At 41.9% G+C, this 72,089-nt stretch overlaps 2 protein-coding genes across 2 annotated transcripts in view; one reads left to right on the top strand and one right to left on the bottom strand.

Moving 5' to 3' along the window:
• The window catches only part of cdc42bpb (CDC42 binding protein kinase beta (DMPK-like)), a 227,351-nt gene extending 216,817 nt beyond the window's left edge, over positions 1-10,534 (bottom strand). The window contains 1 exon segment of the mRNA XM_051919892.1: positions 9,777-10,534. Within this exon segment, the coding sequence (XP_051775852.1) occupies positions 9,777-9,951 (175 nt within the window). The 5' untranslated portion in view covers positions 9,952-10,534.
• A 28,848-nt stretch (positions 10,535-39,382) lies between these two features.
• si:dkeyp-72h1.1 (uncharacterized protein LOC799956 homolog) lies at positions 39,383-59,597 on the top strand. The gene is made up of 4 exons (XM_028822331.2): positions 39,383-39,521; positions 53,223-53,301; positions 53,684-53,864; positions 56,388-59,597. The coding sequence occupies exons 2-4, from the start codon at positions 53,224-53,226 to the stop codon at positions 56,444-56,446; spliced, it is 318 nt and encodes a 105-aa protein (XP_028678164.1). The 5' UTR covers positions 39,383-39,521; position 53,223; the 3' UTR covers positions 56,447-59,597.
• Positions 59,598-72,089: the final 12,492 nt, after the last annotated feature.

Here is a 72,089-nt window from a genome sequence, read left to right as displayed (position 1 = left end):
TCTTCTTTATAAGGCACCCAGAAGTGCTCCGGGTGCTTGTTAACCCACTTCCGGGTGCTGCCCATAAGGGCTAAGCAGGAGCTGCAGCACCGTCTGGTGGCACACACAGATCCCAACAGGACTCTCAAACTTCAGCTCCCATGGAGCCCTGCGGGAGTCCATGGCACTGCTGCAACCCACAGGGGCTGCCACCTAGCGCTCCAGAGGAGGTAAGGCTCTGGATACGCTCGTCCCAGCCAGGCAAGGGCCCCAGCCATACGTCACAATGTCTTAATCAGTAGATTATCATAGAAGTATATATTAATAATCCATCAAAAATTCTGTGCAACACACAAATTAATTCACTTGGAACATCTTCTGACATAGAAGGCGAAGAGAAGACTTTTACATCACGCAACACTTCACAGGCAGCATTCAGGATAACTCAAATGTTGGTCTTCTGGGAAACTCCTTTGTTAGCGACACAAAGGCGGTGAAATGGTTATCAGGCTGTCCACATAGAATAACAGTAAGTGAGGATGTGGAAAATGTCAGAACCACTTTAGATAAGACGTGCTTAATTTCATACATATTCATACATTTTTTAACATTAAAACCAGGACTTTGCTGAGCTATACAGTCTGCACATTTGCAATCTAAACTGCAGTATAAACTGTGTTTTTTCTAAAATGCTAACTGTCCAGCAGCAGCAGCTCCCCAAAAGTGGACAGTGGTGTGTTAATATGCGGCAAGCTATTTCAGTTTGCAACTGTGCCAAATGCACTGGATTACAAAATACAGCTTGACTGATGATGGAATGTGATTTATTTCCAGATTAATTAAAATGTTTAAAAATGACTTTATAAAGCTGACCTATGTTAATATAGAATGTTATTGCTGATAAGTTTTGACAGCCTTTGATAAGTAGTTTTCTTTCAGATCCATGATATGACAGTTAAAGTTGCACTGAAAAAAATATCTGGCAAAAAGTGAGAATGCAACTCTGCCCAAAATATAAGTAATAAGTGCAAATAAGAGACTAGACTATTGTATCGAGATAGCCTGTGTGTTGAAACATTATTTTACTTAAGCACACTCACGAGTAATAATAGTGTCAGCTGACAGTTGCATTATGCAGAAAATGTATCTGTTCTGTCCAAAAAACACCACAGCTTTAACTTTTGACTTAATGTTAGTCACTAGTAAAGCTGGGTGATATGGACAAAAATATTATCACAATATTTTTTTATGTATTGATCGATTTCAATAATTATCACTAAATAGTTTCATATTCCTGTTTCCATTATTAAAGAGTATCTATCCTAATTTATTATGAATAAACAAGTTAAAATAAAATATTAATAGGCAGATAAGATTTACTTTTGAGAAATGGCACATAAACCATATACATGTAACATTTCATTAAAAATTCTGGAATGTTATTGATTTTCAAGTTTTCAGAATACTGGCACTTACAGTAGCTCAAACTAACAAAATGTATCAATGTAGGAAAACAGTGTGGAAAACTGTTTAACAGTGCAAATAGGTTAAATTGCAAACATAACACAATTCAAACCAAATCTGCATTAATAGCTGCAATAAATATTTAACTCTAATTTTTATCACTTAAAAACCTCAGGTAGAACAGTATCTACAATAATTTCGGATTTTTTCTTGTTTTACTTCTATAAAAGCAGCACACATTTTCTCTTGTACACTACCGGTTTTTGCTAAAAAGATTAGTCTATTCACGGTCTAAGGCTTCATGTGTCATTTGTTAACAATTACCCTAGTAGTAGAAGCAACTCAATTGTAATATTTTGTAATGTTAGTATATCAAAGCATATTCACAACAGTGAATTAATTAACTAAACTAATAACTTTCACTTACCAATTGCTGGGTGCAATCTTATGTCTGAAACACAGAATGCGAGTCAGATTTTTCAGCAATGCAGCCTTGAGCCATGGCAATGTCTGCTCCACTGTCCACAGTAATACACACCTGGTGATCCCCCAGGATGACAGGGCATTCTTGAGCACCACTGTAATAGTTTCTGCTGTGTGATCAGCGGTAAAATATGTACTTTGAAGACATTTGCTCTGTAAATTCTATTCCGTGCCAATGCAGTGAATAGTAAGTTTTATGTACGGCTCCGATGTCCAACTCGATGAGAAATTTGTCATAGTGGAAAAGTATCTCACATCTTTTAAAGTGGCCTCTAACTTCGCCTGACATTCATCATAAAGCTGCAGAAGCACCATCTGAGAAAAATGTTTTTGGCCAGGAAGTTTAAACCTCGGGTCAATTACTTTCAAAAGTTTCCTGAAGGCTTCTTTTTCAATAACGCCCACTGGCATTAAGTTCTTCATCTTGAAGTAAGGGACTATGCGTCTATGATGTCTTGGTGCCTTTTTGATTTTTTGAAGTGGGATCATTGTGATAAATGACGACACAATTGACTGCTATTTAGGAACAGCATCACTGCTTGAAAGCTAACTAGCCACATCACTCAATGGTTCTTTTTGACAATCGGCATATTTGACTGGATGTTATTTTTTAAGGTGATGGAATAGGTTTGTTGTATTAATTTTTATTGGGACCTGTTGGAAGCATATCTTTCATACTGACATTATTTGTGTTTGGTCTGATTTGAGGTGACCGAACCATTTCCAAACTTTTGATGACGTGTGCCGATTCTTTGGTATTATGTTTACAGAGTAGCTTCCTCGTGGGTGATGGGCAAATTTGTAAAGAGCATCATGATGAGCTGTTCTGCTGGCGTTTCGCCAAGCCAACATGCTGCATAACAGACCGCAGGCATTGTCTGTCACAACACATTGTCTTTTAAAACTTAATATGGGGAAAAGCAAGTTTTATTGATTTTTATAACATATATCATCATTATCATCAAGATTTTTTCCCCCAATCAAAAATCAAAATTATTTTATCGCTTAGCATTAGTCACTAGCACAAATTTCTCAAGCTAACCAGTTTAACAACACTAAAATAACTGGTGTTGATAAGTGTCACTGGGTTAACTTAAATTACGGTTGTCTTGTCTGTTACTATACATCAGCATCCTTTTCAGGTGTTCATGCATTAAACTAGTGCTCCAGTGGAACACCACAAAATATTCAAATAGCCATTTATCTAGATTTTCGGGTGAAGTATTCCCACACAGAGCAGATTTTTTCCTGACACTGGCAGAACCACCTTCTACTGAAAGTGGTGCAGCTTCCACCATGATTTGCCTACTCAAAAACAGTTCAGAGTCGTAGCATGTTGGCATGCAATGTAGGGGCAGAGACAACTAGTCAATTAAGAAAATACAATTCAACTAAAATCCTGGCTGCCCTAATGCAATATCTAATACATTAATGTGTTTCTGCAATTCTGTATTGAGAGTATCACACCCTATATTTGTGATCCTTACTAGGTTTTCAATGCCAATTGAATGTCCATCAATGTGACAACTAAAACTCGATAAAAGTATTAAATGATGTGAACAACTTTTTAGCAAAGAAAGAGGAACACATACAAATATGTATTTAAATTATAAATAAAAATCATTCCAAAAAAAGCATATATGCAACTTTTAAACTGAACCCATATGTATTAAAGGCAAAGCCACAAAAAACGTATAAATATTTTTACTTGAATAATAATCAAAATAGTGTTGCCTACAAACATGGCATGGATGTATGTATACAAATAATTAAAAAAAAAAGAATCAACCACATTCAGTGACAGGGTCTTCAGAAAACTAAGAATACAGATAATTTTCTGCAACATTCAAAGTTTAAAATCTTGCCATACCAATTGCTCTTTGGTATTAGTTTTGAAAGTAAAGATTCATTAGAATATCATTTTTAAAAATGTATTGCATATACTATTAAATGCAACTGCATTTTATTATGTTATTTTTGAATATAAATATTTAATGCACAAAAATGGAATGTCTCCCTAAAACTTTTAAAACACAGTAACTAAGTCCTCGAATGCCCCTGAAAGTTACGCAATGCATTCAATTTCCAACCTGCAATAAGTAGGAGGTAAGAACATTGTTGTTTGCTTTGCATTACAAGTTAAATTTTTGACAGCAGTTGAGAAGTGAGGAAATTCATATGCTTTGGGGGCTAGGTGGGGGTCATGTTATTGCCTAAATGTAGTGCCTCGAAACAACTCCAAATGAGGTATAGATGAAAGGCATGTCATATTTATGAACTGCAGCTTCTACAATCTCGCCACTACTCAGTCATTAGAGCTGTCATTTTAAATCATTTGCAGTGCGTGACTAATTACAAAAGTTGCTTCGGAGTTTTCACACTTGATTCCAAGGAGAACATTTCACAATGTGAGTAGCAAAATGTTTGATTCATTTTGGCACCCAATTATTATAAAAAAAACTACAATAAAAACAGGAGCACCATGCAAAAGCAAACAAACAAGTACTATATAGACTGCAGTGTGCCCCTTCCAAACAATTCAAAGCGATTTAATAAATAATTTAACTCCCTTCAAGACTGCATGCTGCAAATACTTCAGTGTCACTGCCTACATATTACTGAACACATGATCAAGATGACTGGGTGGCCTGTCCACTAATTTCAGTGGTAGGGGAAACACTGCATTTTACAAAAAATCTCGATCACGTTAATAAATCATAAGAATCTATTGTATGCGTCCCAAAAGGCAGAACCTGAAAGACCATGTGCATGATGGGTTTAATAAAAAAAAAGAAACAATGGAGTTTAAAATGAACACATACTGAATGCTGTAGAAATGCTTCTAAAGCAACTGCACTGCCAATGCTGCCAGTTATCAATTTCATTAAATGAAAATGAAAGTAAGCAGTAAACCACAATCTAAACTTTGGATTTAGAAGAATATTTTAAAAACCACGGAAAAAGTCAACTTGTTTTAAACACAAAGTCTGTGCAACTGATTTGACTGCACTGTTGTAAACACAGTATTCTGTGTGTGTGTGTGTGTGTGTTTTTGGCCATTAGAGCATGTGATTAAATGTCAGATGATCTACACCTCGGTGTGAAGATGACTGGACTGTTCAAAACATGATCAAATATAAAGATGGCCAATTACTGCACATTTGAGTACCTGGGGCAAGCTGTCAAGAAATTATCTTGCTACATGAAAAGTCTGCAAAAAGCATAATTTGTGAGGTCCTCACATCTACCAGGCTGTAAGAGGGATGTGAGGATCTAGACCAGCCACCCCATAGCCTGGACCTTGCACAAAGTGACTGCAACCTTTTACTCTTTTGAAAAAAGCACCTGAGTGGTAAGAAATTGAACTCTTGGATAAGCCTGAAATTATATGGTAAAGAAGTAGAATGTGTGTTTTGTTTTTGATATGTATAAGTCTCAGAATAAATGTCTTGCCTTACTTCTTAAAGTACTCTCTTATATGAAAACTTCAATGCCATATGTTTCTGCTTGCATGTCAAGTGATCCCCTGCCATATTGCTAAGTATGTTTACTCCAACCCAGACAGACACTTTCAAACTGGCATAACCCATGCCAGAGAACCAGTGAAAAAAGGCTTTGAACTTCTAAAAGCTGCTTAGTTGGCACATATTAAACAGAATGATTAAGTTACACCTTTAATAATGTTCATGTCCTTAACAGTGCTAAGATGAAGGGAATCTGTAGAAACAATGTAAATAAGCAAAAACCTCAGGCTTCAGTTGCATTGGACTGACATGAAAACTGGCTAGACTCTAAACTAAAAGTTCAAGCTCAATAGAACAAGATGTCTAGTTAAAAAGGCTACAGTGAAAAAACCACAGGATAATGACTTTAACTTCTCAATTTAATGAGTAAAAAATTCAAATGTACTGAATATGTATGTTCTTACTCATCCCCTGGAAATCAAAGAAATGGAATGACACAAAGTAATGCACAAAGAAATGCAGACTTTGATTAAATGAAAAGAAAATGCCCAGATACCATCTGCTGTATGTCAACAACCCATACAGAGTGTTGATGAAATGAAGTGGCCATGCTACTCAGCTCTAGCTATATGACACAGCGTTCAAAATAACCAGTCAAATATACTTAACACAAATGGCACAATGACAGGAACTGCATGAAATATTTGTAACATTAAACCAGTAAGTGGACAACTATCATCCTAAGTATGGGCTTGGTGTTCAAAAGGCACTTCTATTCTTTTTCTTTCTGAAAGATCTAGCCAAGAACGATCTATAAAACTTTATATTATACAGGATCTCCAAGAATGAGCTTGTGGACAAAAAGCACAAGTAAAATAGAATATCAATCTATCCTTTTCTCAGCACTGGGTTAAATGGAGATGAAGTCTATCCCAACAGCAACTGGCACAAGGCAGAGCCCAACTCTTAGATGAGATACCAGTCCACTGATAGGCAAATACAGCTACACCTCTAAAGTTTCAACCAACACACATCACTCCACAAACCAATTTATTTACCATTATTCACCCTGATAAAAGGGGCAGCACAATGGCACAGGAAACTGGGTTCAGTTTCCAGCCATGCAGAGTTATCCCATTTCCTCATATCCGTGTGTGTTTGGTTTTTTTTTCCTTTAGGTTTCTACCAACTTTCCAAACCCTGTATCTGTTAACTAGTGACTTAAAACTGGGAGATTCTGTAAATACATGTGGATGCCTACACTGTGATGAATGCCCAGACATCAGAAAAAAAGACAGATTGATAAAATATCAAAAGTATATCCTGCCAAGATTACTTAATGCTTAATTTTGGACATAAACACAAGTTTGCTGGAGTTTCAAACACATTTTCTTTACCTGATCAATCTCCCTTTACACGTTGGATTTTGAGAAACCACAGCATACTAAAGCTAAAAGCTAATTTTACTAGGCCATTTACACAGTGGTCATCTGTCTGACTGAATACCACAAAGCAAGAGGGAAGTCTGTGATGAAGTCACCAGAAAGCATTAGAAAAACTGTCTGCATCCTGCAGGACCAGATGTGACTAATAGTTAACCATTCAGCTGCTAATCTTATTACTGACGTCAATAAAATGCTCCAGGAAGTGAATCCACTTAGAACATTAATGTGTAACTGTAGTGCAGGGTCAGATTCAGAGACAGATTTATAGTGCATCAAATCTAAAAGGACATCATGTGTTTAAAAAGATAAAGGCTCAATGATGAACCCCTGAAGCAATCAAGTGTATATTTTAAAATAACAGAAAGGAATTTAAGCAATCATTCCACAATTTAAAGGGAAAGTTGAATAATGAAGACACAAAGATAGTTATTTTCCTTTAAAAAATTACTTATTCAGTAGCCTTACAAAGCAAAGTTAGTTGCCTCTACAGGCATGTAAAACTGTGTATACTTTTAGACTGGAAAACTGTTTGCAGATGTTCAGTTAAACTATCTTTTCTCTAGGAGAGGATCTAGTATCCCATAAATCGTAAGGGATTGCCAGTGACTAGCAGAAAACACTACAATTTGAAATAGAGATTACCAACCAATAAATTCAAATATGATTCACGTTTCAAGATAATACTGGCAAAATATTTTGCCAAATACTATACAGCTCATTCCTAGTTCAGTCATGTACACTCATTTCTATCAAAATCATTTTCATTCATTGAGACAATAAACTTCCCAACAGAACTCTTTCAGGGTATCCATATCAAACAACTAGCATATCAGCTTAATGTTCATTTCCAGGCCCTTGCACTGCCTTCAAGACAGTTTACTCCTAAGACTCTGGCCAGTCATTAAAATGCTCCATTTTACCCAATTTTAGCTGTGCTTGTTCCTTATGTCCCATTCAGGGAGCATTCCTGTCTCACTCTCACAGGTGCTAAAAAGTAGGCCCCCACTCCTTTTGACTTGGACAAGTGCAAATGAAAATAGATTATAGGATTTCACTCCTCTGAGATTGATAGGCTTGTCTGAAAAGTTACAAAAAGAGTAAGAAAATCTTAACCTGTATCCAGCCAAAACATACCAGGGATGCCTTTAATCAAGCATGAGCCAAACAAAATAAAGTGCTGTCAATACTTTGAAGGTGATTAGGTTATGAAGCATTTTATACATTTAGTTAGGAACCAATTTTGCAGAAGGATGACTGAAACATAGGGTCACACTGAACAATTTAGAATTTTATTTTCCCAATCTCCTAATAGTTTCAATAAATCAATCCTCCAAGTTAATACCTAGCATTCTGCACTTTCTAGTATCAAAAGTGCATTTTAAATGGAAAAATAAGGAGGCACTGGGTGATTGTTTTTGATTATTCTTAATGCTCCACTCATGGCCTTGCATGAATCAAGTCATATTTCTGTGGTGACCCTTGCTTAGACAGACAAAATTAAAAGTAGTAAAGAGGCAGAAAGATTAAATCTCAAAAAGAAAAAAAAAACAGTTTCTTTCTCTTTTAAAAGAAAATGATGGAGAATAACGTGGAGACAAAACCTGTTCATCATTCTATAAGGCCTTGCAGTTCAAAATGCACACAAAGCATAGTACAAACAAGAATAAATTCATTACTTCAAGCTGCAATTTGAGTGGCTTTCACACCCAAGTGTTTGCATCAACAGCAGTTTATGAAAATCAAAATTTTATAAAATAGTAACTATTGGTTACAGGTTTGGAGGTATAATTTTTCCTCAGTCAAACAACAAACAATCCTGCCACCTCACTCATTTCCATTGTCTCCCAATTTAGTGATGTTCCCTTCCAAAATCCTCACAGTCTAAGATGGAACCTTTACTGCCCTTCAACACTAAATTTGCCACACCTTATTTCTTCTACTCTCAGATGGACAGAACTTCATCTCAATGGGTCCCATCCTATTATCTCTCTCCTATTTGATTTATTTCTACCTTGGTGTGTTATCTCATATGTTCCACCCCAATGATCCCTCTCCTTGACAAGTACAATCCCATACTATTCTACAATCTTGGAAAGCAACCCAACAATCACTCGCATTCAAATTTTCCATTGCATTTTCCATCTCTTCCTCAGTGCTTCTGATTCAACTAACCACCATTCATCAATCCAACTAACCCACTCACATGGGGCAGCTGGAGCCTACTCCAGCAAGGATCAGCTGCAAGGCAGGAACAATCCCCTGAGAGGGAAACAGTCCATAACAAGGCAAACATACACACGTTCACTCGGGCCAATTTAGCAACACCAATTCATTTAATCTGCATGTTATTGGACAGACGAAAGAACCCATGTGGACATGAGGAGAACTTGCAAACTCCAAGAAGGGAACACTCAATGAGAAACATGCAACTGGTCTCCTTACTGTGAGATAACAGTGCTATCACTCTACTAAATTCGATTTCAAGTAATTTTACGCCATTGTTTTTCACTTTCCAGATTCTCATTCGAACAGCTCCTTACAACACCACCAGTTGGCTTAAAATCTCCCCAAGGTGTGCCGACCCATCATTGATTCCTTCTTCACCACACAGTGCCACACAATCTCTTTCTTTGCCCCATTACAGTATTCTCCAGAATCGTAAACCTACATTCCCAGGTCCACTAAAAGTCCACCATATAATTCTCACGTCAAAGAATCTACCCCTAATTGTCTGGAACATCGAGACTGTCGCCCCATCTAAGTTCAGTGCTCCTTCGCGTCACCATTTTCATCACAACAGTTTACTTTTTTGAGTCTCATCCAACTGATTTCCTCCTCACAGATCCCCAGGACATCGTCTATTGCCTTCTGAACTTGCCCCATTTTCACGATCGACTACTCGGAAACGAGCCATGATGGCACAGAGATTACAAATACTCACCCCACTCCAGAAATTCTGACACATATTTCTCTCTCCTTAGGGGGGAACTGCTGCATTCGTTGTACAAACAGATTAAAAGATCCAAGAGAGTCTCGACGCTGAGTGAATTTTCATTCTTCTGATGCCCCTCCATTAATATCTGTTCTAACTTCTTCAGCCTCACCTTTGCCGACATGTTTGTTCCAAGATATTTTTGCGCACAATCCTACTGGGAATAGAAAGCCACAAAAATGACGAAGAGATAGTCCCCAGCAGAAATCGCAGTGTTTGTTTATATTAACGTCTATCTTTGCGGGCAATTTTTTTTATAAACGTTTAATCTGGAAGGCGGTGGCTCGAGAGTACTCAGTCAGGATGGCAGGGGCCGTTATTTCCCTCACAGTACAGCACTCGGCCCCTTGCCCCGGGAGTCGAGGCCCAACTTCTCCCATTTATTTTAGCCCTAAAGAAATCTGCACCATCCACTCGGAGCTGAGTGGAGGGGTGGCAGAGGCTTCGGCCGGCTGGCTGGCTGGCTCGCTCTCTCTTTCTCTCACTACACGCCTTTGCTTTTCCTCTCGAAGCGGCGTATCCTCACGTGGACGGCCTTAATCTTTGCAGCAATTTCCTCATCGTTAATTCGTATAATTTCTCTTTCCTTCTCGGCGGCGTCCACGGCGTTATTATTTTTCTTCTCTCGGCTCTATGAACGAGCGGCTCCTGCCTGGCTTGTGAGTGAGACTGCTCGCAGACATGCGCAGCTCCGACTCCGCCCCTTCGTCTCTCCCAAGCATTCCAGACCGGGAGTCACCCCGCCCATGAAACCGGAAACGGGGTGATACCCCTGCTGATTGACAGGTGCTGGGAAAAACGGGACTCAGTTGTCAAAGTACGCCTGCGCAAAATATGTCTATTCGGTGGAGTCGCCTACGCAAATAGGAGGCATTGTAGAAATAGTGCACGTTTGTGTTCATTTTTATTTTTCCTTTTTATATGATGTACTGTAGCAAGAGTATAAATGTAATTAATGTAATTTTCCGGAGTCTTTCCGAGCACGTGGCTAGACGACACAGTTACATTGTTCTCCTTTTTCCTTGGCTGGTGAGGAAGAATAAGATTCAGGACATCCTGAATGTCACATTCAGCCATGGGACCACATCCCTTTGAACAAACAAAACTCTGCTTGTGAGGCATCCTTCCTGCGGTGACACAGAGAGAGTTCAGGTGGGTAACAAAAGGATATAAAAAAAAACAGGTCATCTTGAACTTAAAGCGAGTGCTTAAATCAGCCCATTTTGTAACTCACTGGCTGACTGCCACATCCCAATCATCTTACCTTCCATCTCAGCCATCAGTATCCATTACACGACTTGGCTAATTCAGCCAGTGACCACTTGTGACAGCTCCAGAGCAATTTGACCCAGTTTATGTCTGACAGTACTGAATTTGGGAGCTGTGGAATCTGTCATCAAAAGCCTGGAAATGTAATGAACTGTCTGTACATTTAAACAGGTCTTTTCATGTATGGTAAAGAACTTTAGAACGCCTTGGTGTAGTCAACAGTTAAGTTTAATCGATTTTAAATTAATAAATTGCATTTACGAGTATAGTGCAATTCTAACCTACTTAATATATTAAATAGACAGTGGGGAACCACTTCAACCATTGCCAATGTGTAACACCTACCTGGATGATGCAATGGCAGCCATTTTTCCACCAGTCTGCCCACCACACATTAGCTAGTAGGTGGTGAAGGGGTGAGAGATACGTGACAGGGGATGATTAGGGGGCCAGAATGACCAGGCTGTGGTGGGCAATTTTGTCAGGACTTTTTTTTTTTATAAAAGTAAATTTTATTTACACAATACAATATATAGGACAGAAAGAAGCTTTTTCTTATTCATTCCTCACACCAATTACATTTTCACTCATAAATGAATTAAAATTCCTATTATAGCATATCCAGTCCAATTACACAGTATAGCAAGAACATTCTTGTTGAAAAACCTTCATATTCCCATATTTTCCTTTCATAACTCAAATCATCTTCTTTCCCAAATATTGGACCAACATCCATTACACATCCATTAAACATTGATTAAAGAACACTTCTCAGTAAATGCCCTATTTCCCATACCCGAGTTTCCACACACCCTTCCATCTCTCCTTAGTAGCTGTGAATCCCCACTTCTCAATATCTCTTATTACTTCTTGCTCATTTTGTACCCACTACACATCTCTGGTGACATACACCCATATCCATTTCTTAATACTAAACCATACTAACCAAAATGGCTTCCCTTGAGCTTCTACCATTCCCTACTTGGCCCTCACCTCTCCATATTAAATCATAAAACAAAACAACTGAATCTTCTACCTTTTGCAGTAATTCTTCCACATCAGCCCACCCTCCTTGTGCTCATCTGCACACCCAAAAAATGTGTCAGCTCACCCATGGGCACATTCTGGCTTTGGACACTTCTTTGTCTGTGACAAACGTTGTCTAAACATCCTCTCCCTCACAAATAATCTACCCCACACCATCATCCACTTTAAATCATTTAAAGCACTTTCCGGACCTTTTGGCTGTACCACTGTCCACATCCCTATTTCAAAGTTTATTTTCAAGCTCTGACACCCTTCCAATATACGCCAGATAGCCACATACGAATCCTTCTCTTTGCAGCACAAAGCAACATCTGCACATTTTATATTTCTTTTTCAGTTTTGTTGCATATTGATAGCCTCCTGATCTCTCCTCTGCATTTGGTATCAACTTCGACCACACTGTCAAAGGCCTCATCCCTAAAGTGAATCACAGGACTACAAAATACTAGAAATTATGTACTTAGGCCAAACGCAGAGCCTTGCCTAAAGATGTATAAAAAAAACACAGGTCATCTGCAATTGAATGTTTATGATATCTCTAACTCCATTTTCCACACTTTGTCCCAGATCAAAATCTTATTGTCTCATTACCACGTCCTTGCAGAAAATGAAACACTGTTGTTTTAACCTTCACCACCAAATGATGAGGTAAAGGACAAACCATCCCTGAATGCATACATGAAGACAGTATCTCTGTTTTCACTACTAAGGCCTTACTCATAAAAGTTAAATGTTCTTCCTTTCCACAAATTCAGTCTATGCTCTGTCATTTTTATTTTGTCTTCCCAGTTTCTCCTGCTACTTCCTGTCCTGTAAAAATCAACTTCCAAAGATCTTTATACAAGTCAAGTTAACTGAGAGGTCACAAAGAGCTTCTCTCCTCTCCTTACATTTTCCAAAATATATTATGATTTTTTCTGGTTTAATTTGGGCCCTGTTGCCTCCTGTAAAACCCCCAAAATATCACACATTTTATTTAAATCTGCATCCTCTTTAATAAACAGGGACATATCATTTGCATATTGAGATACCTTCAGCCTCACTCCTCCACTCCCAAGCAAGACTGGGCCCTCATTATCCTCCCTTTTCCTAATAATCTCTGCCACGGGTTCTATATACATAATTTACAAAAAAGGGGAGAGTGGGCAGCCTTGGCTCACTCCTCTCCCTTGTGCTAGGCAACTATTGAGATTCCATTTAATTTACTGAAAGTTCCCAATAGGCTTAACTTAACAAAAGGGTCTGGTTTTAGCTGCAGGTTCAGTGTCTCTGTCTGCCAGGAGCACAATCTGGTGGGTTGCTCTGGTCACAAAAGATGCCAACTTCTGGGCAGCCGGGTTTCTGATAGCTGGGGAACCGGAAGTGATGGAGCCAAGTGCCCTCACTGGATAGTTTCTTGGTGCTGCAGGGAGAGGAGAAGAGAATTTTGGTGACAGTACCCCCTCTAGTCACGGCGGGTTATTACATACTTCGATCCAGCATGTGAGAAGATCCTCTGATGTGTATGCATAACCATATCTTTAACTACCCACACCTTTATACATTGTTTTTAACTGCCCAACACCAAACTTTTCCATCAATCTAAACAGAACCTTTTGATCTACTTGATCAAAAGCATTTTCTTGATCAAGGATAGTCAGGGCATCTGGGTACACCCCATTCTTTTTGAAAGATGCCCAGGGACCTTTTATAACCACAAATAATCAGGACCATGTATTTACAGCTCATCCAAAGGATGGTGCCAGTTTTTACAAGAGTCCTCATCACTATACTGGTTCCACACAGAGACATTGCCAATCACCCTAACCTGTGTGTCTTTGAACTGTGGGAGGAAACCCAACAGGACATGAGGAGAACTTGCAGCTCCACCAGAACACTCCCAGGGCCTTCACCTTGGTCTCCTTGATGTAAGGCTGTAGTGTTACTGCATTCTTTAATTTACAATACATGTTTTACTTCTAATTATTATTATTATTGTTACATTGCTTGTTTTCCCTTAATATCATGCTGTATTCTGTTTGTGAGAAAATATTTTTTAGGTTTTGCAGGAGAAATGCTGGGAAACGTCTTTGTTCCCAAAGACTTCTGGAAATTTTGGGTGCAAAGCTCTTACTTAAACATTGTTCTATCAGAAAATGTGTTATCTAAGTTATAAAAAGTGTTACCACACCCTCATACAGTCAAAAACTATAATCACGTGCTCAACCCTGGGATTTTTGAATCCGGAAACTTCCACCTTCCAGACTTCTGCACCAGGAACACCAAGAGCACTTCAGCAAACTGTCGTGTTCATCTCCGTCAAATTTCAATGGGATCTTCCTGACAAAACCTGACGTGGATTGTATGGTGAATGGTTCTTTAAAACAAGTTGAGTTTAACTTTATTAGTTGTGTCGTGATTATTTAAATTGTTTTTGTGATTTGTATGCTGCTCTTGTGGTTTTGAGGTGGTACTGTGGGCTAAAGTACCACAGCATCGAAGCTGGTCCATTTGTGGAGCTAATACTGCCAGCTGGACACACGTGGTAAGCTAAGCAGCCTTAGGGCCAGATCAGTCAGAAGAATTAATTGTCAAGCTTTATATCCAAACTTGCTCATTGGAAAGAGAAGCTTATCAAGTCTGAGTTCTCGTCAAACCACAGAGAAGACTCAGTAAAGGGAACTGATTTACTTGTTAGAGTGAACAACTTCCTTTTCTAATACTGCATGTCAGACTTTGTTTTTGATGTTTTTTTCCACATGCATATCCAGAGCCCACGCCTTAGAAAACACTGCCATTCATCTTCACCTGCCGCACCCTTACTACGCCTCTTGTTGCTGATCACGGTTGCTATTCCCGGCCAAATACGTTTCACCAGTCATTATCGGAAGCTGTGTTACAACTTTCCTGCTGTATTTATACAGATATTCCTTACTGATTGTATTGAGTCAGACATTTGTCACTACTAGTCAATGTCAGCCTTGTGTTTCTTGTGTTTTTCACTATTTGCACATCTATTTTGAGTAGCTCTTTTTTGATTGTTCTGCTTTATCTGTCATCCACTCATTTTTGCTAGCATTTCAGCTACATCTTTTCTGCTTTCTTATCATCTTGTTCCTGAACTGTATTGCATTCAAGCCTGATGAAGTCTCAATGCCTGTCTCATGTTAACAAAGTCAAATCCAAACACTATGGCCATGTCCACGATAATATGTTTTTGTTTTAAGAATGCAGACATTTGCCTCTGTTTTTACCTTTTGTCCACACTACCCTGGCATTTTTAACCCCTGAAAACTGAGACTTTTGAAAATGCTCTCTAGAGCCGTATACTTCTGATAACTCTGGCTTGGTGTTGTAATGCAAACAATTGAAAATATAAACTTTAAAAATGCAGACTCTAATTGTGCTCTCATTTGTTTGTGCTTATTACTGGGCCCTTCCCCGACTGGATCCTGATTGTTATCACGTCCCATGTCTTGATAGATAGATAGATAGATAGATAGATAGATAGATAGATAGATAGATAGATAGATAGATAGATAGATAGATAGATAGATAGATAGATAGATAGATACTTTATTAATCCCCAAGGGGAAATTCACATACTCCAGCACCAGCATACTGATAAAAAACAATATTAATTAAAGAGTGATAAAAACACAGTGCAAGTTAAAAAGTGCAAGGTGGAGAGTGAGAGGCAGGTATAACAGTCCATAACTTTGTATAATGTTAATGTTTACACCCCCGGGTGGAATTGAAGAGTCGCATAGTGTGGTTGAGGAACGATCTCCTCAGTCTGTCAGTGGAGCAGGATATTGACAGCAGTCTGTTGCTGAAGCTGCTCTTCTGTCTGGAGATGATACTGTCCAGTGGATGCAGTGAATTCTCCATGATTGACAGGAGCCTGCTCAGCACCCGTCGCTGTGCCACAGATGTCAGACTGTCCAGCTCCATGCCTACAATAGAGCCTTTCTTGTCTTTCTTGTCTTCTACTCTTCACAGAGGAATCCCATATTCCATCATAGCGGGCTTAGAGGAGTTGTTTTCCATGGCGTTTGCTGTGTTGCTCACCGGTATTTGTTTAAATTGTGTTTTGCACTGATCACTATAGCTTTGTGATTAATCCCGTGGGCAGTGGCATTACCATCTTTATAAAGTATTTTCCCACTGACTGGCACATGCCCAGTGTAACGATTGTCTACGTTGTATGTGTTTTCGGTCATTTTAGTGTGGACGGAGAGACTCTGAAAAAATGTAAAAACACTAGTGTGGATGGAAATGGTTTTTTTTAAAAATATCATTTTTAAATGAAAATCTAGTAGTATGGACTTAGCCTATAGCTTATCTCAGTAGCTAAAGACCTCCACGGCCACTTTCCTTAATGCCCAACTTAACGGAAAGAGTAGGGGCACAAGAAGTAGTGAAGACCCAGCAAGGGATGATTATGAAAGTATGATTGTATTGTGATATTTACGCTTGGTTGGCGCCGACCTGACATAGACTGACACCAGAGGCATGGGTAAAATCAACAAAAAGATTGATTTTTCCTTCACCTGTGGGGCACGTCTTCCCCGTGAACCCCACAGGCACAACACAGTCCCATAATACAAAGTAAATTAACCCCAAGTCACACTCTTCTTTCCACTCCTCCCAGGGCAGCTTTGTCCTCCTCTTCCTCCCGACTCTGGCACCCTGAGTAGTGGCTGCAGGCTCCTCTTATAGCCCGCCCGGAAGTTCTGCAGGTGCTCGTTGACGTACTTCTGGCTGCACTTGCGGGTGTGGCTGCGCTCCCACCCAGATGGGCTCGTTAAGCCATGCAGCTCTATGCAGCTCCCCCTGGCGGAGGCCACAGAGCCCAACCAAGATGAGCTCTGGTGTTCCACGAAAGTGGCCCCGACACAACCCAGGGGGGCTGCCAACAGAGGTTCCGAGGGACATAGCGTGGCTCCCATGGCTGCTCCCCCAGATCTAGTGACAAAGGGACATCCTGGCCGGGCATGGGTCCCGGCCGTCTGCCACAATATGATATGGTCATCCTTTTCATGACGTTAGCTTAACAAGACATGACCATCCTTTTATAATCCTTGGCGATTTTTCAAGATGTCAAAGAGTCTTCATTTTTCCCTGATGGTTTGTGCTGGGCCATGGCATGTCTTTTAAAATTGAACACCGCTAATGACAAAACACCTCATCTTCTACTTATGACACCATCTCCTGCTTAAAACGTAACTCACCTGCCGCCTCATCTCGTTTGTTTTTTGATCCAAGTTATGTTCTGTCCCTGTGGAGGCGCTGACTTTCATTGTGAATGTGTTTCTGGTTCAGCCTGTGATCTGTGGTGCACAGCATAGTAAAACACAACTTACAGGGCCTCCAAATCCACTAGATGCCTGTTCTGACAATTTAAAGTTGACAAAGAGTCGTGGGCTGGTTTTCTCACAACTGTGTGGTCTCTTCTTCCACTGACTCCACAGTACTTCTGATTAAAGTCACCTCATTGATATATTTCCAGCACCAACTGCAGGCACAAACACATTTACAGTTCAGCCACTGACCTCTAATACACATGTAAGTCGTCCTTTGTCACAACTGAGTACATGGTGTCCACATATCCATTCACCTAACCTCAGAGCTCTGGCCACTGATATTAAGCTCTGCATAGTCAGTACATCTTTATAACAGATATATGATCACAGCACTCAATGTGCCAGCCAATGACACTGGCTCTAGTGTTACAAATAACAGTAATGCTAAATACCGGCCCACAGATGATTAGTACATCCAGCCTTACAAGTCCTTCATTTTCATCCATAGAGGGGCTGAGAGAACAAGGCCCAGGGTTTGATGCCAGAGGGGTAAGAGGCACAGTGGGCACCAACAGTCCCCTTGTCTCTTCAACATACAGTGCCTTTAGAAAATATTCTGACCCCTTTATTTTTACACATACAGTACCCTCCATAATGTTTGGGACAAAGTTACATTTTTAATCCTCTGCTCGACAGTTTGAAATCACAAATAAAAAAATTCAGACGTAATTAAAGTGCACATTGCAGACTTTCATTTTAAGGAGATTTGCATACATTTCGGTCACACCATGTAGACATGACAATGCTTTTTCTTCATGGTCCCCACATTTCAAGGCACCATGATGTTTGGGACACAGCAATCGCAGGTCTATTAAAGCTGCCATATTTCAGTCTGCGATTCATAGACATCTCCAGGTGCTGAGGATCGTCTCTTTTGGTGCACTGTCAAGCCTCTGATGCAGCCATTTTCTGCTCCTGATTGTTTTGGGGGTTTGTTCCCTTAAGTTTTCTCTTCAGCATATGGAAGGCCTACTCAATTGGATTTAAATCGGGTGCCTGGCTTGGCCATTCAAGAATTTGCCATTTTTTCAGCTTTACTAAGCTCCTGTGTTTCCTCTGCAGTAGTTCTGAGATCATTATCTTGTTGTAGGATGAAGCGCCATCCAATGAGTTTGGAGACATTTACTGGAACTCGAGCAGATCAGATGTTTCTTTACACCTCAGAATTCATTGTGCGTCTGCCATCAGCAGTTACATCATCAAGGAGCTAAGTGTGCCAGTACCTGTGGCAGTCATTCATGCCCAAGCCATAACAACTCCACCCCACCACCATGCTTGACAGATGATGTGGCCTTGCTTTGGATTTTGGGCAGTTCCTTCTCATCTCTACACTTTGCTCTTGCCATCACTTGGATGCAGGTTCATCTTTATCTCGTCTGTCCACAAGACTTTTTCCCATAATTCTGCAGGCTTTTTTAAGTCCTTTTTCACAAACTGCAATCTGACCATTCTGTTGTTATGGATAACTAGTGAGTGGTATCTTGCAATGTGGCCCCTATATTTCTGCTCATGAAGTCTTCTGCAGATAGTCATCTCTGACACACACACATCTGCCTCCTGAAGACTGTTTCTGATCTGTCAGACGGGTGTTTGGGGCTTTTTCTTTACCATAGTGAGGAATCTTCTGTCATCAGCAGTGGAGGTCTTCCTTAGCCCACCAGTACCTTTGCAATTACTGAGCTAACCAGTGTGTTCTTTCTTCGTAATGATATTCCAGACAGTAGATTTAGGTCATCCTAAGGTTTTACTGATGTCTCCAATGGTTCTACTCTTGTTTTACAGTCTCATAATGGCTTCTTTGGCTTTCATTGGCACAGCTTTTGTTGTCATGTTGAACAACAGCAACTGCAGATTCCAAAGGGTAGAAGCAGGCTGAGGTGTTTTATGAAGCAATGAAACCCACCTGAGTCATCACAAACACGTGTGACACCAATTGTTCCAAATATTATGGTGCCCTGAAATGAGGAGACTGTGTAGAAAACGTGTTGTCATTTCTACATGGTGTGACAGGAAATGTATGCAGATACCCTTAAAATCTGCAATGTGCACTTTAATCACGATGTCTGTATTGTTTGATTTGTAATTTTAAACTATGGAGTAGAGGAGTACATCAAGGAGAAATTTGTCTTTGCCCCAGACATTATGGAGGGCACTGCCTTAAAATCATTTAAATTAATTTTGTCCATCATCAAATGACCCTCAATCATGTGCAATCAACTGAACTGACAACAGGTGGACACCAAACAAGGTGTAGCACCATCTCAGTGATGATCTATAGAATGAGATGCACCTGAGCCACATTGCAAGTGTCATAGCAAAGGGTTGGAATACAGCTGGCAATATGATAATTCAGTTTTTTTGGTTTTTGGTAAGTTTGCAAAAATATCTAAAATCCTGTTTTCACTTTTTAAGTCTGAGGTATTGACTGTTGTTTGATAAGGCAAAAAAATAATTTAAATGATTTTAGCACAAGGCTGCAGCATAACAAAATGTGTAAAAAGTGAAGGGGTCTGAATACTTTCTCATGGGACTGTAAACTAAACTCGATATAATTAAGTGGGGTGGGGTGTGGTGTGGGGGTCTCCAACATACAGGCACTTATGATGCAGTACCAGTGTCATGCCAGCTGCCCAGATTACAGGTACGGTGTTTAGTTCAACTAACTGTATCCATCCACAGTAGACCTGAGTATAAGGGCTGGGATTGATGCCATGGTGGGTGCTGGCAGCAAAAACACACTCCCTTTAACAGTGGTATCAGTTTGTCAAAGACAGAGAATTTAGGCAGGGGAGAATGTAATTGTGTTCAGCAGGCAAGCTACGCATGTTACAGTGCTGGCACCTCCCTTGTAGATCCAGTAATGCTAGTCGCTCAGGTGTGTTTAGCGAGGCAAGCTGTTTAAATTAATTCTGTACCCGTCCTCTGAAGTCATTTGAGGTACAGCTGAAAGGACAGGGGTAAGATCCCACATGGTGGGTGTGAATCAAAGTGGGGTCTTTGATCAAAAGCAGATCTCAATATTTACCTCTCACGCCCCCACCTTGTGTCCTCTGGTTATGTGCCAGTCTGGTCACTGACTCTCAGGCTATCTTCATATTTCTTAACACTTTGCTCCCATGTTGTTTCTGGTTATGTTGCATCACAGGGCAAACAGCCTGCAAATGTTGGTTATTGAGTTCAACCATTCTGTCTTTTTACCAAAAAGTGAGAATCTGAGATCTGTCTAGCCAGACTGAGTGGAACACAGAGTCCTTCTTTTAGATGCATCTGTACACGTGAAAATAATGACCATATAAATCTGCAAACCTACACTTAGGAACACTACACTAATTCTAGGTAGGGTCTCCTTTTGTTCTCAAAACAGCCTCAGTTTTTCCTGGCATGGATTCCACAAGATGTTGGAAACATTCTTTTGAGATTCTGGTCCATGTTGATCTGATTGTATCACACAATTTCTGTGGATTTGTCAGCTGCACATTCATGTGGTGAGTCTCCTGTTCTACCAAATCCCAAAGGTGTTCCATTGGATTCAGATCTAGTGAATGGGATGGCCACTGAAGAACACTGAGCTCATTGCCATGTTCATGAAACCAGATTCAGATGAAGTTTGCTTTGCGACATGGTGCTGGAAGTAGCTAGATGGGTACCTTGTGGCCAGAAAGGGATGCACGTGGATAGCAACAATACTGAGACAGGTTGTGGTATTCAAGCGATGATTGATTGGCATTAACAGACCCAAAGTGTGCCAAGAAAACATGCACCGCACCATTACACCACCAGCTTGGAGTGTTGACACAAGGCAGGTTAGGTGCATGGGTTCATGCTGTTTGTGCTGAATTCTGATCCTAACATCTGCGTGCCTCAGCAGATACCACGATTCATCAGACCAGGCTACGTTTTTCTAGTCTTCAGCTGTCCAGTTTTGGTGACCCTATGCCCACTGCAGCCTCAGGTTTCTGTTTTTGGATGACAGGACTGGAACCCTATGTGGTCTTTTGCTATTTTAGCCCATCCATCTCAAGGATTGACATGCTGTGCATTCTGACCTACCACAGCTGTACAGAGAGGGTATCTGAGTTACTGGAGCCCTTCCGTCAGCTCAGACCAGGCTGGCCATTCTCCTCTCACCCCTCTCATCAAGGAGACGTTTCTGTCCACTGGATGTTTTTTTTTTCACATCATTCTGTGTAAACTCTAGTGGCTGTTGTGTGTGAAAATCACATATCAGCAGTTCCAGAAATACTCAGACCAGCCCGTCTGGCACCAACAATCACAGCAACTTTGAAATCACTGAGATGACATTTTTCCCCTTTCTGATGTTTGATGTGCTTATGAACTGAAGCTCCTGACCTGTATCTGTGTGATTTTTAGGCTTTGCGCTGCTGCCACATGATTGGCTGATTAGATAATTGCATGGATAAGCAGGTGCACTGGTGTTCCTAGTACTTTGCCCAGTGAGCATATATTAAAGTGCCTAAGTAGATCTACTGACTTTGCTGGCTGTGAGTGGGCACTGAATGTAACCTTCAACTAAAGTAAGCAAAAAAAGTCCACGAAATCCAACCTTAAATTAAGTCATATCTGACCTTTTCTTTTAATGTTTTCCTGTTCATTACTCATGCTATCCAAACCATCACATGTTAAAAGAATGATCATGAGCTGCTCAGAAGAAATGTTGTCATTTTCAAAAACAATTCTTAGTCACGATGGGCCCTCCTACTGGTAGATTTGATGCTCGTTGAATTTCACAACAACAATTAAGCTCTGCATTAGATGAGGCAGTCTCCTTCATGTTAGCCTGCCACCTTTGCCCACTTCTCCATTTCTATACTGTACCCTGTACTTCATGACTGGCACCTTTTCAATGGCCACATTATCTGCTTATCCATCTCACACGTCAGTATGAGCCTAGACAGTGACCCGCCATAGCTGCACTCTTAAACAGCAGGGCAGACTGAAGAGCTGAGGTGCAGACTGTGTCCAGAAGTGTTAGCCAACTGTTAGTAGTTAAATGACAATCACATACAGTACCTACAGTATGTCATGTCATCCTCTTCCCTGCGGAGGATGTATTATTCATGTGCAGGTTTATCTCCTTCCTGTACAGCACCATCTTTTTCCTCAGCCTTCTTATCTTGCGTCTGCAGAGTTTCTCCTCTTCCTTACTGTCATTCGATACACACAGAATATCATGGGCTTGAATGGTGTGTTCTCGGTTCATCGCCTTCCTCCTCCTGTTATCCTTCAGGGTTACAGTCTTGTGACCCTCTAAGTGCCCACTTGAGTTGCAATTACTTTCAAATGCCTTGGTGGGTATTCTCGAACTGATGTGCTGCTTCTCAGCCCTGTCTGACACTTGTAGAGCATTCTGCCTGTCCATTTGTCCTTTGTGCCCTGCAGGGGCACTCTAGCTCCCTAAACCAGACACAGACAGACACAGGTCCAGCACAACACAGGCTTTTATTCAGTGGGAAACGCTTACTAAAAGTAAAACACAGTACCAAAGCACAGCAATACGGCTTTGTCTTTCTCTCTCTCTCTCTTCATCTTTGCCTCTACTCCTCCCAGCAAACTTCGTCTTCTCCCTCCCGACTCTGGCTTCTTCTATCCTGCACCCAGGAGCACTTCCCACGCTGTGCTTCCTGTTAGCATGGTCCGAAAGCACAACCAGGTGAGGCAGAAGCCCAATGAAATAGGGCTGTGTAGTTCCTGTAGCACCCTCTGGCGGCACCCACGGAACACAACAGGGCTGTACCAAACTCCAACTCCCATAAAGCCCTGTGAGAATCTGAGGCACCGCTGCAACCCAGTGGGGCTGCCATCTAGTGCTCTGGGGGAGATAATGTCCTGTGCATGCTCTCTCCCCTGTCTTTCCACCACAGAGGTGTTCCAGCTAGGTAAGGGCATTGGTCATCCACCACACCTTCCATTATTTGGATATACTTATTCCATTTCAGGGCAGCCAAGAGCTTGAGGCAGGAACCAACATTAGGTGGGATGCCAGTCCATTGCAGGCTTATGTAGACAAAGATTTTTAGGTGGCCCTGGAGGTCCTCCAAGCTCCTCCATTGAGTTCATGTTTCCACTCCAGTTTGTTAATGCTTCACACAATTTATTTGTTCACCGTCCACAAGGATAATCACTTTGGTGTTCACCATTTTATGATGAGCAGGCTATTGGGCCTCTACTGGGGGTTGAGAAGGTTGAACGCCATCAATTTAATGACAGAGAACTGAGCTCACAAGCATTATCATCAAGAGTGCTGAATAGTGTAATACGCATGTGCTGAAATGTTAGTCATTCGTTGCACACGTGTCAATTAACTTTGTCAAACCTGTGGAATCCAATTCAGGGTCACCACTCCTCCTGGCATTGGGTGCAAGGCAAGGAGACGGACCACTTAGGCAAACGCCCACACTGGGCCAATGCCCGCTCACCAGTTAACCTAACTGGCACGTCTTTGAGGGTGTCGGAGGAAACCCATGCAAACAGAGAACTTACAAACTCATGCAGATTACGACCACACACAGAGCCCCGGACCTGTGAGACAACCACTGCCTCTCTGGGCCACATTTACAGTGTGGTGCCTCTACAAAAATCAAACCATCCCAACAGAAAACTTTCCATTTTCCCAGAAATGTGCCTTTATCCTCCCTCCTGCGTTTTCAAAGTCTTTACCATTGGATTAGGTTTTGGGGCACACGCATTTAGAAAGTCTCTTTACGAGTCACACTCTAAGCACACTTGACACATGGATTACATTCATGCACACATTTTCCAGTCCAGTTCAGGGTGTCAGGTCTTAGCAGCATTGGACACAAGAGCCACTGCCACCTCCACATACTGCACATGCACATCCCTGAGATGGCAGAGGAAAAGTCACACAGACACTGGGAGAACATGCAATCTCCACAGAGACAATGACTGGGTCGGCTGTGGAATCAGTCAGTACTTCTTTTATACAGTCATATGAAAAAGTTTGGGAATCCCTCTCAGCCTGCATAATAATTTACTTTCAACAAAAAAGATAACAGTGGTATGTTTTTCATTTCCTAGGGAAATACTGGGGTGTTTTCCGAACAAAGATTTTTAATGAAGCAGTATTTAGTTGTATGAAATGAAATCAAATGTGAAAAACTGGCTGTGCAAAAATGTGGGTCCCCTTGTAATTTTGCTGATTTGAATGCATGTCACTGCTCAATGCTGATTACTTGCAACACCAAATTGGTTGGATTAGCTCGTTAAGCCTTGAACTTCATAGACAGGTGTGTCCAATCATGAGAAAAGGTATTTAAGGAGGTCAACGGCAAGTTGTGCTTCCCTTTGACTCTCCTCTGAAGGGTGACAGCATGGGATCCTCAAAGCAACTCTCAAAAGATCTGAAAACAAAGATTGTTCAGTCTCATGGTTTAGGGGAAGGCTACAAAAAGCTATCTCAGAGGTTTAAACTGTCAGTTTCAACTGTAAGGAATGGAATCAGGAAATGGAAGGCCACAGGCACAGTTGCTGTTAAACCCAGCTGGTCTGGCAGGCCAAGAAAAATACAGAGGCAGCATATGCACAGGATTGTGAGAATGGTTACAGACAACCCACAGATCACCTCCAAAGACCTGCACGAACATCTTGCTGCAGATGGTGTATCTGTACATCATTCTACAATTCCGCGCAAATTGCACAAAGAACATCTGTATGGCAGGGTGATGAGAAAGAAGCCCTTTCTGCCCTCACACCACAAACAGAGTTACTTGTCGTATGCAAATGCTCATTTAGACAAGCCAAATTCATTTTGGAACAAAGTGCCTTAGACTGATGAGACAAACATTGAGTTATTTGGTCATAACAAAAAGCGCTTTGCCTGGCAGAAGAAGAACACCGCATTCCAAGAAAAACACCTGCTACCTACTGTCAAATTTGGTGGAGGTTCCATCATGCTGAGGGGCTGGGTGGCTAGTTCAGCAACTGGGGCCCTTGTTAAAGTCGAAGGTCAGATGAATTCAGCCCAATATCAACAAATTCTTCAGGATAACGTTCAAGCATCAGTCACAAAGTTGAAGTTACGCAGGGGTTGGATATTCCAACAAGACAATGACCCAAAACACAGTTCGAAATCTACAAAGGCATTCATGCAGAGGGAGAAGTACAATGTTCTGGAATGGCCGTCACAGTCCCCTGACTTGAATATCATCAAACATCTATGGGATGATTTGAAGCAGGCTGTCCATGCTCGGCATCCATCAAGTTTAACTGAACTGGAGAGATTTTGTATGGAAGAATGGTCAAAAATACCTCCATCAAGAATCCAGACACTCGTCAAAGGCTATAGGAGGCGTCTAGAGGCTGTTATATTTGCAAAAGGAGGCTCAACTAAATATTGATGTAATATCTCTGTTGGGGTTCCCAAATTTATGCACCTGTCTAATTTTGTTATGATGCATATTGCATATTTTCTGTTAATCCAATAAACTTAATGTCACTGCTGAAATTCTACTGTTTCCAAAAGGCATGTCATATATTAAAAGGAAGTTACTACTTTGAAGGCTCAGCCAATGATAAACACAAATCCAAAGAATTAAGAGGGGTTCCCAAACTTTTTCATATAACTGTATTGTGCCTTCCCAGTGTGTTGGCCTTCAGTGCACAGTGCACTGACAGGTTATGTGACTTTTTCAGGCTTAACTGATGGATTGAACTAGTGGTCATGAAGTTAAAACATCAGGCCTATTGTCCTCTCCACATACTCTTGCCTTTGTACTGACCAGAAAACTTGATACAGTAAAGATTTTATGAGGAAGGGCCAGGAGAAAAAAACAATCCGAGCCAAAGTCAAAGCGGGGAATTCATCTTGTTGTCAAATACACTAACGGTAAACCAAAAAATCAAAGTTCTAGTACTGGGAGTCACATAAGCAAATCATATGTGGTGGCTTTAATAACCCAAATCTTGGATGATCCAGGAATGCATGGCATGTATGGTCACAGCGCTGACGTCAGCTATCGAGCATTCCTGGTGAATCATGGGATACGCTGACATGGGAATGAACCCCAAAAATGCCCCAAAATGGAGGCACCCTCCTCTATTCTGTTTCTCTTGTTGGTGTCTTGTCGTGGCACTTGGTGGCACTGCTGTACTGCGAAGGTGTTCACCTGCACATGGGGAATTCATCTGAGAATCTGGGAGCATTGAAATCATCACATGGAAGGATACTGCTGTCATTATTAAGGCCATGGTGCATTACACGAGCGATTGTCAGTCCAAGCCTTCATTTACAAAGTGTTATACTGTAGCTGGAGACTATCTGCGGCGCAATCTCGTGAAGTTAGCCGACTAATGTGACAAACCCAGCCACTCACTTCAACAAATGCAATCCAAGAGGTTTCATGGTGGGCTCTGCATGTACGAGAGCTAACAACCCCTGAGGGCTCATCCAGAAGTACAATGCATAGAAGGCAGAGATGAGGAGTAAGGAACGCGTATGATTTGGACCTCACAGACAGAAGAGAAGCTCGTCTGTCTGATGTCTCGTGTTTTACGCACCACAACAGAATAGAAAAAAAAGAAGGGCTGAGATTGTGGCTGAACTTGGCATACCTGTTAACCCCTGGAATGGTGCTGGCTGTCAAGAAAAAGGGTGCATAGCACGACTGTGCTGGAAGGTTGACGCTCAGTTGGTGAAATGCCCAGGGATTCTCTCTTGTGTAAACTAACATGGTCCAACGATGAGATCAGCAGCTGCGGTTGGCAAGTCTAACATACGCAATGACTAGAAGTCGCGCAACGTGCCACCAGCTTTAGACAGCTCAGGATGGGGTAGGCAGCCAGCTGTCCAAGGTCTCCAGGAGTGTGACTGTGGAACCCCCCTACCCTGGGAGTTTATTTTAGCCCCAGGCAGTGCCAATGTTAGGTTATTTTGTGCCTAGGCCAAGCTTATTAGTGCGCCAACCGATTGTTTGGTAGCTAACCCATGTGGCTGGGTTTCACCCCCTTAAGATCTGCCCCCTAGTCAAATGCCTAATTCGCCTTAATGGTGGCGCCGACCCTGGCCCCAGGGACGCAGCTGACTGGAGTTTTTGTTTTATTCTCTTCCTTGGTCAACCAGCCATACCACAACAATCAATAAATGGACAGATGGTTGGCATGTTTGTTAATCAGTTCTACTTTGTTTTCTGTGTGTGTCTTTAATGGGCCTAATTCTGTATTTAGTAATCTGTCAAATTTATATTTGTACTTACACTTGCTTTTAACCTGAGAATTCAGCACCTGCACTCGGTGAAGAGCTCTGTACAAAAATAAACTGAATTGAAGAAGAGAAAACAAAATGTCACGTCAGGTTCTAACCTGCTTAATCCAGAGCAGGGTCTGGGGGGTGCAGAAGCCTCTCCAGCCAGCATAGGGCGCTTGGCAGGAACAAAACCCTGGACAGGGTGCCAGTCCATCACAGGGTTAACACACACACACACACACACACCTAAACACAGACACACACTAAACACACACCCCAAACTCACACACACTAAACACACCAAACACACACCCCAAACTGACACACTAAACACACACACACACACACACACACCTAAACACACTCACACACACTAAACACACACACTAAACACACACATCAAACTCACACACTAAACCCACACACTAAACACACCAAACACACACACACACCTAAACACACCAAACACACACCCCAAACTGACACACTAAACACACACACACACACACACACCTAAACACACTCACACACACTAAACACACACACTAAACACACACATCAAACTCACACACTAAACACACCAAACACACACACACACACACTAAACACACCAAACACACACCCCAAACTGACACACTAAACACACACACACACACACACCTAAACACACTCACACACACTAAACACACACATCAAACTCACACACTAAACCCACACACTAAACACACCAAACACACACATAAACACCAAACACACACACACACATTAAACACACACACACACACACTAGGGCCTGTGTAGCATGACCAATCTAGCTTGTAGGTCTTTTCACTGTTCGAAGACAACCACGCAGACTCGGGCAGAACACGCAGCCTCTACACAGGGAGGTCTTGGCACACAAACTCTGGTCTCCTTAGTGCGAGGCAGTACCACTAACACTTTGCCCCCGTTCCCCCGTAAAACAAAATGGTGTTAAATAATAACATTTAAAAATGAATAACTTTTGAAGGAAGCCTTCGAGCAAAAAAACAGGAAAGATGTATACATTATTTATAATCCTTACAGAAAACACAAGAAAAATGACAGTAAACAAAATATGCCACTTATAACAGCCTTCCCTTAGTAGGCCTGTGTTTAGAGCTGCCTGGAGTTGGTCCACGTGTCACACATGATAATAACACTCCAAGTTCTGGTCCCATCATTTACACTTCCATCCTTCAGTCCCTCATCAAACCTGCTTGAGGTGGGCCAGTTTGCAGATGTTAATTCAGGGTGGGGTGGGGGGGGGGGTGGGGGGCTCATTGTCTTCCTTTTGTTATAACTTCAATAACTATTTTTATGGCCCTTTCTCTTTTATTCATTATTTATGAAGAAGCACTTATCCTTTGGTGTGTGTGTGGATACCAATGCCCCCATGGCAGTGACAGGGATACTGTACTATTGAAAAACAGGCTCTGTCCTTCTGACAAGATGTAAAGCGGAGGTCCTAACTTTCTGTGGTTATAAAAGATCCTTGGGTGTCTTTTCAAAAGAGTCCAGCGTTTCTCCCTGTCCTGGTGAAACTGCCCACCATGGCCTGGTCACTCCTTCCCCTCCAGTTGTCCCCAGTCTCTAACTGGCTGTCTCTCTCATTCCTTCACCACCTAAACAGCTAATGTGTGGTGAGTGTAGGGGTGTAAAAATGGCTGTCAGGTGGGTGCTACAAATTGGCAGAGGCTGAGATGGCTTTGAATAGGTCAGAAATGCGCTATAAAAATGTAATTAATTATTAGAATTATTGGGTTTCATTTGTTCGGTCTGCCCACTGGCCCTTGGTTTGGGCCTCATTCCCTCTGAGAGACATCAGAATGTCTGTGGTCAAGGGGGTCGACCTGCTTGTCTCCCAGTGTCTGCCGGCGGGTGTCCTCGGTCTAATGGCAGGGTGACTCACTGTTTACAGGTGTCGAGTTCTCCATGGTTACCAGATAAAAGCTTTGTGCTGCAGGTAAAGAGCCCACGAGGGCCTCTTTGTGTGCTGCTGTCTCTGTGCTCATCGGCTGCGCTGAAAGGCACAAACACCTGAGAGAGCGGCACCCCGTTTGAAGGGCTGTGAACCGATGGTGAATGGAGTCTCCATTTGCCTGCTGAACCCACCTACTCCTGCGGTCTCTCGGTCTGGCAGATTCTCTTTATACCATATCCACAAGATCTGATGGAGTGAGCAGGACAACTCCTGGTCCAAGCTCTGGTCTTGTCATGTCTGGACCACCGGAGTACCAGCATGTGTCACCAAGCCACTGCAGATGATTCAAAATTAGGTGTTCAATCAATTAGGTGTTCAATCAGCCGTGGTGGGCACATGTCACTCCTCTCTTCAGATCACTACCCTGGCTTCCTGTAACGACACATATAACTCCTACAGAGCAGTCAGTGGGTCAGCACCTATATATGTGGAGACACTTGTGAGGTCCCCTGCTCCTTCTCGACCCCTCACCTGTGATGCCCACCAGCGTCTACATGATATTAAATCTCAGTCCAGAATCTTTTCCTGTTTAGCTCCTCGCTGGTGGAACGAGCTGCCCACCTCCATTCTGACTCCCTCAATGTTTCTATCTGATGGCTGTTAGGGTTTGTAACCCAGGAATTGAAACTCACTTATATTTTGTTCTGAGCTCTTCACTTGTGGCGATCAATTTTGTACACTTGCCCTGTAACTCTTGCTCCCAAGCAGTCCCAAAGATTGGTGTTTGCTCAATTATGTTGACTGTTATGGTAAGTTACTTTGAATAAAAAGTTTGCATTTGATAAGCAAACACATGTAATTGTTATGTTCACTTTTTTGGTAAGTCACTTTGAATAAAAGCATTTGATAAGCAAACACATATAATTGCTTTTCCAGTACAGAGTTGTAGTGTCTCGACCTTATCTGACAGCACTGGACCCTGACCTGCATGGTTCACCAGTCCATCACAGATCACACTCACTAAATGCGAGTCACATTAATGTTGCCAATCTGACTTTCACGAAGTTCTTAGAAAACCCGTGCAGTCACGAAGAGAAGGCCCAGGCTTCACAGAGACTACCACCAAAGCCATGGTTTAACACTGAGCACTGCGTCGCCGTGCCCTCCAGACAATGAAAATGAAGATAACCATCAACATGTCCTGCTCAGACGAGGAGAATGAACCACACTGAGCGAAGTGGGCCGGCGACACCTGCGACACGGAGACTCCGGCGATCCTGTCACACCCCACCCAGGCCACACCTCGCTTGACAAGATCATTAGGGAGTCGAGGACGAGGCGCTTCTTGGTTTATTGACACTGTGAACGCAAGTTAGAAAAACCCAGCAGTCCGGCTGGCGGAGGTGGCTGCGTCACGTTTCACTTGACGAGAATGGCACTTCAGACAACCCGATGCCTAAACAGAAATCTGACGGGAGATGAGTGCTGGGCGATGAGAGGACACGCCGGAGTGGGCATCTGAGGCGCGGAGTGACGGCGTGCGAGGGCGCAGTGGTCACGTTCAGTTCTGAGAGGTTCATCGGCGACCGGGTTGGCGTTTGAGCTCGAAAAGAATAAACAGATCACGAACGGCAGAGTCACCATTGCGAAACAAAAGCCCACATTAGGAAACGCCTCTGGCTTGCGTGTCAGTGTCCGCGGGCAATGGCTCCCTCTTGTGGCCGCAGCCGGTACTGACACGCTATCGACAGGTCGCGGGGTTTCTAGAGGCACGGCACGCATGAAGAAAGTCCAATTACACTGCTGTAGTAAATTACTTTATTATGCAGCTTGAGGATGGTGAGCAGCATCATAAACCGATTTAATTTTACAACTCAGCGTTCATCTTAAAAACACATTTATGTAATCGGAGACCAGGCAGTCTATTTTGTATTAAAACAGTTTCTGTCTGCTTTAGGGTAAAGGTGAATGGAGCTCAATCACTCCAAAGGGCAGGAGCCAGTTGCTACCGGTAGCAGGTTCATGAAGTTGTGAAGAGGAATACCCGACGTGCTCATTCTTATGAACAGAATGAGCACCTCTGAAGGGACAAATTAAGGGAGCCGTGACCCTGCCCAATGGCGCTCCCTAAAATAGGCAAAATACAAGAAACTACATTATATAGTGCCTTTTATATCTATCTATACATTATATGCAGTGCATATTAAAAGTATTCAATCTCTTGGACATTTAATATTATGCTACAAAACTGAATCATGGCAGATTAAATTTGTCTATTTTGAAATTAAAGACTCTACTATCAAGTGAAATCAGATCTTTGTAAAGAGACCTAAATGAATTACAAAAACAAAATACAAAATAATTGATTGCATTTATAAGCTATGCTACTAATAAAAATAATAACAAGACAGTTGGGAAGCTTGTTTGTGATTGGAGTATCATGGCTGCATTTCATCTTCAGAGTTCTGGGTTACAAATGTTAGCATCAGTACTGACTGTGATGTATTATTTACATGTTCTTCCTACGTTACACCCCCCCCCCCCCCCCCCCCCGTTACCCTGGTGGACACCCTTTGTGCCTGGCAGTGCCCCACCATGCCTGATGATGGACAGCCTTTGTGCTCATTGTGCCCAATTTTAGAAAGTTTTCCACCCTGGTTGTGTCCCATTATGACCAGTAAAGGACTTCCTTTCTGCCTTGATATGCCACTCTGTGCCCAATGAAAGAGAGCCTTTCAGCCTGGCTGTGTCCTTCTATGCCCGTTGATGGACAGCCTTTGTTCCTGGTAGTGCCCCATTGTGCCCAGTGATGGATAGCCTGTCATTCTGTTTGTACCCCTCTGTGCCTGAAGATGGACAACCTTTCAGCCCAGCTGTACCCCTCTATACCCAAGCCTTTCAGCCTGGTTGTGCCCATTGTGACAAATGACTGACAGCATTTCATCTTGGTTGTATGCCATGTGCCTAATGATGGACACCCTTTGTGCCTGACTGTGCCCCTGTATATCTAATCATTTATTTATAAAGCACTTGAAAATCAACATCAAGGCTGACCAAAGTGTTGTACAATAAAACCCAACATATAAGACACACAATAACTAAAGGGTAAAAGAAACAGAAACACATAAGAGCTGAAGAAATTCACAATAAAAAAGTACACAGATAGTCAACATCTCACACTGGGTCAAAGGCCAGGGAGTAAAAGTGTGTTTTTAAATAAGATTTAAAGACAGCGAGTGAAGGAGCCTGCCTAATGTGCAATGGCAAATCATTCCAGAGTTTTGGAGCTGCAACTGAAAAAGCCCAATCACCTCGGAGTTTGCATCGTGTCTTAGGAACAAGTAAAAGCATCTGGTCTGCTGACCTGAGAGAGCGGGACGGCACATAAGGGTGGAGCAGTTCCGACAAATAAAATAGGGCACAACCAAAACAAATACAAGAATTTTAAAATGGATCCGAAAATGAACTGGAAGCCAGTGAAGGGAAGCCAAATTTGGGGTAATGTGCTCATGCTTGCTTGTACCAGTTAAAAATCGAGCAGCGGCATTTTGCATCTGCTGTAGGTGAGCAATGGAGACCGGGCTAAATTGGACATCTTTAGCTTCATCCTCCTTGCACCCCTCAGTGCCCGATGATGGATAGTCTTTCAGCCCCCTGTGCCCCACACTCTTCCAGAGAGCACCAAGGCCTTATAGTGGTGACTGAACTCTGTGTGACAGCCTGGCTATGATTTCCTTTACTTTCAGTAGGGGGCAGCCCTTAAACTCTCTCATCTTCCCAGTTCCTTAAATTGGGGTCTTTTGCCCTGAACGGATTATGCTCTTCTTCGATTTTTACCCATATGTGTTAAACATTCCCTCTGGAAGTAATGGTGACTTGAAATGACACAGCCATGAGTGTGCAGTGACACAAAGTGAGGTGAAGGTGCGTGACTTGACAAGACCCAACACACGTACACGTGTACCTCTCGGGGTGGCTGTGTGGAACTTCAACTGCCACTAATTAAGCCTAAAGCTTTCTAACAGTAGGCCATGACCTGCGCGCCCTGCTCCTTCTTCCTGGTCCTCAGTCCTTTCTCTGTCTCACAAAGTGTCTGCCCCAGGATCACATCAGCTGGCCATGTTCTATACCTGCAGAGGATGCTGAACCTGCTTAATTCGCTGGCATGTTACATGACTTCTACTTGGAAGGGATGTTAAACTTCATGATTGCGGTTGCTGATCTCGTCACCTGAGGATGTCAGATGACACAAAGAGAAATCACAGGGCATGGCAAACTACACGACTCCATCACGACGTTGCAGCACTCTTTCACATTTCTAAAGTATCTCAAGCTCAGCCCTTCTCCTGACAGTCAATAACGTGCTACCTGGCACAGCCAGTGCTGTATGAACGCTTCACAGGTGTGGCGAGTTCAGCTGCAGTCACAGCCCCTTTTTCTCGTTTATTCCAGTCTGCTGTGGTACATAAAGCATGAGACATCAGACAGACGAGCTTCTCATTGTCAGTTAAAAAACACCTGCATTCATTATTCCATCTCTGCCTGGTATGCGGTTCTCAGCTCTCACATACACAGAAACCAACCCACCCACCGTTATGACTTAAACCTGTTTGATATCATTGGGTCAGTCACAGCCTGGCTGGACTGAATCACTGGGGATGGCAGACTAGATGACTGGCACAAATGGGAGTGTGCCACGACCGTCCCCTACTCGCTAACTAAATAGACATCTGTGACTGAAAAATCGTGTAGCGTTATGGGGTCTTTATGCATATTCAGGTTAGTCAGAATATATTCCAGCATCATGGGGCACATGGCAGAACTAACCCTGGGTGGGCCGCCATTTCCATGACTGATGCTAATGCCCCTCGGTCTCGGTCCTGATCAGTCACCATAGACACTAAATTGCATAATTCTGAGATGGAGGACCAGGGTGGGGTTATTGGTGTGAACCTGCTATAATTTTTGTAATGATACCATATGGTGGCTCAGTTGCTACAATTGACAAGTTCTATAGGTTCTGACCTTGTGGGTAAAGAGGGCAGATAGAATTGTTCAGCTGTGCCAAGTGAACTGGCAAGATCCCAGTAACTTGTGTGTGTCCACGGCAGACTTACTGATGATCTATGCGGCTGTACCTTCATATAACTGACTGGAAGGCCTGAGCTCCAGAGTCCAAGCCCTGCTTGTGTGGTGTCAGCCTCAGCGAAGTACCCCGGTTTTTCCAATGTCCTAATGACGTTCATGTGAGTGTAACCGGAAAGGATCGATACGTGAATGAATGTGGAGGTGTGGAGGAGTGTGACCTCCTGTGGACTGGCACCCTGTCTAGACTTGGCACTGGTTACTAAAATGGAAGGATCAATCGGAGTGAGATGCAGTGCAAAGAGACACTGGGAGTTTTCACATATTGGACACTTCATAAGAATTTAAAAAGGGGTTGCTGCTGATGAAAAGTTAGCTTCTGATGAGATTAGTGATGGGGTTTGCAGAGAGTTTTGGTCTTTAAAAGAGTTGTTGACTGCCAAGGCTTACTATCTTGTATTAAAGCAGTTTCTGTTACAGTTTCCCCCAGAAGACACACATTGTCACCCACAAAGTCACAAAAGAATGTAGGGCACAGGTTGACACTTCCATATATTCAGGCCTCATAACTGACAATCATGGAATCCCGTGGGGAGGCAGGGTGCACTCCTATAGCTTCCAAGCTGTCATGCACCTTCATCACCCACCTTATTGAAGAAGACATAATGCCCACTATACAGAGTAACTTCTGATCTAAAGGCAGAGAGCTTGTCATCCTGACTCAGAAGAGATGGCATAGTGCCAGCTAGCATCTCCAAGCATTATAGGAGAAGAAGAACAAAATTCCCAGCTGGGTATCATGGCTTCTGATGTGGAGGCAAAGTGCCCACCTACAGAATTTCACAAGAGAAAGCATCAATTAGATTTACACGAAATGGCAGAGTGCCAACTGGCATCTCCAGAACTTACAAAATAAGCCATTAGGACTTCTGCAGTGGAGGGAGAGAGACCATTTTCACGGGAGAAAGAAAAGGACCACTTTAGATCATACAGCTTCACTGAAATGGGGGGAAATGGCATCTCCACTTATAAAAGGAAAAGGGAAATGTCTGGTGGGGATTGAACGAAACCAAAGGACAATTTCAGGTGTTTTCCAGCAGCAAACATGGTGTCCATCCAGAGTGACATCTTGCATTTCCAAGATTTCCAGAATGTCTGGTCAGACCTCATGGATTTATTAGGGGAAATAGAGAGCCTGTGAAACACTTGAGTCAGGCAACCAAATATCAAAAATCAGGAAAAGGAAGGCTGATAGGCCAAGGATCTCTGCTGGTATCTGGAAGGTTGCCAGTTCAAATTTCGTTACTGCCAGAAAGGATCTTCCTCTGTTGGGCCCTTAAGCAAGGCCATTAACTTGAAAATTGCTATACAATGGCTGATGCTGTGCTCTGATGTCCAAAGGTCATTCAAAAAGACAGTTTCCCCTTGGGGATTAATCTTCTTCTTCTTCTTTCAGCTGCTCCTGTTAGGGGTTTCCACAGCGGATCATCTTTTTCCATATCTTTCTGTCCTCTCCGTCTTGCTCTGTCACACCCATCACCTGCATGTCCTCTCTCACCACATCCATAAACCTTCTCTTAGGCCTTCCTCTTCTCCTCTTGCCTGGCAGGTCTATCCTTAGCATCCTTCTTTCAATATACCCAGCATCTCTCCTCTGCACGTCCAAACCAATGCAATCTCACCTCTCTGACTTTGTCTCCCAACCGCCCAACTTGAGCTGACCCTCTAATGTCCTCATTTCTAATCCTATCCATCCTTGTCACACCCAATGCAATTCCTAGCATCTTTAACTCTGCTACCTCCAGCTCTGTCTCCTCTTTTCTGGTCAGTGCCACCATCTCCAACCCATATAACACAGCTGGTCTCACTACCGTCCTGTAGACCTTCCCTTTCATTCTTGCTGATTTGTGACTCTCTATCACAAATTACTCCTGACGCTCTTCTCCACCCATTCCACCCTGCCTGCACTCTCTTTTTCACCTCTCTTCCACAATCCCCATTACTCTGTACTGTTGAACCCAAGTATTTAAACTCATCCACCTTCGCCAATTCCACTACTTGCATCCTCACCATTCCACTGACCTCCCTCTCATTTACACACATGTATTCTGTCTTGTTCTTACTGACCTTCATTACTCTCCTCTCCAGAGCATATATCCACCTCTCCAGGGTCTCCTCAACCTGCTCCCTACTCTTGCTACAGATCACAATGTCATCAGAAAACATCATAGTCCACGGGGACTTCTGTGCAATCTCATCTGTCAACCTGTCCTTCACCATTGCAAATAAGAAAGGGCTCAGATCCCTGATGTAATTCCACCTCCACGTTGAATACATCTATCATTCCTACCGCAGACCTCACCATGGTCACATTTCCCTCGTACATATCCTGTACAACTCTTACGTACTTCTCTGTCACTCCCGACTTCCTCATACAATACCACAACTCCTCTCGAGGCACCCTGTCATATGCTTTCTCCAGGTCCACAAAGACACAATGTAACTCCTTCTGGCCTTCTCTAAACTTATCCATCAACATCCTCAGAGCAAACATTGCATCTGTGGTGCTCTTTCTTGGCATGAAACCATACTGCTGCTCACTAATCAGTTTTAAAAATCAGTTTTACCTACATTTTTTATCACTCTTTAATTTAATATTGTTTCCTTATCAATATGCTGCTGCTGGAGTATGTGAATTTCCCCTTGGGATTAATAAAGAATATATCTATCTATCTAATCATCACCTCACTTCTTAACCTAGCTTCCACTTCCACTACTCTTTCCCATAACTTCATGCTGTGCCTTATCAATTGTATCCCCCTGTAGTTACTACAGTTCTGCACATCCACCTTATTCTTAAATATCGGCACCAGTACACTTCTTCTCCACTCCTCAGGCATCCTCTCACTTTCCAAGATTCCATTAAGCAATCTGGTTAAAAACTCCACTGCCATTTCTCCTAAACACCTCCATGCTTCCACAGGTATGTTATCTGGACCTGCGGCTTTTCCATTCTTCATCCTCTTCATAGCTGTCCTTACTTCCTCCTTGCTAATCAGTTGCACTTCCTGATTCACTATCTCCACATCATCCAACCTTCTCTCTCATTCTCTTCATTCATCAGCCTCTCAAAGTACTCTTTCCATCTGCTCAACACACTCTCCTCGCTTGTGAGTACGTTTCCATCTTTATCCTTTATCACCCTAACCTGCTGCACATCTTTCCCAGCTTGGTCCCTCTGTCTAGCCAATCGGTACAGGTCCTTTTCTCCCTCCTTAGTGTCCAACCTCTCATAGAACTCATCATACGCCCTTTTCTTTAGCCTTGGCCACCTCTCTCTTCACCTTGTGCCTTATCTCCTTGTACTCTTGTCTACTTTCTGCATCTCTCTGACTATCCCACTTCTTCTTCGCCATCCTCTTCCTCTGTATACTCTCCTGTATTTCCTCATTCCACCACCAGGTTTCCTTTTCCTCCTTCCTCTTTCCAGATGTCACGCCAAGCACCCTTCTTGCTGTCACCCTTACTACATCTACTGTAGTTGCCCAACTGTCTGGTAACTCTTCACTGACACCCAGTGCCTGTCTCACCTCCTCCCTAAACTCAAACTTGCAGTCTTCCTTTTTCAACTTCCACCATTTGATCCTTGGCTCTGCCCTCACTCTCTTACTCTTCTTGCTCTCCAACATCATACTACAGACGACCATCCTATGCTGCTTAACTACACTTTCCCCTGCCACCACTTTGCAGTCTTCAATCTTCTTCAGACTGACTCTTCTGCATAGGATGTAATCTACCTGTGCGCATCTTCCTCCACTCTATGTTCCTCCCTCTTCTTAAAATACTTATTCACCACAGCCATGTCCATCCTTTTGGCAAAATCCACTATCCTCTGACCTTCTTCATTCCTCTCCTTGACACCATACCTACCCATCACCTCCTCGTCTCCTCTGTTCACTTCACCAACATGTCCAATGAAATCGCTCTTTGAACGTTACTAAAATGCAATACACACTGGCACTGTGTGACAGAAATGGCATGTGCCAGCGAATTATCTCTGCGCGCAACTTCATAACTAAAATAAAAAAGGGGGGTACAAATCTGGTCATCAGTGTATATTGTTTTTATCTTGACGTCATCCATTCTATTATTTAGTTTAGAGAGATTTCTGGGGTCTTCTTGGCCCGTTTGTTTTCATCTCCCTCTAAGCAGCCCTTTCGAAGCGCCTTAGTGACTTTGAGATCGGGTGCTCGTCTCTGTCTCCCCCTAGCGGCAACTACTGTGCACGACGCGTTTGCTAATAATTCGCTTGTCTCGCTTTCTTTTTAACACACATTTTTTTTTCTTTCCTTCGGGGGGTCACCGGCGAGTACAGTTTGACCTCCTTATTCCATTTTTTTGTGGGTCACAGAGAAGGTAGATTCCGGGGTTTGCTACAATCCGTACTGTCCTATTCATTATTGATAGGAGGTTAGCTCATTTTTCCTGAAGCTGATGGCACATTTGGTGCGCTAACGGAGGAGAAATCTAATGCTCTTTTATCCCTGGTAATGAGAGGCTAAAGTTTTAAAGTGAGTCACACGCGGTACGTTGCCAAGATGAATATTTAAATAACACCAGACAAAACAGAGAAGAGTTCACAAGAAGGCAAAGCAATGGAAAGAACTGAAAGCAGAGACGCGAAAGGTGGTGCGGCAGCGGTGTCGGCCAGTGGGCAGCAGGTCATCGCCTTGCACCCAGCCGAGCTCATCCAGTCGCGGCTCGTCGACAGCAGATGCGCTATTCAGGTTTGAATGTCCATTATTATCGGCGTTTTAAATCGCTTTGTTATTGAGTTTACTGACAGACACGCCGGTGATGAGAGCAGGCAGAGAGGTGGTCGACCAAAGCGCTCGGACCCCGGTGCCATTTTGCGTGGAGTCGACATGTCCTCTGTGTGCTCACGTGTGTATTCTCTGGAGACCCCAGTTTTATACATTCAAAGTCGAGTTGTGACGTGAATTTGTCTTTGTAAACATGAAGGGTTTTGTGTGAACACGCCATTGGCATCCCGACCGTCATAAGCTGTATCTTCAGTCCAGACAGTTAACAGTGCGACTGCGGCAGATTTTGCGTATTTGTGCAGTTGGCATGTTGTCATTGGGCTCGTGTGGGGTTTCTTTCCTGCACTGGCGTGAACGGATGGATCAATGCAAATTCAACCAGCTGACTGGAAAGAGTACGTCGGAACTCTCGAGAGGAGAGTCAGTGGCTGCGATTTGAACCCAAATGTATTAATAACATGATCCGTTAACAAAAAATGAATAATTCACAAAGTAAATTATGCAACAGACTCGCTTCAGCGCCTCACTTTTTCCCCCTACAACCTCTTGGATTAAAAGGCAAAGAAATATGATTAACAGAAGCGCGTATCATGTCAGTCCAGAGGCGCAGTGGTTAGCGCCGTTACTGCACAAACCAGCATTCGAGTTCTGTTCACCTCACACGCACGTTTCTCTTGGCTGCTTACTCCTCCCAGTTACCTTCCAAAGACGTGTTATTAAGGTAAGAAATGGCAACGTTGAGTGTGTGTGCATGTTGTGCCCTGAGCTGTGTCTGTGCTGGAGCTCAGTTCTGCCGGGACACGGACGTTCTGTTGCGCCATTAAATGGATGTCATAAAGAAAGTAAATCAGCAGTGGCAATAGTTTGGTGGATGCAAATGTTCATGACTGTTACATGGATACATAAATGAGAAAGGAAATGTGTAACATACTAGAGAACAGACATGTAAGGCACTATATAAGAGAAATAGACAAGATAGAACTTTATTTATTTGTCCCCATGACGGAAATTTGGCTTTTTTGATCTTTAAATAAATACATAAATAAAAATATACACACACGCTATATTCAGAATACACATACCAAAAATAAAGAGAACTTCTGACTTTGCAGTTACAGTGGGGCATTATAGGGTGCACTGTTGTTGGTATAAAGGAGCCCCCTTAGGATTTCATGACACACTTCTGGATAATTCATTGCATGAAAAGTCCTCAGTGTTGGAGTGTCAATGAGAAGATGTGCAGCATTGTTCATAATGGCACTCAGGTTTTTTTTTTTTATTATTTCTATTCCGTAACATTGTACAGTATTGTGAAACAGTATTTACCACTTACGGATTTCCTCCATTGTAAACATATTGAGACAGTGAGTGTTTTCAGGTTTTCAATCAAAATCTCAGGTACAAGGGTAACACTTTAGTGTTGGTATTGCAAAAATGTTACGTAACAAGACCGTAACAAAACCTTGTTTAGGTCTTAATAATACTTACAAAGCTTCGGTAAATTGGTCATTCATCTCCGTGCTGGGTGGCAGAATATGAAGGATCCACAGGTCATATACAGAAGTACCAAGAGAGACAGGTGACTCTTAAGCCACCTCTGATCATTCCAAATCGGTTATTTTAGAAGGTTGTATTACAAAAATAAAATGACCATTTTACTAATGTTTTTTATAGGTGTTATTATGAGCAAAAAGAAGTCTTTGTTAAGGTCTTGTTACGCAGCATTATACATGCATTTTTGCAGTGCCTAATCAAAATGTGTGTGTGTGTGCATTTTAACACAATGCTGTATTCCATAATAGATTTGATTAGGTATACTTCATTATTCCCCAAGGGGAAACTCAAATGCATACCGCAGCAAATCACCGAATACACAGGTAACGACTCGAAATACAATATAACACACAATAAAACAAACATTACGCTAAAATAACTGGAGTGGACAGAGTCTTACTGTCTTTCTATAGCTTGTGGCCGGTGTGAAGGAAGATCCCCAGAGGCGCTCCTATGGCTAGACTAATGCCAAGAAAACGCCCCCTGGAGGGCATGTGAGGGACTGTTCTTGTTAGTATCCAGTTTTGCTACCATCCTCTTTTCTGCAACAGCTTCCAGAGTGTCCAGGGTCAGGCCTGTAATGGAGCTGGCTTTTGTGAATCTTTATGCGTTACTGTAAGTATTCAAAAGGCACCACAGTGAAAAGGTAACACTTTCACTTGTCATTGTTATCAAATACTGTACTACTGTGAGAAAATATTTACCCATTGTGGACAGTAGGGGGCGCTCCAGCTCCCCAAACACACAACACAAGCAGGCTTAGGACACAAGTTCAAAGCACAGTCTTTATTTGTGGCAAACTCTTCTCTATAAGCGTTTCTCACCACACTGTAAAAAAAAAAAAAAAAAAGGAAAAAGTTAACTTTACAGTAAAAAACTGGCAGTTGTTGTTGCCAGATTTTTGCCATAAAAGAGAAGGTGACAATACTTTTAGGTGTATGGTATAACTTTATAATAAATAACTGTTTTTGTTTTACAACCAAGAGCGGCGTTTGGGGTGGCAAGTGGGGGACCGCCCCAGGCCCTGCGCCTAAGGGGGCCCCGCTTTTGAGGTCCACGTGTCCCATTCGAGAGGATTTGTCAAGTTATATTCTCCAGTTATATTTTGATAAAGTCCGCGTTTTATCTTGCAAAAAATTTGCCGAATACTGTAATGATAAAATCTGGTGTTATTCTTATTAAATTCGTGCGCAAGTTTATACAGTCCATACATAGCGGTAACAGCGTTTGACGTAACCGGCTCTACGTGGGGTTGCTCAGCCCTAGGCCTAGCCTCTGTTCACAACGCATTACAATAGAAATGAACGTTTAACTGTAACCTACTGTATAATCCAATCACTGTAATACATTTGCCAATCATTAGACCTTTAGAAAATGGTGCAACGGTAAAGTAACAACAACTAATAGCAAACATGTATCATTTAATTATATATATTGAAAAGAACTCAATGTTTAAAGAAGATTTGCACATTGTCTGGTGGAGAAGTAAAGTTTGCTTTTGTGGTGTGCAGGTGTACAACCCCACCATAAATCAGTTTCCATGACCTCAAAAAACCTTCAGCATGCACGGAAAAATAAGTCTGCTAAGTGTGTAAGTTTTTTTTTCCTACTGTGCAAAGGTATGCAGTTCACCAGGAACAATATGCTAAAAAGGGGGCGTCTCCTTATGCAAATGTCGTAACTTCGGTGTTACTGAAACAGCGCTTTACCATTTTACATTTTATAATTGTTTACCTTCGCTGTAAAATTAACAGTGATTTTTTCAGTGTAACCGAAATGTGTCAGTAAACGGTATGTAGCATATTTTGAAGGTAGAAAAATTCCGATTTTACTGAACTTGGATGTAAAAAATAATGAAATGCATTGTTTAAGATATACAGATAATTTGCAGTAGAATATAAGATAACTTTCCTTTTTTTCAGAAAAAGTATGGTACTTTCACCATTCACAGTATTTTTACCGTAAAATTTATTGACATTTTTTTACAGTGTGCTATCACAACCACAAATACAATAAAGCACAATAAATTGACTTCTTTAAGCACTTTGAGCTACATCATTTGTATAAAAATGTGCTAAATAAATAAATGTTGTTGTTCTCTATTTCAGTCCCTCACGGCCTTCTGTACTCCTCTCAAACTTCGTCCACCTCCAGCCGACTGTGGCTCGTCAATGTGAGGCAGGCAGCTCCTTTTATCTAATCCCCAGGGAGTGCTTCAGATGATTTGATGCTGCAGCTCCGAAGCACTTCCAGGGGAAGTTGAAGCCCCAAGGAACAAGGGACTCCCAAATCACACAGCTCCCCCTGGCTGCCCCCAGCAAAGCTGTTCCCTGGGACTACAATACCCAGCATGCACCCTCACAGGGATCCAAGCCTGGGCTCGCTGCCATCTAGCACTCCAGGGAAGATAACACCTCATGCACGTTCTCTCCCCCTGTCTTTCCATTCCAAGAGTGTCCAGGCCGGGTAAGAAGCCGGGCCACCCCTCACACCCCTCACACAAATAACCGCTTGTTTCACCTGTCTATGCAATGACTCCAAACGCAATGAAGTGTGCAGAAAGTGAAGGAGATTGAATATTTCTGAATCTGCTGTATGTTTTAGCTTTCCAGTCACAGACAGATGAGTAGACATTCTACTTAAGAATTTTTTTTTTCAATTTTTTGAAAAGAAAACATTCCTACAGAGTATAACCCAATCAAACAAATACGATTAATATAAGAAAGACTACAGGGTGCCACAAAAGCAATAAAAACAAATCAACATCCAGCCACCATCCATAAAGCAAAAAGAGAGCAGCACGAATAGAGAGTGCCACCTAAAGTAAAGTAAAGTTAAAAAAAAAATAATAACCACAGGGCCGACCTGCTTATTTTAGAATTATATTAATGAGTTCTTACCGTTTTGTGAAAAAGGTTTACGAAGATCCTTGTGAGGAGATTTGATTTTTTCCAATTTAAAATTTTCATTGCTCTCCCGCCCAGTTAGAGGAAGGTGCATTAAGATTTTTGCAATTGAAATAAGGCAAGTCTACTTGGCAACTTTGTGATATACGATATTACACTTTAAACCACCCTAGTAGTGGCCCAAATATCGAGGTTAATATGTTACTTTAAATCCAAGGCTAACCAAGAGCTCTGCAAACAAATTAGACCAAAATGATTTTAAGTGTTTAAAAGTGTAATGGAGGTGCTTGATGGCAACACTCACAAGTTGGATCTTGCGCTCAGTACATTTTAAATAAACTTTAAGTGATCGATGAAAACGCTTTTGTTGAATTAGGGTGTGTTTGGCACGTATTGAACCAGAACATGTACAATGAATGGCTGAGTTCCATTTCTTCAGGGAGCTTTAAAGCAAGAGATCCTTTTCCCATCGTTCCTTATTATTACAAGTTCAAGTTCAAGTTCAAGTGTCTTTTTGTTGTCATCTCATCAAGTTGAAGTACAGGGTGGGACGAAACTGCGTACCTTCAGGACCACAGTGCAAAACAAACAACATATAATATGACAAGATAGTGTATACAACATATAACACAATACAACATATAGTGCAGCAGACAAGACACTGGGCGGTAAATCAATAAGCACACACGGCAGCAGAGAGTGCAATTACAGTAACTGACAGTAAGAGAAAGGGAACAATAAGGGAAAATTCCTTGAAGCTTTCTGAAACTTTATCCCAATTAGCCAGTGTCGCCTCAGGGGTACATACTGTACGTGGTGCAGTGGTTAAGACTTTGGACTTCATACCCTGAGGTTGTGAGTTCAAATATCGCTACTGACACTGTGTGACCCTGTGCCAGTCACTTGACCTGCCTGGGCTTCAACTGGAAAAATAAAAAGAAATAAATGATGTAAGTCTCCTTGGATAAAGGTGTCAGCCAAATAAGCAAATGCAATGTAACATGTGGTGAGAGGTAAAGGAAACTGGGAATTTCCATGAAAGAATGGATTTCATGGCTTCTTCAGTTATGGCAAGTCGTCCAGATCTGAAGACAGTCAAGAATCCCCTCACCATCACACTGACATGCTGTGCTTGCTTTACACTGGTCATACTGGGATCCATGTCATCCAAAAAGGTCCACTTTTGTCCCATCTGTCCATAGATCATTCTCACAAGAAGCCTGGTGACCATCTGAGAACTTCAGAGGTTGCTGCCTTTCTATTTTGCAGTGAAGCCCATTTTTGCCCAAAGGAATTCATGGAAACTGATCTTTGCTGAGGAAAATTAACTCGGTAGTTCTTTTGATTTTCGGGAGGATCTTTTGCAACTTCCTGGACAATTTTACTTGTTGGTTTTGAATTCTGGCAGGCTGGCCACTACTGGCAATATTCACTGCTGTTTCAAGCATTATCTTTGGATAATGGCATGTCCAGTGGCATCCCAGAACCTTAGAAATGGCTCTGTAGCCCTCTCCACTCTGATAGATGTCAAATATTGTTCTGATCTTTTAAGGGAGTCTATTTAATTCAATTCACTTTAGTTTATTTTTGTATAATGCTTTTCCCTGCGTGCTAGCCGAGTGTGGTTCTCATGTAAATTGCAAATATAAATTTTACAAATTTTGAAATACAGAATTAGTTCACATAAAGACACAGATTTGTTTAAACACACAGTGGTTTGACACTGATCTAAATAAATGGAGCCCAATAATTATTTGTACATTGATTAATTTTTGAACTATCGCCACTTGATAACAGAGGGGAGGAAAACAAACACTCTAGTCAGCAGCATCCCTGGAGGAAATGCACCTCTGGGGGTCCACGGTCAATATGGCCTCATTATCATGGCATCATGTGCTTGTTGAGTGTCTGGTCAACTTGACTCTGATGTTAAGAGAGGTTTATGCTGAGCAGGGCTGGCTGTAATTACACCTAACAATATTCACTCAGCTGACACTAATTGTCCCTTTAACTGGGTTAATTTACCTAGAGGGCAATTACTTTTTCACACACCAGCTGGTGTTGGATATCACTGTTTATTAGATAAATGAAGTAAGTTTTAAAAAAGTGTTGTTTGTTCATTCAGGTGTTCCTTATATAATAATAGATTTTGGTGGTTCTAGACCTGAAGCATAGTCAAAAATGTGGTGAGAAAATAAGGATGGGGACAAATACTTTTTCAGGGCCCTGTAGAAGATACATTGATACAGAGATCTGAAAAGCACCATATTAAATAAACAGACACTACATTGGGTATACTGTATGTCAAAGGCCCTTCATTTAGACCGACCGAAATGAAACACACTACACGACTGTTACTTTATGTCTGAAAAAACCTGACTCAGATACTCACAGGGGCAATCGGAGCACAAAAGCGAACCGTCTATTTTAAGGATGCTGTGTAGAACCCATTGTCCCAGAGCTTCGCTACGGGGGCGCTACTAAACCTTTTTATGCCTGTATGGAGAAGCAGTTCAGATACCGCATGCCTGATTCCCCTTTTGTGGCAGGCAGCTCACTCGTGATGTAATGTTTCCATCCAACCTGTTGGGTGATTTGTTTGCAATTCATGATTCCTCTGATCAGGTGGAGAGAGAAAGAAGGACGGAGGGAGGGAGAGAAAGAGCGAGCGTGCGCGCGCGTGAGTGTGTGTGTGTGAGAGAGAGAGAGAGGCGCTCGAGCCGCATCTTGACTAACCGGCGCGCTCTTTCTCACTCCGAAGCGGACAAATCGCCGGCTTTTCGCGGAGCTCTGAAGCTAACCAGTCTTCAGGGAACAAGCTGACAAAGGTAAGAGTACAGCGGACGGGTGACCGGTGCACACTGGGATATACAGGAATACATCGGGATTCCTAGAGTGCGAAGTGTTCTTCCATACGGCCAGGCAGCAAATGAGATCGAGGGTCTTTAAAGTGCGCTCCGACTGCACTCACGACATGACTGAGAGGGTTTAAGGCATTCGGCTCCACACTCTGGGCTCCGGGTTTGGACACTTTAAGGAAGATGGATAAATTATATTGGGGTCCTCAAAGCGCTTTTATAATGCGAGAAGAGCAGAATGATCGGGGGTGTATTGATGTGTTTGGCAGAATTCACGGGCGTCTGCGATTTCCTCCGGGAGCTGACAAAGTGTGCAATTCGATTCTGAAATCTACACGGGAAAGAACCCACGAAAGGCACAACACATCCTCGCATTTCAAGGAATTTTGGAGGGTACAGATCACATGTACATTAGAATGTCTGTCATGGACAGACAAAGAAAAAAATAAAAATGAGAGATGAATCATATTTTAGCGGTGGGTTTTCTTAAAGGTTTGTTGCAAGGCAAAAGTGCAAATAGAAAACGAATTCCCGCAGATCACAATTAAACGCAAAGATTTCCCCATATTGCCTTTCCGTTCTCACAGAATTCTCACTCTTTCGGTGTCTCCCCAACACCCAAAGGTGTTGACACCTCTGACATGGACTTGACAGCGATGCGAAAATACTGATTGCGGCGAAATAAATCAGCGAGTCGTGGGAGAAGTCGTAAGGTAACCGCAAATGCAGTCTTGTTTCAAGTTTGGTTATTTTTTCCCCATGGGAAACCCTTTTTTTGAAAATTTAAATTAAATATCAAACGGCCACTGCCAAACAGCTGGACAGATAATCTTGTGATTATGATGAGAAATGTCCATTAGAGATGGCATACTAATCTATCTATCTATCTATCTTCATAGTGTCTGTTGTATCTTTATATTTACCTGTAATATAGTGCCTTTCCTATCTATTTATCTTTATTCTTGTAAGGTCAATTGCTAAGCAGATTTGAGCTCTCACTTCACTTTAGCCTAATTTATAGATGAGACCTGCCAAGCTCAGTCTACTAAGTTCATCCTAATTTGCAATTACACAAAACCTACACAGTGCCATATTTTTAATTTGTAATTTTCTACGGATTTCAAATGCTGTGGTGCACAACACCTAGGAAGACATTTGAACTGACAAGGTGTTGTTAAATTAAGCATACCTGGAACATTCTGTAGGACTAATTGACACTTCAGCCCCAGACTTGTCCCCTCCATTTTTCCTTGTGCGCAGCTGTTGTCCCTTCTTGCATTTTTTAAAGGATGGCTAGCCCCTTGGAGGACAGCACCCCTCTTCTCACTCTTGACTGACAGCCACCCCCTTTTTCATTTGTAATGATGGACAGCAGCCCACCATCCCTGACTGTATTTTATTGTTGTACAGCAGTCCTTCCTTTGTGCTTTTTTGCATGGACGACAGCCCCCTCACCCTTTATATCCATCTTGATGGACAGCTGCCTTTTCATTTGCTTTATTGTTCGTTAGAAGGCCATACGCCTCTGTCTTTTAAGTGGTGGAATTCATTTCTCGCTTTCTATTGCTGGTACTTTGTATTTTTACAGAAGGACAGCATCCCTTCCTACAGTTCTGTAGGACAGTACTCCTCCTGTGTATTTTATTAATGATAGCAGCTGACTGTCTTCAATCTGGTGGGTAAAAGTGCCCTCATCTGTAATTTTATATTATATACTAATGACCAAACTGTAGTTTTATTGAAGGACAGCAGTCCACCCTGCCAGTTTTTACTGATGGATGGTGGTCATCCTTCCTGCACTTTGTGATCTCTACTTCATGTTGATGGACAGCAGCCACCATATTCTCAATTTTTGATGGGCTATTGTTTCCTCTCCTTTTACTATTAAGCAGCACTTGTTCTGAGTATTTTCACTGATAAGCAATAAGCCCCATGCATCGTTTTTTAACTGCTGGACAACAGCTTTTTTCTATGTTTTTTAATGGTCATGGTCTTGCGTACTTTTGAACAAAATGTGAATACTGATCTTCTAAACCATCTTGCCGGTTGGGTAATGTTCTATTACCCATTTCATTTAAGGTGTGCTAATATAAATTATTCAGAGGGAATTAGTATGCACATTTTTCAAATGGTGACACTGGCACATTGAGAAATAGGATTTTCCAGAGGGATGACATCAGTAAATTAGCCGTGAACTTAAGCAGCACCACGGCACAGCCATGAGCACCGCCATCTCAACAGCTCCGGGCTGGACTTGAAATCTGGCCTGGCCACTGTGTGTGTGTGTGTGTGTGTGTGTGCTGTCTGCTTGTCCTCCTCTTGTCTATATTGATTTGCTCTTGGGTGCTCCATTTTTCTCCCCGCATCCCAAAGTTAAATTTGTTGGCAGGTCTAAGCTGCCTCGGTGTGAGTGTCCCCTGAGATAGACTGGTATCCCATGAAAGGCTGGCCATTTAAACCTGTCTATGCCTTTACTGTTAACAAACACAGGTACACATTGGAACTATGTATCTGTACCCGTGAAGTTATATGCTATGGAAAGGCACTATATTAAACAAAGGTTGTTTATTGCTTTATTTAACTGATGACTCTAACTCGGCCTGCTATCATTGATGTGTCATGGCTGTGTGGGTGACTGAACCCTGCTACAGACTGGCATTTCATTCCAACAGAGTGCAATTGCAGACCGCAGTACCTATGAGGTCAGTCATGTAATGCCCTCAACGTCTCTCACATAACACTCGTCGCATTAGAATATGGTTAACATTAGAACCCCGTTACACTATAGTTAAGATTAGGGTTGTGGGAGGGTTACCTGACGCAAAGGGCGTTTTGTGACTGATGTTGTGGGCATTACCTGACCTACATCATAGGTATTGCAGGCTGCAATTAGACCCTTTTCTTTCATTCAGGATTAGTCCCTGCCATGTGTCCAGAGTGGCCTGAATAGTACAGGTTCCGGTTCCTTTTAATAATGTATTGAGTATGTGGGTTCAGGTAATAATGTGTGGGTAAAGTTTTGAATTCTGACAGCACTTTGTTCTTGGCCCTTTTAAGTTAGGTTATATAAAGTAAGTAACTAAATGCGTAGGGATGTTATATTACCTATAGCTGGCACTGGCCTTATGCTCCATTCTCATCCTCTTCTTATCTTCTTATATTATGTCAGGACGAAGAATGGTGTGTTGCAAACTCTACTTCTTTTTCAAATCTTAGTCACTCCTCATAACTTTATGTCAGATCTCCTGAACTCCTCAAATCTTTACTAAATAACGGTTTGGGATATTTTTGAGACCTATGATACCAGGTAAATAAAGACTAAATTATGACCTTAATGGGGAAAACAAAGCAACCAAACTACATCAAACTAGTATTGAACACCAGTCAAAAAGGACCAGCACACCAACTGGCATAGACACGTTTATCTGCCGGTAGAGGGGAAACAAGAAACAACTTCTCAATATCAAGAAATTTGCAAAACTACATTTAATTCAGATTTTTTAATTTTAATTTAAGCCCAGCTTTGATGACCTTTGCGTCTCAGTCTAAACCAGAATATCTAGTGCTGTATGACCACCTGACTTCGGTCATTATAAAAATATGAGCTGCGTGTGTCACTGGAACAACGGCTGTGTTCAGATGGTACATTTTAGCATAATTCAGTCTAGTGTGCCTTACTACCATCTAATCAATCTCAATATAAGCATCACATAACTGCATTCTACAAGGTCTAGAGCAGTAGAAAATGTCTAATACAGAATAGAGAAAGGGGAAGTGTTACTATTCACTTCACCTTAACAACCAGAAAAGGATATTGAAGCTGTGCATACACCTCCAATAAAGTTGACTGGACCAGACACAGGATCAGAAATTCCAATGTCTACAGCTCAAGTGAGAAAACAGAGCTGGAGGAAACTGATCCTGAAACAGAAAAGTCTCTGAGCAGCCTGAACAACCAATCAGAGTTAACTACTAAAGAAATGCAGAAGAAAAAGAATTATGGGAATGTGATAAGCAGTATTTGAGTATACTGGACAGTTAGGGGACTAAAAAGAAGTCGGCTTTAACTAGCTCTGTCAGAGATATGTGCTACCTAGCTGTTATATCATGCCTTTTCTGATTATTTCATATACTTAGTTATTTTCTAACCAGCTTAGTCCTGAAAAGGGTTGAGGGGGGTGCTGGAGCCTCTCTTAGCTAGCACAGGGTGAAAGGCAGGAGCAAACTCTGGACAGGGTGCCAGTCCATCACTGGGAGAACACACACACACACACACACACTATGGCCAGTTTAGCATCACCAGTCCACCTAAAATGCATGTGTTTGTACAATAAAAGCAAACCAGAGTACCTTGAGGAAACCCACGTGGACACAGAACATAAAAACTCAACACAGGAAGACCCAGGACGTGAACCTCAGTCTCCTTACTGCAAGGCAGCAGCGCTATCACTGGGCCACCGTGCTGCCCTTGTTTTATAAAGTGCTTTTCATATCTATCTTATATAGTTACTTTCATACATATCTGTGTTATATACTGTTGTTTCAATCTGTTTGCTATATTGTGCTTTCATAGCTTTGTTTCTATCTACGTTCTACCACCTAGAACTAGTGCCTCTCATATTTTCCTAATGGTCCATTTTACATAGTGAGTGCCATATGTATTATTATAGTTCCTTGACAAGCAATGCTTTTCATATCTATCTATCTATCTATCTATCTATCTATCTATCTATCTATCTATCTATCTATCTATCTATCTATCTATCTATCTATCTATCTATCTATCTATCTATCTATCTATCTATCTATCTATCTATCTATCTATCTATCTATCTATCTATCTATCTATCTATCTATCTATCTATCTATCTATCTATCTATCTATCTATCTATCTATCTATCAGCTCACTCCCCTTCTTCATTATGTATCAGTTTTCCCTTCTAATGCTTTGACAATGCCACTAGTCATGCCAGTAAAACATCTTGTGAATTTGAATGTGTGAAGCTGCTCTTTTGAAAACCTTTACACTCACATGCCTGTCACGTCACGGCTGCTTGCTTATCTTGCGTTGAAGGTTAAATAATTGGATCGTACACACAGTCTGCTCCGGGCTTAACTATTAGGGAAACCCAAACAGCACTGAACATTTGGCAGACAGGGTGGCGTCTGACTGAACAGAAGGCATCAGATTTTATTTCTTTACCACTGTAGCCACAAGGGATGGCACTGCTTCACCACCTGTGGCAGAGAACGGGTGCCCATCATCTCCTTACCAGTTCTTTGTACAGCTGACGGAGGTGCCAGATAATACGACTGGTGACAGCTACAGGTGGCAAGTGTCTCAAGGAAATAGGAGTCTGCCAAGTCTTGGCATAACTTGGTCTACACAGCCTGGCACCTCAGTCCTGAAGCCATGTTGTCTCCATTACCTTGGCTTTCACTTTGGCAGCACTGTATGCTTGGAGCTTTCAGACATAGCACTTGCTGCGTGCACCTCTGCACTTTCCAGTTTCTAACTGAAGGTTATCTTGGACATGGGACCCAGCACCAGGGCTAACCAGAAAAGTAATCTACAGCACCATAGCAAGGTTCAATATTTGCACAAAGAAACAAGCTTCTATGTAGAGTGTAAAGTTCTCAACTTTTTTTTTATTTAAACAGCTGTTGCCTACACCGTACAAAAGGCAGGCTTTGCATTGAGAGCTTTAGGGCAAAACTGTGAAGGTCAGTGGCAGTGTGCGCTGCTGGTTAGGGAGCTGGACTACAGGTCTCAAGAGTAACAGTTCAATCCCATTTATTGTCTTGCTGAGCAACTCTACGCAAATATTTTAGCATGGGCTGCACTGCAATGGACAGGCATCAGTGCTAGGGTTGGGTTGAGGCTTTGCTCATGATCACCAAAGATAGACTCTGGCCTCTGTTACCTTGAACTGGGTTAAGGAGGGTTAATAATGGATGTCTGAATGTTTACTCAAGAAAGTCACTATATAAAATAATACAATTGTCTTGGGATTTTTCAGTGGGATTGTTAAAATCTTGGTTCAGGTATAATCTATTTTTGCTATAGAGGAGGGCACCTGGGTGTATTTTGTCCAGGCCATTTCAAGAGTTTAAGGGCCTTAATCTACCTCCTGTAATTTGTGCCGAAAGGACTGACTTGGGCTGACAAAACTCAATGCTTTATTTTGTACCAGAGTGCTTGATTCCACAGCAGCACAGCTAGTGCTAGTTGCAACTGTAGATATTAGATGAACAGTGCCAAGGACTGGAAGGGGTAACCAAACCCGCAGTGTTTACCTTCTGAGCACATGCCAGTTAACACAACCCAGTGTTTTTCCTTTTACAGGATGAATGAGGTCCTCAACACATGTGAGCCGGTCATGGAAGCAGCTGCCACCTCAGAGGAACACGGGATTTCCTTTCAGGTGCTGCTTATTTTGTTTATGAAAATTAACTAAAGGTGAATGAGGCAAACAGTGTTTGATATGAATAAGTCACAAGATGTATTTTAAATATCTGTTTAGATATGTAATCAAGATGCAAGTGCCAACCTTCACTTGTATTTTTTTGTCCTTAGCCATATGGAAAGTGTGATATGAGTACTTGGTGGGTACGCACATAGCCGTGGGGGTCCTCCCTATCGGCATATATCTGCCACCTCAAGGTCTGCATTTATGCCATCTAGACTACAGAGGGGCAGTTAGCCTCAGCAGTACAATCCTTAGGGCCACCCCTTAGGAATTGTGCCACTTCAGTTTACTACATGCACGCCACTCCCTGCTGATCAAACTGTATCGTCTTCTCCAGATATTCCCAGACACCCATGAGCGCTATCCCAAGCTGTCCAAACGCCTTCCCTCGATAGTGGTGGAGCCAACAGAGAGTGGAGACGTAGAGAGTGGGGAGCTGCGCTGGCCTCCTGACGATGTGAGCTCTGCAGAAAACAAAAGTGGTGGAGACCAGAGCCACCCCAGAGAGACTAGAGCAGGTGAGTACCTTCAGGGCTGGATGCAGGCAAGAAAGTGAGACAAAGAAGAATAGAAAAGTTCAGCAAAAAAATGGTCATGAAGAAAACAGAGGCTCTTAGGTCAAGGTTTATTAAAAAAAAAAAAAAAGAGGAAGAGGACACGTTGAGGTTGTTTCAAACTTAAAGATGACAAACAGGAGGACAATGTTGGCTGGCTGAGTTGATCACAGTTGGGGAGGGGTGTATGCAGCCATTCTGATGAAGATTTGGTGATAATAAGAAGGAAAGATGGAGTGATGGAATGATGGCTTCTATAGTAATGATGAAGAGGAAGGTTAACCTGGCAGACGAATGAGTATTTAGAATTAGGGTGATGTGGATGAATGGAGCTGATGAAAAGTAGCTTGACGATGAAGAGGTCTAATGTTGGTGATTAGAGCTAAAATTAACTAAGATGGTGGTGACGAAGACAGAGATTTGGGCAACTAGATCACATGAAGACTAAAGGAGATGATTAGCATAAATATGATGAAAAGGAGGGTCAATTAGAAATAATGATTAATACGATGATGAAGAGGAAGGCGATATCTGTAATTGAATACTTATGATGAAGAATAAGGTGTTGGTGAAAAAGAAGATTGACAATTAAGGGGAATGTTGAAAAGAGGAAGGAAGGTGATGTTTGCAGTTGGAACAGATTTATATTTGGGCAATACTAAGGAGTATTACATTTAAAATCAGAAGGTGTGAAGATGAAGACGATGAAGAAACTGAGGTGAGTGATGTCAGCTAACAAAGAACTGGTTGCTTATAAAGTGAGGACAGTGATTAGCCATTGATAAATGGCATGATGAAGAAGAGGATGATGTTTTTGAGTGTAAGCAATGGGAGGCAGGAAGATGATTTAAGGCAATGAAGAATATGGTGATCATAGAGAAAGAGTATAAAGGTAAATGTAGAATTAGTGATTAGAGGTCATGCAAAAGGGAGCTGTGATGAAGATGAGTGTGCTGTTAGAGAAGAAACCTGGAAGAGTATAGTGACAAGGAAGTGAAAGGTGATGAAGATGAGTGTGAGTGTATGAAGAATTGGGCTATGATGATTTTAAAGAGGATGAAGAAGGTATTGCTGATGCTTTGAGTTGTTGAAAAATATGGTGATAATGGAGAGGAAGGTAAAGAAGGAACAATTTTCATGATTGCAGACAACTAAAACTATAAAGATGATGAAGGGCCAATGATTAGGTTTGATGACGAATAAGGTACTGATGAAGATGTTTGTGACTGAGCTTATGGAAGAAAAACAGGGTAATGATACTGAGGAAGGAGATGAAGAAGGCATTGCTAGTAGATAGATAGATAGATAGATACTTTATTAATCCCAGGGGGAAATTCACATACTCCAGCAGCAAAAAATATTAAATTAAAGAGTAATAAAAAATGCAGGTAAAAAACAGACAATAACTTGAATAATGTTCAACGTTTACCCCCTCTGGTGGAATTTGAGTTGTTGGAGGATATGATGAAGTGGAAGATAAAGGAGGAGTGATTTTAATGATTATAGGCAATGAAGACTATGATGATGATGATGTAGAGAACAATATTGATGATTGGAACTAATGAAGAAAAAACGGTAATGTGAGAAAGGAGACAAAGAAGGTGATGCTACTGATGGTAGGCAATGAAGCACTGGGTAAATGTAAAGAATACAATGTTGATAAGTGACGAAGAAGAGTGAGATGAAGCCAGTGATGTTGGTGATTTGAGGTGTCAAAGAATATGGTGAAGATGAAGCAAAAGTTGTTTTCATGGTTATTGATGAGGGGATTATGATAAATTGGAACCAGATGAAAACAAGGGTGACACAAGTGATTAGATTGAATGAAGAGTGGAGTGAAGATGAAGGGGAAGGTAAAGAACAAGGGGTGATGGTGATAATTATAAGCAATGAAGAATAGGGTGATGAGGAAGAGAGTAATGTGGATGATTAGAGAGGATGAGGACTCCGAGGATGACAAAGACAAAGGCTTGTGAACATGAGGGTGATGTTAAGACAGAGTATGAGTCATGTCTTGTGTTCTTGTGTGTGCACCATTGTCATTGTCACTCACTCAGGAAATTTCTTGAACACTAGCTGACTAGCCTTTATTCTTTGGTTTTACATGGTTAGGGTAACTTAGCTAATTTAGAAATGGCACATAGGCCTGTTTGAAGGGGAAATATGAAGCACACCTGTGGTATGCTGCTAGTCATGGGTGGAAGAAGTATAGTGGGCTCTCATGCCCATGTTCACCATTTGATCCTCATAGTTAATCTTTTCTGGGTGCGGTTAGCCAGTCAGTGCCAAGATTTCTACCAACAGGCCAGATACGTAGGAGACCCGGGGTCCTAGATAGTCCAATGCTACTTCCTCTGATATATTGTTTTTGGTCTGAGTGCCTTTATTTTAATGGGAATCTGAACTAGGGACTCCAAAAGTTTGGCTGCTTGAGCATCTCCTCCCCAGACTAAATGAGTATCTATCTCTCTGTCTCCTCCTTTCCAGATTGCACTGCCCAGCCTGATGCAGGCATAGATCAGGGCCACCAAGACGAATCCAACTGAGGCGAGGAACGACCACTCGACTCTCACTGTGAATGTCAGCTGGCAGGCGGCGTGGTACCACTCTCGTTTCCACGGAGCCCTGAAGCTTCTGCAGTGTTTCACAGACTGTGTCACATAGCTCATGTGTGCCAAACTTGGCGGTTAGCACGGAAAACGTGTGTGTATCCTAGGACTCTGGGCTCTGCTTCCTTTTTTGTTTCTGCGCCTTTTCCCTACCTCTCTGGTTTTTCTCTCTCTCTGTGTGGAGGACTTGGAGGAGCAGTTTAGGCACCTATCGGGTATTCAGTTAAAAACTCTTTTTTAACATCTTAGCTCCACAGAGTAAGTAGACGGCAGGATGGGAAGGCCAGTAAGGGGAATCAAAAGCCTTTTTAATCTGAGCCAGATTTCCCCACATTTGTGATCTGCTTAACAAAGGTTCAGTGTGAATTGTGTCCCCCGCTTACCTTGGCTCTGTGTCCACATTCATACATTTTTGCATGCCACTTGAGTTCCCTTAATGCAGTCGCACTCTGTAAAAAAAAAAAAAAAAAAAGTAGGATTTATGGTTCAAAAGTAACAGCTGAGGGTTTCCAGTAGTTTATACCTAAAAAAAACCACACATATCCATGCATTTTACAAATCCACTTATTTCACTTCTGGGATAAGGGGAGCCACAGCCTGTCCTAGCACAATACGGGGTCCTGTGTTGAATGGGATGCCATGCATACTCACGCACACATCCACAAAAGGCCAACCAAGCGCCATTCAGCTCATCAGGTACACATTTGGGATGTGGGAGGAAACTGCAACACAGGGAAAATGTGCAGATTCCACACAGACTCTGGTGCTTTCAGGCAGGGGTAGTATTCTTCTAGAATGATGTTAAAAAAACAAAGTTTCTTTTCTGTTGTGCCTTTTTCATACTGAGTACCATGGCAGGGGCTTTACAGGCATTGTTCAGTAGTTTGAATGTGCACTGGTGGGGGCCGAATGAGCACCATTTGGGTTACACTCCTGCAACTTAACCAGTGGGCCACACTGTATATGGTTAAGTAGGAGATACAATTTGAGTCAATATAAACATTTAATACAAATGCACATTCAGACATTAGTCTGAAGCAAATTATCATTGACTGACTGCTGAGCCCACTTACCCCAGCATTGTCACTTGGCAGTTACGAGCCCTAGGCTGCCTAACTAGATGAACATAATGAAATAACTAAGCCAACAGCCACGCAGGTTTAATCCCACTGTTGATCTTTGTGTCGTGACTGAACCTGAGGCCTTTGGTTTTACTCCATTGTAAGTTTTTATTTTTGAGTTCTATTAAGTCAGTGATACAATGCATTCCATTGATTCATCCATCCATTCTCCAGTTACTGAATTTGCTTAATCCACTTTCAGATTTGTTGAGAGGTGAAGCCTTAGCACTATCGGAAGCAAGCTAGAAACCAAGCATGAACGCAGAGGCCGATCCATCACAGGGCACACTTGTCCATACAGCGGCTAATTTGGAACTGACAATTTGCATCTGTTTGGGAAGTGGTAGGAAAAACCCTGGAAAAGATGTGGGGGGAACATGAAATGCCACAAAGATATTCACTGGCGGGGATTCACACCAGGTCTCTTTAGAGAGGCGAGTTAGTGACGCTAAGCAGTTTGCCCCTACACTGACGTTAAGCCGATTCCTGCTGCCTTGAAATACACCATTTCTAGGAATTCAGCGAGCGGTGCGGACTTGTGGTAAAAGCTTTCCACACAAGGTTGTCATTTCAAGTCCCACTGCTGACTCTTTGTGTGACCCCGAGCGAAAGCCCTTAACCTGCGTATAATACAGCTTTAGGAACTTGGAAACAACAGTTTTATATTCTGCCTGTGAGGCACCTAAGAATGGTATTCACTCTAGAAAGGCACTATATAAGAAAATAATTGGAGGTGTTAAAAGTTTACATTTGTTTATCATGAAGTTTTTGGCCTCTACTAAATTATTACCATAACACAGGAAGCACTGTTACCATTTTTGAACCTTATTTGACAGGTTTTTACTGTAAATTTTACTTTTTTCCACAAATGAACCCTGCTTAAGTAAATAACCGCACCACCGTCACACATTGACACATTTTTAATTAGATTTTCTCATCTTTATTTTCAAATTCCAGCTACTAGAGCAATCAATTTTTTGAATGCCTGCCTCAGAACACTTAAACAAGCCAGGCTCCCTCCTCCATTAGACACAGTCTCTTCACCAGTCTTCTAATATTTAACAGAGAACAGTGAAGCGCAAGCTTTTCTCCGTGGAGGCCTCACAAATGTACAATTTCTAAACTCGCTGTACTGTGTGCACAGTAGATATTCCCAAACAGGGTGCACAAGTTCACTGAGTTAACTTTGTTTTTCCTCCACCCTACAGAGAAATGTTCAAAGTCAGGCATTTCTGGAATTGCTTAAAAATGAACAATCAGCTCTTCTGTGAGAGCAAAACTGCAATAATGAAAGAATGAGTGGGCTGCCTTCCAGAGGTTTTTATTTTTGTGTGTAAATTTGCTCACTTTAAACCTTACAAATGTGCCCCCCCCCCACCCCACTAAAAAAAAAAAAGCAAAATGTCTCACATTAGTTGTTTCGATCAAAGTTTTGCCAACTTCATGATGGCACCCTGCTACAGTGGGCCAGGCACAATAAGCCAAGACCCCGCAGGCCACCAGGTTTCTCACCACCCGGTTGTTTGAGCATTCTGGACGGCTGAACGCCAGGTGCTCAGGAGTGACTGGTCAGCACGTCTAGTTCCTCTCTTCTGCCCCATACCCATGAACCTACAGGGCCTTGTCTGCTTTCCATGTGTCATGTTTTAGTGAAAGTATCCCATTTGCAGATTTCTCCCAGATGTGTTTTTGTTTAAATTTGTGCCTTCTGATTCCATTTTCTCTTTGTGTAGCTGTAAGTGAATGAAACAAAACAAACAAAAAAAAAAACAATAGAGTTTGCATCCAAAGTTGGATATGTATGAGTGGGAACTGCAGTGTGCTTTATTTAGAGCTCTGGAGCTACTAAGGTACAGAATGTCTAGTTTTCTGTTAACAGGTATTTGCAAGCACTGCGATTCAATTTCCATGTATGTAAGGGAAGAATAGAGCATTTATACTGTATTAAATTTGAGTGCTCAATTAAACCATAATGGTGTCTCTTCATTTGCTAACGATGGAAGCTCATTTCTATAGGATAATACTTGTGAGGTTTATAAGGAGAGCTGGTGGGCATAGCAGCCTAAAGGCAGACACACAGAAACGGACTAATAATTACTAAGGTGACTAATACCTGATCCTGCTGAATCAATTCTCACCCTCCTCTTGTTGTGTCCTGTCCTACATCTTGATGTTTTCAGTTTATTATTAATTCTGGTTCCTACATGGTGCATGTTGTTGATCTCACATGACAAAATCTGCCAGTTCACAGAGACCTTCACTGTTGCTTTTTGCACTTGCTCTTTCCAGTTCATAGATGCCTGTCGCTTTATTAGCCAAGATCCTGGTCCTGTCAGTTTAAAGAGGTGTACAGTTAAATTGTGGATCTACCTAATCCTGCATTGTCAGATAAAAGATGCCCAAAGTTCTGTGACCAAAATTTCTGATCCCGATAAATCACAATTACTCTCAATTTTATTATTCTGATCCAGGAAGATTAGAATCACCTCTAGCTTTATTACCTAAAAATGATGAATCCACCAGATCACAGGCACCTATGGTGAAATTTGCTATTCTCTACATTTGCCAAGTCACAGAGGTTGGAAGTTTGTGTTTTCAAAGTTTTACCCTGGCATATAATAGAGGCCTACATAAAACAGTGAATGTAAAAGATCACAGACTGCCAACTCTCACATTGTGCGACTCTTTGCCAAACCATAGAGGTTAATAGCTGTGTTGTGGGAGTCTGATCCTTCCAGGTTATGGAGGACTGCAACTTTGTTAACTAAGGCCAATGTCACATTACGCGACTTCTAGCTGTGGGGTATGTAAGATTTGCTAACCACAGTTGCTGATCACATCACTAGACCAAATCAGCTTGAACAACTGAAAATCACTGCCCATGTCTACTTTACTGGCCGAGTGCCGATTTTCAAGTGCAGTTGTGTCCACCAATAGTGTGCTGTCTGACAGAGCTGGCGCTACACAAAGTATTTAACAGCTGTGGCGAGTTTAGCAGCAACCTCTGCCCTTTCTACTTTCTTACATTCTGTCATGGTATGTAAAACGTGACAGACGAGACTCTCTGTTTTTGTGGTCCAAAGCTCACGTGTTGCCTGATGGAGGCGGCGCTATTATACAAAGGTATGACAGGTATTGTGAGTTCAGCTGCAGTCTCAGCCCTTTTTTCTTATTTTCTTTCTGTTTTAGTATGTAAAACACGAGACAAAAGAAAGACGAGCTACTGTTCTATTGGCAAGGTTCAGTACATACAGGTACATGTAGCTTATTCCTCATTGCTACAGTCTATGCATTATGCTTCTGGATGGGCATTTGCTGGATTTCAGATCTCATTAGATTAGATTAGATTACATAAATTTTATTAATCCCGAGGGGAAACATAAAGACCAAGGATACAGACTCAGAGGACAGATAATACAGCCAATCACAAAATCAAACATGTTTGATTTTATCAGACTAGTTAGACTAAGTTGCTGGGTATGTTACGTTAGGTGATTAGCTTCATGGGAGTGTGCTGCCAATTGCCTCTGACTTGCTAAAAATATATAAATGAAGGCTATGACTGAGTCGAAAGTCATCTAACATCACATAGTCTTTGGACGTTAACCCTGAGGGGGTCACAAAGACCTGCACCTTTATTATGACCAACCACTACACACCCACTGCTTTATCAAAAAGCTGTCTGATTTTCCTCATTTAAAGAGGCCAATGTTTTTATTCCTTGATTGATCATTCTTACCAGATCAAAGAGGTCCATAGTTTTACTACCTAAGAGTCTGATCCAACCAGAACAGAAGCGAGTTGCAGCTTCAATACCTACTGTGATAGATGGCTGGGGACCTTGTCCGGTCGGGACGCCCTATCGAGGAGAGGACCGGGGGAGTGGACATATCACCAGCAGCACCTCTCCCGGGACACAAGAGGGCAACCCCCTTGGTTTACATCGGGGCTACGGGACTGAAGCTTAGAAGCTCAATCTGGCGGGGGCCCATGGCCACCACCAGGGGCGTCTGGACAGTTCTGAAGCCGTGGTCTGCAGCACTTCCGTCACACCCGGATGTGCTGCTGGAACTTGATCAAGGAACACCTGGAGCACTTCCGGGTGCGGTATAAAGGAGGCCACCTCACTCCAGTGGAAGAGGACGGAGCTTGTGAGAGAGGAATAGAGGCAGCAGAAGGAGAGAAAGAGGGGACTCTGAGTCTTTACTGGTGATTGGTGCACTGTGTGTTGTGCAAGAACAAAACAAATGTGTGTGTTCTGGACATTGTTGGTCTGTGTGTCTGTCTGTAGCCGGGCTGATCTTCTACACTACGAATCTGAATATTCCAGGTCATTCATGCCCAGTTATAAAAGACTTGTTATACTAACTAAAAGAATTCCACAGTTTTATTGCATAACCGTCTCATCCTGACAGATGATGGAAACCTGCAGCTTTTTAATCTAAAAGTCTGAATCTGGCAGATCACAGAAGCCTACAGATTTATTAACAAAGAGTCTAACCCTGTGAGGTTATTGAGCCTGGAACTTTATTACCTAAGAATCTGAGCTTTCCAGATTACTGAGACCTGCTGCTTTATTAATTACTTAAATTGTTTATTCTACCCATTCAAAGAGGCCCATGGTTTTATTTTCTAACAGTCTGATCCTACCAGGCCAAAGAATCTAGCTTTATTCCTTAAAAAGCTGATGCCAACAATATATAGAGGCCTGCAGCTTTATTACCCAAGAGTGTGGTCATGTCACATCATGAAATCCTAAAGCTTTATTTAGAGTATGAACCTGCCAGCCAGAGAGGTCCACAGTTGTATGTGCCGTATCTCAGATATATCTGCCACTATACTGCTAGACAAAAAATCTGCTGGATGATAGAGATGCACAGCTGCACTGTATAAGTCCTATCTTATCAGATCATAGAGGCCTTCAGCATTGATCCTTAAAAGTCTGATGTTAACGGAACATAGGCATTTACTGTATATCCGCTGTATGCCTGTCTTCTGTGATGAGCACAAAGTAAGAAAAAATGAAAAAAATCTAACATTCACATTTAATCTTGCTCAAGTCTATGGAGCCATAGCTTTAATTACATCCAGTAGCCTGTCACTTCAGTATTACTGAGCCCAATTCTTGCCTCTGTGTTTCATTACAATGAAGTGTGATCCTGTCAGTGTTTGCTCATTTGAATTTATTATCTTGAACTATACCCTTTCCTCAAGTCCGGGGCTTGTAGCTTTATTATGTTAGATACCAGGAATCTCCAGATTTACTGCCTTGGAGTAAAATCTGGTTGAACATTTGAGATCTACAAATGAGTTACCGTTAGCTAGAACTGCCCCAAGACCCTGAATTGGATGAGGCCAGCTTAAGTTTATTATGTTATGTTACCTAGGACTGTGCTAATGTCAAGGAACTGCAGCTTTATTGTGCTGAGGCCTCATCTTGCTAGACGCCCACAACTTTATTACTGAGAAGAGGGACTTTGCAACAAAGGAGGGGAATGCAGCTTAGGCTGACCATACCAGATACCAGAGGACTGGAGACTAATTACCTCAGAATCTTATCCTGTCACATTGGCTAATTGTCCATCCTATCTGTTGGTGGTAAACTCTTGGCTGGGCACCAGCTGAGGCCTGAGGCATTTTTCTGGGTTGTGAAAGGTGTATTTCCATTGTTTCATCTATCGATTTGCTTTAATGACAGACTTGGAAATCTAAAAGATACAGTAAAATGGTGATGTGTGTATAATAAATCATGCAAAGCACAATGATTTAGTTGCATTCCTAATGTACAGTAATATTAACATAATTAAGCATTTATTTGCTGATAAATTTATACATTTAGCCAAAGCAGTTAGTCATGCAAGTTCCATTTTATGTTTCCAAGTGACTAGTCACATATTTGTGGAAACATTCTCACTTTGTAAAGCAGCACTAATCTGCAAGGGGAAGAGGGATCAGTACCGCAGCATGGGAACAAAACGGCAGGACATACTGTAGAGACACTGAGAAGATGACTCAGCGAGAAGCAGCATGCGGCGGCCCTTCAGCTCTCTGCACACTTCCTTACACCAACACCCTCAGGTCACAATCTAACAAATATTCTGAAAGCTGACAACAGCAGAGCAGTGACAGGAACCCTGATCCTCCCTTCCCGCCTGAGGTCAATGCCTCCCCCTTTCGAAAGCTAAAAAAAGAAACCCCATAAGTCCTGCCAAGTAGGCATCATTCAGGAGAGAGGCAATGAAGAATGGTGCAACTACAAAAATTATTTGGGTGGAGTGACCAGGATACTGGAAACTAGTGGACTGAAATCTAAAAAGGGCACCAACAGATACAGTTTGGTCAGAGATTGAACATGCAGGTGACATACAAGTAACTTTTTTACAAGTTTAAGGGGACAACATGCACAATGACACTAACTAGGAGTCTAACTTTCCCTGGTCAAAGAGACCAGTAGCTTGATTATCTGAAAGCCTGATCCTGTCAGACCTAGATGGTTTACAATATAATTCTGATCAAGTCCCATCATAGAATCCTGTGGCTTTATTATTCAAGACTCATATTCTGTAAGATTATAGAGGTCTGTGTCTTTTTAAGGAGAGAAAAAATCCATCCAAACCACAACGTCCTGCAGCATCCATTTTTTTTTTAACTGAAGATCCTCTCATAGGCCCTCTGTGTATAGATCTGCAGCTTTACTGCCTACATTTTTGATCTTGCCAGATTATAGTGGTCTGTCTCTTTAATAACTCAAGTCTGATTATAGTAGATCAAAAAAAACATGCTGCTTTATTGCATAACAGTCTGAATTTGCAAGGTCATACAGGCCTACACTGGCATTGGCTAAGATCTGATCGTGTTGTATCATAGCCAGCTGTACTTTTATTACTTTAAAGGGTGGTTGTTTAATGAAGCCTGCAGGTTGATTTCCTAAGAGTCTGACCTCTCCAGATCATACAGGTCTACCAGCAGGTCCGATCCTGCACAAACATACAGGTCGGCAGCTTCATTGTCTAGAAGACTGGTGCTACTGCGTAACAAAACCTGATCCTTACACATCCACAACCCACAGATTTATTGCTTTAACCCTAAATCTGTCATATCATAACAACACTCATATCACAAAGCCTAAGAGTTTAATCCAGTCAAATCAGAGGTGCTAAACACATTTTTGATAGGAGTTTGACCCAGCTGATTGTTCTACTTTCTTATTACTTCAAAGTCTCATCTGATTATGAAGGTTTTGTAACCTTCAACTTGATCTCCCTGTGCTTGTGGAGCAATTGTGATACTGCTTGTAAGAACAACAAGAAAATAAGAGAAAGATATGGGGATCCACCCCGTATATTTGACAAAAAAAGGAAAGGTCGCAGTGTAACAGAGTAGTCTCGTAAGACTGAGCCTAACATACGTTAGCTGATGAATGACAGGATCAAGGTGGTTTTATAGAGAGTTGGGAGGAAGAGGCATGTCTCTGTGGCTGGAAGCGGAAGTGATGAGAGGCTTGGGAGGTAAATGGGAGCTCTGTGGATTCGGGACTGGAAGGGTACTCTGGGGAGGAACCGGAAGTGTTGTTAGGTGAGTTTGGCTTCTGGGGATCTGCAGAAGAAGGAAGAGAGGCATTAGTACACCCTGTCAACCCTTGATCCGGTGGTACCACACTCTTAGTCGAGCCTATCGACTGCTTTCCAAGTGCACGTGTGTGACATACTATAGACTGATTCTGCTTCAACCCAGAAGCCTGACACTTCACTATTTGTCAGTTTCATTTAGCTAGGAAACTAAAGGGACCAGGAGACATAGTTGGCAGTGGCTGATACATATAAAGCAAGCCAAGTCAATCAAGAAAAAACATTAGGTGTTGATGGGTGAAGTACTTGGTGACACGTGAATACTTTGGGTATCAGTGGCTGTACTGTAGGTGGAAAGGACCAAGAGGCACATTTGTAGTTCAAGGCACTGAGGTGTTGCCCAGGTCTAAATAGAGTGGCAAAGGGGAGGACTGTAACTAAGCTAGGGGATGAGAAGATACAGGAAATAAATGGATTTGGAGTTTAAATGAATTTTAAAACCTTTCATCTACTTTCATACACAATTCTGGCCTTAAACAGTTTCTTTTCTACTTGGGTGCAGCACACTTGAAAACTGTCAGCTGGAATGCCTGCTGTGCTTCCGCAATGGTTGGGCATGAAGTGAATAACAGAGGCCGCTTCCATGTGGCAAACTGGCCAAGGATTAGAGGGGACTGGAGTGTTTGGAGCCGGCCAGCATATCTGATGAAAAGGCTGAATGAAAACAAGCTTTCAATTAGACATCTGCTAGCCGGAAACATTTCCTTGCTTCCAATCGGCTCTTCAGAGGCGCGTCTCTTGTTTACTTTCAACATTTCTCACTTATTGTATCTGAAATGCATCAAAGGCGTCCCTGGATCAGCACAGCCTACACTTCAGATGATTCTCAGATAGATAAAAGCAGGGAGAAGCATGCCGATCTGATTGATGCAGAGGAAACATTAATAATTCAGCCCACCGTGCTGCCACCCTGCCCACCTTAGACCTCAGAATGCCAGTCGGAGGTGGGGGGATGTTAGTGGGAACAGCAAACACATGCTCACACTTCTATTTACAGATTTTTAATTGAAGTTCTAATTAGAGACCTCTGAGATGCCAACTACGTGGCATGAAGTACCATCCCAGACAAGCCCACCAAGAATGGCTCAAAAATGGACTATTAAGGGTAGGAATCCGTGAGTGAGTGATTAAGATAATAATACACACTCAGAACCCAGGAGGCTGGCAGGGACCAACACCTGAACAGGAAGTGTTGGGGAAGATGCCATCAAAGAGCACAATGACATTTCTAGAGACAAGATGAAACACAAGCGCAATGCCAGTCCATTAAGCTCTCATGGCAAAGAGTGGAAAATGTCTCAAGAGGTGCAGTGATAACAAAGTGATGTGGAAGGACCATAGTGTCACGAGTAAAATTTCATAATTGGATTTGGATTTTAAAATGAGAATGCATGGCATGTCTGCAGATGAAAAAGTACGCATATTGCGCCCATCAACAACTAGGATTAAAAAAGCAGCTTGTCCTGAGATTGATGTCCCTTTTTGGTGGTGGGGTAGTTGACCTGAGCCAAGATTAAAAGCTGTGATGCTCTGCTGGGCTTTGATTTGTCTGGACTTTTACATAGTACCTGTACTGTATGTGCTTCCATAAGTGAGCAGTGTAGTTGAGATTCTTTCAAGATTTGCTGCCCATTTATGAGCAATTCTTCTGCACCCATTTCCAACACTCTGATATACCAATAGTTCAGGGTGTCTGCCAGGCCAACATCTTGCTGGTTCCCTTAGGGTCCATCTTCTGTCCCGTGCTATGCCTGCTCGTGACATTAATCTCTAAAACTGACGGCGCTGGAATGTTGCCATGGCAACCTCCCTCCATGAGGCTTAGTGGAACCCACTGCTGTCAGGCACTTGACCCAGTAAAAATAATGGAGCTTAACAAGGGCTAGATTGCAAATGCACTCCCTGCGTGACCAGCGAGCCCAGCATTACAGCATAACATAAGACACTCCAACATGCATCTTCAAGTCACGTTTTACGAGGGTGGGAACGAGAAAGGGGTAGGATTTCTTTAATCTTAAAGGCTTGGCAACTGCAGTGTAAAAGGGCAAGGGCTCACCTCAGCCCCTACCAGTCCCCTTATCCTCTTGTTGTAAAATGGATTGCAAACAGTGAGCGGGAGTCTTTTAAAGAATCACCTGTTTGGTAATGTTTCCATTTTGGTCAGACTAAGGGGACAGGGGTGTTGGCATCTTTTATTGAAGTTTTTGTTTATGATTTTAAATAGGATGGTACTCCCTTTTCAACATTTCCTTCTTATTATAAAAATGGGGTCTAATTTCATGGGTGCTTTATTATGAGTGGGAAGGGATCAACAATAATACAACAACGTCTGCATAATCAACTCTTTAAAGTGGTTACAAAAAGTTTAAAACAGTAAAATTACACAACAGTATATCTCAAAATCATAGAGAAAGACATCTACGACAAAACGTGAATAACTACAACAACACTGGATGATAGAACATTGGCTATTCCAGCTTCAATTTTTAACTTATGATCAATGTTTCTAGAAAAGTCTTCAGCTTCCTGAGCCTGTGAATTGGACTCAATGAGTTCATAAAACAGATACAAGAAATGTGAAACAAATAAAGTGTATTACTGTATGTCAGTTACAAGGAAGATCATCTAGGCAAGCATTTACAGTAAAATACTATTAAATCCGACACATGATTAAGGGCATAAAATGCAAAAGCATCTGTAGTTACGTACCATCATGTCAGTCTTTCTGTTCAGCTACCTGTCCGCATGAAACAACCTGGCTCCCTTTGGTTCAACTTTATTAGAATTTAGTACATTTGCTCTTCAAGGAACTCTGTTTGAAAATATAAGATTTTTAAATTCTGAAAATCTCCCATTTAAAAGGCATTGTTCAAGTATGGAATCATCTGTTTTAAAACAGAGAAACATTCTCTGCAACCTCAATTACTAATAAATATATTCTTTTAAATTCAGTTTGACAAAGATTATTTCAACTTTTATATTTTCCTCTTTTACACTTCTGAAAGCCACTCCTAATGGTAAAAGTCACATGGGCAGACTTCAACATAGATTTGAAGTCTCCATTGGATAGTTCCTTAAAAATTTTATAATTAAAAAAAATGCAATAAACCATTCACAATCAACAAGTAGGTAGTGCAAAAATATAATCTTGATATCACTGTAGTTTGAATATGGTGTCTTCGAAAGCTATTTCAGCCACCAAAGGCCTATTTTGGTTTTTAAAAAGCATGTATTTTAGGAACTCTGTTGTTTATATTTACTATAAATGCATTCTATTTGCAAAGTTATTTTTGATATGACTCATTGTTACAAAAATATTTAATAAACAAAAATGTGATATCTCTGTTTTTGATAAAGCAAATAAAAAAATATTTAAAATGCTCCAATATTTAAAACAGTTAACTAATTCTCCAAACACACCTGAATGCTATCAAATGTGTGTGTTTTTTAATAATTCCTATATAGCATCTTTCTCTATTAAACACCATTTCTAGGAGTTTTACACATACTGCAAAATACAATTGTTTTCATGTTCTTAACATAAGTACTGTACCATATATACTCACGGATAAATTGGGACTTGATTTTATCGTATAATTTCTGGTATTTTATAATGTCGGTCGTATAAGTCGAATGCGGTAAACTCACGCTATTGGTACAAGAAATTATGCTAACGCCCACCTGAGAGAGTAACCATGGAGCACACAGCCTTTTTTTTCTATGTGGGTGTGGCAATGTGCCGTATCAGTGTGCTCTCCTAACCTCTCTCTCTCTCTCTCTCTTTCTATTGTGCCTATGTGACCACACGGTGATACCCGAAATATTCCAAAGCAATGTTTGCACTGATTTGTGTTTTTTGTATCTCACACCCTCATACACCTTTATCGTAAGAGCATCCCTTATCTACGATGGAGTGTTTGATCAGAAGAAAATATGAAGCTGGTTTTAAATTAAACGTCGTTGAAGTAGCGAAAGAAATTGGTAACTGTGCTGCTGCAATAAAATTCAATGTGTCTGAGAAACTGATGTGAGATTGGAGAAGGCAACAAAATGTAAATAAATAAATAAATAAGTGTCGCATTTTTGAATAGGCCATTAAGGTAGGGTCTGATTTTATGATCGATTTTTTGGGTTTCAAGACCCACCTTATACGTGAGTATATATGGTAGCACTGGCAGGTCAAATGATCCCGACTGTACGTCCAAGATCAGTGGTGGGAATTGGACTAACAACCTTATATTTCCAGGTTCAAGACCTTAGTGACTAGAGAGTGACACTGTCTAAAAGAATATGGTCATTAAGTTCTTGTCCCTTATCCATGAAGACTTGATCATGGGTGGCTTGGTAGCACAAAAGGAATATATCATGTGTGCTGACTGATCTTTTCTGTTCATTAAAATAAAGTTATATATTTTAATACATTCTTGTTTATCATAGCACCGACGTGTTTCAGTATACTCTGTACACTTGACAGTAATGCTACAGTTCCTTGATACTTGGTCTGAATGCAGGCCCAATCATCATGTTTACACCTTGCGTCTGATGCTGTCAGGATGGACTCCAGCTTCTTGAAGCACTGAACTGGTTAGAAAATGAACAGCTGGATGAATGGCCTGAACAAACTGAGGACAGGGAAGACCATGATGGTACAGTGTGGCCTGCAGGAGGCACACCAGCCACCCAAACCTGACACAGACAGACACCAGGCACAAGTTCAGCACACAACACGTTTTATTTTGCAATAGGAAAATCTTCCCAATCGTTCCCACTTTCAGGGCACAGTATAATAATAAGCACATCACAATAAGGCAGCACTTTCATTTCTTCTTCTGTCTTTTCTCTCTCTCTTTCCCTCTTCCTCCGCTCCTCCTCTCCCTCCCAACTCTGGCTCCCAGAGTAGTGGCAACTGGCTCCTTTTAAGCTGCACCTGGGAGTGCTCCAGGTGGCTCGTTGGCAAGGTCTGGAATAACTTCCAGGTGTGGTGAAAGTCCAAAGTATTAGGGCTCTGCCATCTCTGTAGCACCCACTGGCAGTGCCCATGGAACTCAACAGAGCTACATCGAACTCCAATTCCCAGTGTGCCATGCGGGAATCCATGGTGCCACAGCAACCCCCAGAGGGGCTGCCCTCTAGCATCCCGGGAGAGATAATGCCCTGAACCCACTCTCTCTCCCTGAATCCTTCCATCAGACTGGTGCCCTGGTTGGGCAAGGCCCCTGGCCGTACATGACAACAGGTGTATTGTGACCCCGAGCTTCATGTAAACCTACTGGACTTCAAACATCATTACACTATGATTGAGTGACACTCAATTCTACAGATGCTTCTTAAATGAAGATGGAAAGATGGATGGATGCAGAATAATATACCTTGAGGGTTCCTAGAAGCTTATTTTACACCTTAGAGATAAGGGAAAAATCATACCACAGAAACACAAAGCATCAGTTTAACAGGCTAACAGTAAAGACTTCATAGCACTGGCCTAAAAATTACGCCAACTAAAAACTGAAATTGTAAACTGGAAAAACACAATGCAGTAGCCAACCTAAAGAGGACTGTAATTGAAATGTTCTTTTTTTAATATGTTTGTTTTTTTTCACCTTATAAATATTTTACTGGATTGCTTCTAATATTTTAGAGCATCATTTCTGTGGGATTCCATTGCAATTTTTCACTTTGGAAGCTGATGAAGTCTTTGAATATTTTAGGGAAGGCTTATTTGGGGGGTCTCCTTTCTGATATGTTTAGCCTGTAGTGGAGGAAGGCTAATAGGCTTGCGTAGGTGGCTCTGTTCATTTGTAATCTTGGAATCAGGGAGTCTCGCTTGTGACATTTTCAGCTTCAAACTGAAGAATTTTGCTAAATAATGCTTAGAAAATGTTATTTTTTTGGTGTTTCTCATCAGTATTTCAGCCTTTGGGTGTCTACTTTTACCATTTCAGACTATAACTGTTGCGTGTCTCCTATCAAACATATTCAGTGGAGGAAGCCCCTTGCACATGTGGAATGGGGTGTTACTTGTGTTATTTCAGTCTGCAGTTGAGGGGAAGCCTTCTTTCTAGTACTGTCAGCTTATAATGAGGGTGGTCTTCTTGTGAACATTTTCAGCCTGGCAATTGGGGAATTCTTCTAAATATTTAGCTAAATATTCCGAGGGGTCTCCTTTCTATTAATTCCATCCTTTAATGGGAGCGCTTGCTTGGAATATATTTTTTGCTGTAGGGGGTTTTTATCTTATAGTTTTATTCTGTAATACTAAGACCCCCCTTCTGCTATTTTTGGCTGTTACATCAAGGGGTTTGCCATTTCACATTTTCAGTTTAATATTTGGGCAACCCCCCAGTTTCTTCCCTCTTTCACATCTACTATACCAGCCAAGAGTGTAGCTCCATTTCTGGGTTCCTTTGTAATCTTCTCAGCTTGTAAGGTAGTGACCACTTTGTAAAATGGTCGCCTTGCTGAAATGTGTAGAGAGCCTCCGAGTGTCTTCAGAGATGAGCAGCCCACCAGTCACAGAGACAGAGCGACTGGCTGTGCTGTTATTCACACTGAGACAGAGCCATGGGGAGCCCAGGGAGAGCTAGCACACAGTGAATCGGGTGGGCTGTGTGCTTACAGACATTCATGGACACCTGCTTGGAAATGTTCAGTCTACGTTCTGTGGCCTCTTTTCTATTTATCTCCTTTCCCGATATAAAAGGCTGACTGATCTCACCCAAGAAAAATGACAGTGACAGAGCAGTTCCTCTAGGGTTAGGGACACTGGTAACACTACATTATTTTTGTGTAAGATAACAAGAAATAGGGACAAAAAATGACCCACCCATTAAT

Source organism: Erpetoichthys calabaricus, chromosome 16 (assembly GCF_900747795.2).
Source record: "Erpetoichthys calabaricus chromosome 16, fErpCal1.3, whole genome shotgun sequence".
NCBI lineage: Eukaryota > Metazoa > Chordata > Cladistia > Polypteriformes > Polypteridae > Erpetoichthys > Erpetoichthys calabaricus.
This window is presented reverse-complemented; position numbering and strand designations above follow the sequence as displayed.

Excerpts from the sequence above, each read along its gene's own strand:
- si:dkeyp-72h1.1 (XM_028822331.2), top strand. The coding sequence starts at position 53,224 with ATGAATGAGGTCCTCAACACATGTGAGCCGGTCATGGAAGCAGCTGCC. Across the intron at positions 53,302-53,683 it reads AACACGGGATTTCCTTTCAG|ATATTCCCAGACACCCATGA; the intron begins GTGCTGCTTATT and ends CGTCTTCTCCAG. Across the intron at positions 53,865-56,387 it reads CCCCAGAGAGACTAGAGCAG|ATTGCACTGCCCAGCCTGAT; the intron begins GTGAGTACCTTC and ends CCTCCTTTCCAG.